General features: G+C 32.6%; 2 protein-coding genes and 1 long non-coding RNA gene across 5 annotated transcripts; 1 reads left to right on the forward strand and 2 right to left on the reverse strand.

Annotated features, from left to right (window-relative positions):
• The first annotated feature begins 6,928 nt into the window (after positions 1 to 6,928).
• On the forward strand, positions 6,929 to 12,562 carry LOC127847046 (uncharacterized). The gene is made up of 6 exons (XR_008033796.1): positions 6,929 to 6,997; positions 7,111 to 7,178; positions 7,371 to 7,601; positions 8,827 to 8,877; positions 9,379 to 9,432; positions 12,049 to 12,562. It is a non-coding gene; the product is annotated as an uncharacterized LOC127847046 (long non-coding RNA).
• A 17,320-nt stretch (positions 12,563 to 29,882) lies between these two features.
• Positions 29,883 to 54,588, reverse strand: LOC127847041 (C-C chemokine receptor type 1-like). 3 transcript variants are annotated; one of them, XM_052378571.1, is made up of 3 exons: positions 54,505 to 54,588; positions 37,047 to 37,140; positions 29,883 to 31,624 (listed from the first exon to the last, which is right to left on the reverse strand). In XM_052378571.1, exons 2-3 carry the CDS (start codon positions 37,110 to 37,112, stop codon positions 30,419 to 30,421), a joined length of 1,272 nt encoding a protein of 423 aa, XP_052234531.1. In that variant the 5' UTR covers positions 37,113 to 37,140; positions 54,505 to 54,588; the 3' UTR covers positions 29,883 to 30,418. The 3 variants fall into 3 exon arrangements, with proteins under 3 accessions (XP_052234531.1, XP_052234530.1, XP_052234532.1); XM_052378570.1 differs by lacking the exon at positions 54,505 to 54,588 and adding an exon at positions 44,712 to 44,813; XM_052378572.1 differs by lacking the exon at positions 54,505 to 54,588 and adding an exon at positions 39,854 to 39,933.
• LOC127849166 (somatostatin receptor type 2-like) lies at positions 49,536 to 51,028 on the reverse strand. The gene is made up of 2 exons (XM_052381885.1): positions 50,966 to 51,028; positions 49,536 to 50,741 (listed from the first exon to the last, which is right to left on the reverse strand). Exons 1-2 carry the CDS (start codon positions 51,026 to 51,028, stop codon positions 49,536 to 49,538), a joined length of 1,269 nt encoding a protein of 422 aa, XP_052237845.1.
• Positions 54,589 to 72,089: the final 17,501 nt, after the last annotated feature.

Below are 72,089 nucleotides of genomic sequence, written 5' to 3' on the forward strand. Positions count from 1 at the left end.
TAAATCATATCGAAGCAGTAATGGTATTTTTAAACATCATTATTTAGAATCGTATTTCTTTTAACAAAAGCTTCTCTTTTATATCTACATAGGTTTTTATCACATGTCATACCCTGTTTCCCATGTAATATAACCATTACGAATATTTTTATCTTACACAGGTGTTATATACAGTATTACTTTTAAAGCGTTTTCATTGGCTTATTTTCGTTCGATTGACCAATCGCATTTTGTTATTTTGCTGAAATGACATTGCAACGTCAAATGACGTCAAGAAATGTAAACAAGATTCGGGATTTATCATTTTGTTTGCGTAGATATTTATTTAATTTGCTCATTTAAAAGCATGTGATAAAAAAGATCTGACACTCGTTGTCATTTTTTACCATATCTTGTTAAACTCGCTCATGAAATTCCTGAACTCTTTTAATGAAATATGTATGATATGACAACTCGTTCCAGATTCGTTATATATAAATTATACGGCTTATGTATTTTGCTCTTATATCAGTGTAACAACGGCAAATACATATGAAGAGGTATTCGTCTTCTAAATCGAAGCTATTATAACATAAACAAAACATGTAACGCTCATTTTGTTGTATGTTATTCTGAGCTTAGCTGCCAGTATGGATTCTCAACGGGTGTGCAGAGAACCTTAATCCAACACAAAAAATAGGCGTAAACGTTTAGGAAGCTCTGCATAGTCCAGTGAGGTTTTAAAAACTGTATACATTTCTAATACAGAACTGTTATTCATGTTTTCATACCACTCTTGTTTATAATTGTCAAAAAGTCTACATTTGAACTCGCTAATAAAACTATTAGCATGCACAACGTTTTGATTTTCGAATACATAACAATATAATCAATAATTATTTAATATGTTCTTAACATTTGAGATCCAATTTGTATAACCTTTATTACAATAAACTAAAGCTTGTTTGTAGACAATCAGTACTTTAATATTTTAGTTTTTTAGAATTTTAAAACAATACCTAAGAATTTTATTAAATCTGTTTACATACAATAGATATCTACCTAACTCACCATAAACAGCAACATAACATGTATTTATTTCAACCCGTAACAATCGTTTGCAAAATTTTAAATGTATACGTTCAATATCATCAGCCTTTGTGAAACCCCATATTTCTGAAGCATTAATTAATATACAACCCACACAGAAGTCAAACAGCTGGCAAAGTATTTTGGTTTTACGTTAACGTTATAGCATTTAAACAATACTGTATGCATAGCCTTAAGGGCTTTACCAACCAAATGTTCATGGCTTAATTTAAAACTTCCAGTGTATACCAAAACTGTGCCTACATAGTTATCGACCACTTGAACAAAAGACAGTACGGCGCCGTTCCTAGTTACACTTTTTGCGAAATAAAATGTACACAATCCAACACGTGGTCATGAAAACAATGACATTACGCAGAACTTTCTGACTATTCAACAAAGTGTTAGTGTTTGTGAATCCCATTTAAAATGCATATAAAGGACTTGTTTGTGCAATGTGTGTAACGTTTTAAATATTAATAATTGTTTAAGAGGGTAACTCATTTAACAGTATTCTAAGACTTCTTTGAAAAGCTATAGTTTGTATAAGATATATATCCTAATGTGTTTAATCTTGTTTTTTGTTACTACATGAAAATATAAAACACATAATAAAATATACATTCTGGATTTTGTTGGTTTAATTATTCAACAATAAATCTCAAAACTATACATACAATGTTTGTGTGTAACAAAGCTTGTTATTAAGTCACTATACAGATATATGTGTGCCCTTTTTATGGATGTCGCGCGCTAAAGTGCCCTTTTTTGAAATTTTGCACCACGCCCTTTTTCCTTCCTGTATAAAACACTAACTTCAATAGCATTTGCATTGTATTTCCATTTTCGTTGTCTTTTAGCCCTTCCCCCCTCTTCCGAAATACCATTACTTTTGGTTTTGCAGTGTTGGCATTAAGCCCACACTAATTTCAATATAAATATAAGTTATTTAGATATAATTGAACTTCAGCTGGTGACTTGCCTAAAATAGCCAATTAATCAGCAATTAATAATAAAATCAAAACAATATCATCTATATTCAAACCAGAGTTAATGTTATCTTGTAAGTTAAGTGCAAGGTATTCAACAATTAGAGAAAACAAAATCGGCAAAATTACCTCACCTTGCCTCAGTCCAACCGCATAACTAAAATAATCCGAATAAGATGAACGCGATTTTACACTTGACTTAACATTTGCGTACTAGCAGCATACATATCTTTCACTATTCTGAGCAATTTGCCTTTTATATCAGACTTAAACATTTCAACCATAATGCAAACGGTATAAACTATCAAACATTTTAACATATCGACGTATATAACATACAAACGTTTATTTTCATTTAAATAATTTTGCGCAATAGACATCAATACATATATAGCATCAAAAGTTGAATAACCTTCTGTAAATCCGAATTGCGCATTCGAAATGATAGTGTTTTAATTGCAAAAGTTTCAATTCGCCTGTTTCAAATCGTGGTAAATATTTTGAAAAGGAACTAACTAAGGCAATCCCTCTATAGTTATTAACATTGTGAACAGCATCTTTTTTAATTTAACACCCTCTGTCCATTTATCGGGAGAAGTTCCGATACAAAAATACCGTTAAACACGTCACATACATGTGCAGATAAAATACATATACATATGCCCTTATATAGTATTAACGTTTGATATATTTTTTTCTTATTGTTTCGTATCTTGGGCACACACCTACAAAGTGATATTCATCTTCTATATCGTGTGTGCTACAAAATAAGCAGTGTCGTTCCTATTTCTGTGTATTATTTCTTGCATATCTAGCTGACTGGATACGTATTGGGTGTGCCGAAATGCGCAATCTACAAAAATAGAATCTTAGACTTTTTGGGAGAACATGAAGATATATTTTTCATACTCCAGCGTTTGTTAAAATTGCATATAAATTTCTAAAACAGAGTACTTTTCTATGGTACCAAGCCATTTTTTGTTTGAAGGTGTCAATTACATGTTGTTTTAAAATATTTACAAATTATTTATGGTTAATTTTTTGAATGTTATTAAACACATCCGCTAAATCATTATTTTTCAACATCAGCTTAATTGTATATACCCAGTTAGGATTACCTTTAAAATAGTTATCATGTGATTGTTCATAAACCTATTTTTAAATAAAAGTATTTGTACATATAAGCTTAAACCAATAATTTAAAATACGGATGTACCTATTATTATATAGTGGGTTTCTACCCAATTGGCCATAAACTTTGGCATAACACGTATTAGGTTTAGCATGAAGTATTATTTTGCACAATTTTAAGTGTAATCTTCCAATGTATTCGCGTTTGCATACCCCAATGTTTCTGCTGCATAATTTAACGTAGATCCAACAAAGGCATAAAATAATTGGCAATAAATTCTAGGTTTTAAATCAAATTTATCAAACTTACTTAGTAAAACGTGTATGGCTATAAGGGCAAGACAATCGGCTCCCGACTTATTTTTAAGCTGCAATCCGATCATTTGCAGCTCCGGATAATCAACTCCTTTATACAGGACATTCGCCACCATGCACATTCGATTATACTGTTTGCTTTGGGTTTGGTTAGATTTTCTGGGCGACGTGGTTAATGGATGGGACGCATTCGACAGCGCCACGATAATTTGACCAATTGATTTGTATTCGAGTACCTCTGGGAACGACGCGCTACAGCTGAATTAGGCCTCTAACCCGGAAAGCAGCAAGAGTAGTACGATGATTTCTGCAGCGCCAATTTCATCTGGTGCCGATTGTCCTAGCAGACAATTTTAGTGGCTGCCATCGTCCTGGTCGACACATTTACGAGGGGCCCATTGTCCTTGAATGCAAAAACAAAACGCAGGGTACGGATTGATCGGGTCCCGTTTGTCCGGGTACGATCGTTCACACGTCTTATCAATGCCCATTATGTACACACAGCTTATAAGCGCGTGTGTGTTTTTATTGATTGTTGGCCGAAGGCAGACAGTATTCGAATCAGAGCCTTTAAGTGCCAGTGAATTTTAAGCGTCGCGGCGACATGATCGGAAAAACAAGCGCCGCGGCAAAATAAATTTTGACGTCCAAGCAACGCGAGGCCGCTGTGTTAAAACCGCCTGGTGGAAAAGCCTGCATATATATATTTCCGTTATGCATTACATGTAATTAAATATGCAACTGAATTGTGTTGTTGACTTTGCCTGAACAAATATTTGAGGGAGCGGAACAACCTGAAAATGCACTCCTGGACGACATGACAAGAAAGCATATATCCTCCCAAAATGGATGCTGCTTACCAACTTTCATTCTTTTGGGATCATATGTGTCTGATATTTTGCTCGGAAACAAATTGACACATTGAAAACAAAAGGGCGAAAACTCCCTAAGTGCAATAGACCGGAACGACCTGTGTATGATGCGCATAGACCCCCTATAGGGATGTTGCATATCAAGTTTCATTATAATCAGAGAATAAGGGTCTGATGTTTGCGACGAAATGAAACATGATACGTTAGTTATCAAAGTGCAATAACACCATGAAACATAATTGGACCGCAACGAACTGACACAGGTGCGCGTGTGCACCATATAGGATCCTGCTTATCTAGGGTCAGTGAATAGGACAGGCACGATAAACGGTAATTCGTTTCAGACCACCGCAATCTCAATTACATAAAAAAAGAAATGGACAGAGGGACGAACGGCGACTATATTAAAGAGAGCAGAGCAATGTAGAAATACAGTTCTATATTTTTACATTTATATTTAATGACGGATGTCAATGCGGAATATCGACGGTATATCCCCTAATATAGAACAAGTATAAAAACAACCGCTTTTAACACAAGAATTCATCTTTTAATTTGATTCAAATGAATAGGCAAACACATTACAAATGTCTGAATTGATATATTATAACTCATAAAAAATTGCACAGTTTATTACTTAAATCATTTATTAAATTGTTTCCACTTTTGATGATAGCACTTAAACTCGTTTTGCAATGTGATAGTTATTTGATTACGCCTCACTTTAAAATCAACCTTCACAACTGATAGATACGTTTAATAAATAACATGAGCTGTTGCATGAAAGTGCACAAATTCAAGTTACAAATGCGCATATCGATGTAAAGCATTTCGCGTGTCGTTAGTATTATATTTTCATCAAATATGCATTTGCGTTTCGTGTTACAGTAATAATAACTGTGCAATAGAGGAACCCATTTATGACTTTGTCCTATACAAAGACGATTGTTCTTGAGTTAATACATGGTCGATTTTCATATGAGAACAGTCTGGTAAATGTTCAAAGGCGCAGAGTGAAAATCAAAGAAGAGGTATTTAACAATATTAGGGGTCGATGATTAGTTAACTAGTGCACCTGTAAATATTAATTCAACGTCAATTGTTACTTTTTTCAATGCAAGTAGAGGTACACATTACAGTTTGTTATTCAAGTAAGAATTACTTACATATTTTAAAATGTTACAATTACAAACTTCAGAGTTGCTGTACACGCTTTACAATTTACGATAATCGACCGTCGTAAAATAAAAATAAAAACGACGAAAATCTAACACAATTTTCACACAAACTAATATAATTTTAATGCATCCTAATCGAGAATACAATTTAATTACGATTTACAATTCTCTTCAAAGAAAATAAAAACATGAATAATAAAAATAAATAATGTAAGTGTCCGTCTAAGTAATACTTTGTGCAATTATCTTTAAAATATAACAATAATTTAGACATTTTAGACATGTGTATGCTATACTTTCACTCGATATAGATTTACGTGATAACATGAAGATGTCTTTTTGTGAATAGAACACCGTAACTGCAATATGTTTAACTATGTTTTTATGTATTATAACCACATGTACATTACATGTATTCTAGTGACCAGTTCGTTCGAACTTTATATTTATATAATGTGTATCAATTAATTACCATAGACATAACGACTGAAGCAAACACATTAAACTATCAAACTATTCGGAAAATTGGTAAGCAGCAGACAGAAATGTATAGACACGTATGTTGATGCATTGAAACGCATTATAAACGTATTGTCTTCCCAACGTTTACCTGGAGCGATGACTGTACTTACGAATGCGAAGACAAACAATTTATTGTAAAGTACATGCCAACATTGTAAAGACTTCATAAATATTCAAATGTATTTACAATGAATAAAAGCCAATATAAAGCAATAAATGTTATCAGGTTCTGTAACCTGATCATATTTTAAAAAAAAAGTATTGTTTTAAAAAGCTTCGAAATATGCGCATAGTGCGCAGGGTATATGGGTTCCCAGAACGAGTTAACCGATGCAGTGTCCATTGGAATAATTGTTGCGGTTTCCCTGTCTCGTGAACATGATAATATACTCGTTACGATATTGCAACAGGTAGTGACAGTGCTGACTTGTTATGTTTGGACGTTAACATAATATTGTATACATGTAATTATACAAAGTTTGATCTTTTTAGTTTTCTTTATTAATGAAAATTGTTTACCTTGGGCGTTTTGATATTTTATCGCGCATGTAAATAGTGTAAAATTTACTCTTAAGGTAAAATGCAAAACATTTCGGTAGACAACAGCACAAGTTGCTCACGATAACATGTCAACTATTTCCTTATGTGAGACATTTCTTATTATATGTGTGTGCAATGCGTCTCTATTAGTTCTTGTATTTATGTCATGCGAAATATGTGCAAGTATTAGCTGTGCTCTACAGAAGTGTAGTATTTTTATTACTGTATTGTTGTTTACTATTATCAAAACAAAGGGATTCCAAGTAGGTGATCTCATGTCAAACCTTAAGTCGTTATTCGATCTTTGGGATTGCCTATACAAAACACAATTTTGAATAGGTTCATTCAATTTGTTGTGAATGCTATCGCTCATTAAGGAAAGGTATAACATCATATACAAGTTTATTTGTTTCACTTTGGTAAAGATTGAATTGCTCGGTTAAGTTTCACATATTTTTATTTTCCGAAAATAATTGATATTGTTTTGATTTACAGAGCTGCGGATATCAGCGACAATGGACATGTTTCGTGTTTCTGGATCTAATTTAAGCAAAGCGTTCGCTGTAAGATCTTTTGTTTTTAGTCTTACTTTCTATTTTAAAACAACTTTTTACTTGTATCTAATTAAAACAAAATATGGACACAATATTTTATTAATCTCTACGCGATTAATATTTAAAAAATTTCATTCTAAAACAGTCGGATTTTCATAAGAACAGTATATAAATTGTTAACCATATTCTTGTCCTCACCAGGTTCAACACGCTATGCTGGTCTGCATGTGCATTTGGATACATGTAAACTGTACGAAAGAGAGATGTGCGCTGGCAAAATGCGAAGTTTTGCTCCTTCGACTTCAAAACAAAGCCACTTTGTTGTGTGTTATAAGCGCTTTGTACATTGTCGGCGCAGTGGCGTTCGCCATCCAGTTTTATAGAAGGCCAGATTTAGATGCACGGGCTCCGAGACGTCGTGTGGTTGCATGGGTAAGTTTAACCCATTTATGCCAAGTGGATTATCCCACCCTTAAACTGGATCAATTTATTTCCAAAAATAAGGGATGTCTAGAATATTGATTTCTATATTTAGAATATTTTCTTACAGAAATTCATTTTAGGAAACAGCGCAGACCCAGATGAGACGCCGATCATGCGGCGTCTCATCTGGGTTTACGCTGTTTGCCAAGGCCTTTTTTCTAGACGCTAGGCATAAATAGGTTAAACAATAAATCTATGCAAATGAACCATGTCATGTATCAAACACAAATCCACAACGACTTGGCTGCCCTATGGAACGATACACGTCCAGATTAACTGTTGTTATTGTTTTAGATTACACCACATTGCTTTGTTAGGTTAAATATCAAAACCGCATTTTATATTAACACTATATTCAGCCATTCTGTATCGCATATGTTTCGATATCATTAAGCTTTGTGTAGAAATGATTTAAACCAAGGTGGTTATATAAAGTATCTTTCAATGAACACGACATCTTGTTTAAACATGTAAACATATATTCATTTGCTTAAGGGTCATATCGGTTTTGAAAAACGTTATTTTAAAAACGTAGAACTTTCCTTGGTCAATATCATCAATCTAAAAATCAATATTCCTTTCCAAACCATTTTAAGCAACGCTGCTTTCACGAGTAAGCAAATTAAAATATGCCCACAACAAGTTACCAAAGATATTTACAGAAGCGAATCCAATTAGTCGCAAATGCACGGTTTACGTTTCTTTTCTGACTATTCACAATGTACGAAATATTTATAAATCCATTGTGTGTGCCACTAAACGTTTTATATTGCGCATTGTTTGTGCGTTATTAATTTGAACCAACGTAGTGAAGTAACCTTCTATCGAGCTACAGCCATTTTGTAAGAATTTAACACATCTAAATCTTGCTTTAATTGCTCAACTTTTATGTCATTATTGAAAAGATAAAAATGTAAAGTAAAAATGTATATGTGTGAAGTTATCTGTCAAACCCAGTTGATAACTAACACAGTTTTAATATAATATGGTATCTATGTTGACTTATATATGTAGCAACGTGTTAAAAAGCTTGATTATATGGCTAGAACTAGACAAATATGTCCCTGATTATGCAACTTGGCAGTTATATTTGAATAAATGAATCTTGTATAGGATAATGCTAGAAACATTTAATACGACCTTAAGCATGTGTTTGATTTATCTCTTTTTGCAGGTTGCTTCCTCCGCTTTCCCAGCTGTTATTATGTGGTTCAGCATCAATCAGGTTCGAAAATCGTTCAATATTACAACACCCTTTCTATTTATATTCCATATACATTTTTATAAGTAAATCCACTGTAAAGATTTATGTGCCAATAACAATTATATATATTTATAAACAATGATATGAATACTATACGCACATTTACGTTGATACAAAATGTATCCATACTATACACATGTTTGACACATCAAACATTCTTATAATCATTGATATGTTTTAGATAAATACATGGTACACTCTGTAAAACAGATTACTGAGGACGAGGCATCACAATTATTGTAAATATGAGCACCACAAATAAATATAATTAAAGAACTAAATGTGGACATTTAAATTTTGTCTTGTGTCGTGACTAACACCTAGACTGTTGATATTCAACTCATTTGTGCATTAAAGGTAATTTTTCGCAGTTTGCAGAATGATAATTATAAACAAAAGTCAGAAATTGAAAAAGTGTTTGGAAACGTTTAAACGATTGATATTTTATCTTATTGTTTGCAGATATGGAAATTTTGCCCCTTTGCACTGCTGATGCTTATTCCATATGCTGTTTGTGTGAGTATTTTAAGTAATGTTTCATTAAAAAACAATTTAAAGTAAAAACAATAAAAAAAATACATTGCTAAAAGTCAAGAACATATATTTAATCGTATATCTATACCCAAGTATCTTAATATGTGTGGCGGGGATAGAGATGTCGATCAATCTGTTAAAAATATGACTGTTTTGCTCAGTTATATTATGCAATTGTTATATTTAACAAATCACAAACTGAAATGGGAGCGCTTAATTCCTATTATTGACAAATTAATGACAATGTTATGTTCTAGGCCTTAATAACGATTTTGATTTTATCACAAAGATCAGAATGATTTGATCACTTGCACCAGATGACCTTTAGCTCTCAACAAAATTATTTTGTATATAGTAAAACATGGTAGGGTACATTATGGAGTAACTTATTTATACTTCATTGTTCAATTTAACGTTAGTGGCATATTTTACAGAAATGAGGTTCTATTCTTCGAATAACTGCGTGTATAAAATCAAAAGTTATTTTGCAAATAGTACAATAGTACACATTATTTCAACACAAAAAATGTAGAGGTTGCAGGACAGTACTTGGCACGTATTTATTTCACAAAGACGGTAGCATAGACTTGAAAGAATATACGATAACATATTAAAATTTACAAACCGAGGTTTTTGTCCATTGCATTCCCTTAACATACTTTAATTATATTCACTAAGAGGTATTAACATGCTTCAAATTTATACTTATGGTTGACACACTGTTAAAAACACAAGAAAATAAACATCCATGCCATTAGTTATTGCACATTCACTCATGCCAATCAAACTTAATATTTACAGATATTTAATGAAAGCTGACCTGTTAAAGGGGCCTTTTCACGTTTTGTTAAATTGACAAATTAAATAAAAAAGTTTACTTTTATCAATATGAACTGATTAATGACAAACTTCAATACATGCCAAAATCTGTGAAAAGGTCCTTTTAAGTATGCAATATAACAATTTATCTGGTTTAAAACGTAAATTTGACCAACATATATTTTTTTTGAAAATGATCTTCATACAACTTGTTTGCACTGCTTTACAAATAAAACAACACGTCATTAACACATAATTTAATAAGTGACAACATACTTGTCCACAACTTATGAAAGTTGAAATCTATCTAAAATGTATCATGGGTCATGCTGGATATTCGGAGATCTGTGCAGATTAACAAGTGTTCTCATACATGGCATGAACTAATGCGTAAGTTCTTCATCATCGTGTTGCATATTACAAAGTTCTATAATAAAAGCTTATAATAATCATATTTTTGTGTGTTTACCTTTGGTACGTTTGCCCAATCTTTATTTGATGATGTGGATGAAAGGAAACATATGAATAAATAATGGAAGTTGACCACAGAAACAACGCGGTACTGCCCACGAAACAAATATGCATCAATATATATATATATATTTCCTTGACGAAAAAGCAGGAAGTTTATCCGAGTAAAACATACGCCGCGGTTAATTAACAACATTCATAATCAAACTACAATACATACAATTATTTTCCAAGAAATAAATACATTTGCAATAATCCAACTCGCAGCCATTGACCCTCCGGGTTGCTGGGAGTTTCAACTGAACTTTTATCGGTAACCTAAGCAACATAAACTTTTTTCTGGCAAAAATAAACACAAACATATTATATAAATATACTTAATATATAAAACATAACATAAAGTTTCTAACAGGTCAATGGTTCATGCGGATGTGTAACTTTTGCAATTGAAAAAGTGTTCCGATTTCGAAAATACGCTATCGTCCATCTCCGGAATCCTCCGAGAGATGGATCTCGTGTCTAATCAACCAATCCTAATACATCGGAACCTTCGTAAGATAGAAGGAGGAGTAAAATAAAAACTTCAGCTTTAGGTTTGATTACGTTTTTATCTATCTTATTTTTAGTATTATCCACAATTAACACGCAAATTGGTATCGATGGTAACATGTTTTGTCTTTGTAACGATGTATTAGGTTTATTGAATTCTATTTTATATACATATGCGAGGCATACCTTTTTAATGAAAAAAAGGTTGTTATTAGGAAGAACTCTTAACAATAACTTTGTACTAATAAAAGCTCAGATCATTCAAGAAGAACTAGTTTAAATAATAATTGTTGATCTTTGATTTATAATCAAAAATTTTCAATCGCAAACATGAGTAAAGAAAGTACGCGGAACGATTATCACAAAATAAGCTCGTTTTACTCGGATGGGTCAAAATATCGTGCAAATCCACATGTACAAATTGTCAGAAAGGAATGACCTGAACATATACTTTTTAAAACAAACATTTTACAAATGAGCAGAATATTTGATATAAACATTCGAAATGTTGAAAAAGTCAACAATGAAATTAGTTTATTCAAAATGTTTAAATCGAATGTTTTTCCAGCAATGTGATGAAAGTAAATTGTTTTGTCATATGCCACAAGCGCAATGTACTGTCGAACTAAATTGCATTAATATTATTTAAGAACAGAACTTACAGAAATAACGTTCATGCAAATTGTTTACAAAATGTTTATGATTGGAATTGAAACTTATTATATGTTGTAATAAAATAAGTGATCGCATCTTTTTCAGATTTTCTTGCAGATTCCTATGTACTGGAACCTTTGGACGAATTAAATAGTTTGCCTTATACAAGACTCTGCAGTATGTTACAAATTCAAACATGCGATTCTGAAACAACGCACTTCACTATCTTTAAAGAATTATCAAATACCGTTTTGCTTCATTTGTTTTGTTTCATATTTTATATTGTTGTTTTCAAGTTCGAACACTACATTTTAATACTGCAGATTGTTACAATATCTGGTTGTAAGCATATATATTAATACACATGTGTGTGTGTGTGTGCTTGCGTGCGTGTGTACGTTCGAGCGTAGGTGTGTGTTTGTTTGTTTTATCTGTATATGTCCTTGCTATGTTGTAACGTACACTATTATCGGAGAAGCAATACAACAATGCTTTACATTATAAGTAATTATTGTAAGACCGAAAAAATGTGACAGCATTATATTAAGTGTCGCCATAACGAAGCCGTAATGATAAAAGTGTTATAACCTTTTCCCTTTATACTAAGCAAGTTATTTACATGTACAATAAATGCTTAAATCTACACGAAAATAAATTGTTTAGTTAATCATGTGTACAATTTAAAATAAAGATCATGTTCAGTATATCTGATCATATCCAATAACTAATGGCCTCACACACAATTTATATATTTAGCATGAAATGCAATTTCTGGCAACACAGTGTTTGACAGTAAAAACAAACAAACATGACTGCTAATAAATAAATGTAAATAATTATAAAAATCTACTCATATAAACATGCGGCTTTAAAAGATGCCGGCTTCTAAAACAGTGCAAACGTTGGCCAAATACAATGCTTTGCGGGGAAAAAAGTACCACAACTTTTGATCAAAGGCAAACAATGGTTGCTTGCACTTTTTATATTGTCGGCAGCTTGTTGTAGAAGGCCGCCCGCGATTTTTGTCGATAAGTTTCTGAAACGCTTTTTATAAATCGGTACGTAAACACGTAAAAAAAATGTATGCTGAAACTTGAGCTAAAAAACTGTAATCTACTGAGCTTTGAAAGCTGGTCGCATAATCATTTGGCTGCTAGTTAATAGAGCATGTTGATGACCGAAAATCAATCGCATACTTTAAGAAAAAGACCAAACACCGACAATTTGACTAAAGGGAAATATTTCTTCTTAATGTGGGTAAACAACATATGCATTCATATGTTTCGAATGATGAGCAGTGAGCTTTTTTCTATTGAATCTACCTACTTAATACTTGTATTACACTGAAATGCATTAGTCCAGCTAAGCATTATCGTCCGATTATAATAATTTCTTAGTGGTTAATTCTCAGACTGAGTTATTTTAACCACAGGTAGCAGTATCATAAATTTGCCCCCCCCCCCTCCCCGGGACCCTACCACCCCCCCCCCCCCCCCGAGCTTACCCCAGGGGTTCCAGATTGTTAAATGTACACCTATTGTGTATGGTTTGACTTTTCAACAACGAATATTGACAAAAATACACAGTTTGAAAAAATAACCCTCGTATAGGTATTATATATAAACAAGGTATGAAACGCACTATATGCCTATTGCTTAAAGATTGTGGAACACTGGACGTGACCTTTTTCATCGAAAACACACATGTTCCCATGCAGTTGCCGACAAAATCCAAATGAATTCGTTATAAAGCGAGAAAGTCTAATTTAATTGAATATAAAAGTTATTAGCCGAGCAGGTGATCGGTTAGTTGTGTAATCACGTTGCTTTTACTGTCTTTTAACGAATCCAGTTGGATTTCGTCGGCAACTGCATGGGAACATGTGTGTTTTCGATGAAAAAGGTCACGTCCAGTGTTCCACAATCTTTCAGCAAGAGGCATATAGTGCGTTTGATACCTTGTGTATATATCAAAGTACTGACAGTACTGGTGTGACGATGCCTTTGATAGGATGGATATAAAAGCATCAAGTTAATTTTATCTACATCACCACAATCACCACAATTGTGTATGTTGGTACGAAAAATAAAATTTGGTACAAAAATTTTGCGAACAAAAATTGGGTATGAAAACAAATTTGGGTACGAACAAATATTTGAGAAAAAAAAATTGGGACCAAAAAAAATTTGGGTACGAACAAAAATTTGTGGATGAAAAAAAAATTGGGTACGAAAAAAAAAATGGGTACGAAAAAAAATTGGGTACGAAAAATTTTAGGTACTGAAAAAAATTGGGGGAACGGAAAAGTAGTACTTGTGGGGAACTTGACCCACACTCGCACATTTTCGGCCCTTTCCGTCAAACATCAGATAAGTTCCTCGAAGGCAATAGTATGAATACACATTTCGGAAGCGGTAATGAGGTCCTACCTACGCGCGTCAAAATGTAAGCGAAATATGTACACAAGTCTGTCAGGAATTATTGAATTAACGAAGAAAATCGTGTATTGATGTAAGTTTTTCGAAGAAATGTGCAGAAAATATATTAAACAAGAGCTGTGTTTGTGAAACACAATGCCCCCTGCTGCGCAGCTTTGAAGCCATATATTTTACCTTTGACCCTGAAGGATGACCATGACCTTTCACCACTCAAAATGTGCAGCTCCATGACATACACATGCATGCCGAATATGGAGTTGCTATCTTCAATATTGCAAAATTTTACATTTGACCTTGACCTTGAAAGATGACCTTGACCTTTCACCAATCAATATGTGCAGCGCTATGAGATACGCATGCACGCCAATATTGAAACACTTATGGCCAATGTAAAAGTTTTCGGACAGACAGACCGACGCTTTATATTTGACATTTGACATTGAAGGATGACCTTCACCTTCACCTTTCACAACTGAAAATGTGCAGCTCCATGAGATGCACATGTATGCCAAACATCAAGTTGCTATGTTCAATATTAAAAAAGTTATGGCCATTAAAGTTTTCGGACGGACAGACAGACTGACACACTGACTGACTAACTGACTGACAGTTCAACTGATATAGGCCACCCTACCAGGGGCATAAAAAGCAATGGCGATATTTTCCTCAGCCACATAATTATTAATTGTTTGATATCACAAAATGAAAGTGAAAGTAGAACTGTCAAAAATGACAACCTGTCAACGTATTGTTTTTGCTGGCACGAGAGGGCGATTACACTCAATGTGTTCACATTTTGACCATAGGCTTTGTCAATGACCTTTATAGTATGGGTAGCTTTGATATTATTTATTGCTATCATGTAAGTAAATGATTGTGTATATGTTTACAACACACAAAGCATAAATAATGATATAAATATACTGATTGAGCTTATAATAATCTGAGAACTATAGCCAGTTCAATTAAGGACTTAAAATACAATTGTGTGTCCTGATCTCATGAAGAAATGACCATGCATGTCCTAGATTTCAAATTCAAGGCCCTGGTGTGACACATTGGTAGCATTACCGTTAAACTGTTACCAGGCTTATGAAATTAGTTTTTATTGAACTATCTAAGGAAATCTAAATCAGGCACTGATTTTTCTTGTTTTAATACGGTCATTGGCCTCTGGGTAATGACCAATTTTTGCTTACTTGTCACACCCGTAAAACTTTCCACACGTCTATAATAGCAAATCTGGATTTAGGTGATCTTCAATGGTACATTTAAACTTTAGCTCTGTTACAAGAGTGCTGGTAAAGTCCAGTCACATATTTAAATCTAGGCAATGTCAAAATCAAAGTGTCAAAGACAAATGAAAGATGCGTTCATTAATTATTGTCCAGTTGTTTACTACTGCTGTAAGTTTTTATATAATATGACTGATGAACATCATGTGAGAGAAAATTCACATTATCATTGTATATCAGATTTAGCAGCCTTTTAGATAACAAAGTATTCTAGTTTTCAATGTCGCTTCTGGGGATCAAACCCGTAGGGCTTTTAGGAAGAATCTGAAATGTTCGATCCCTCAAGAGCAACCAAACCAAAAATTAAGTCAAATATTGCCGACTCGGTTTCCTGAGTCGGCTCATGAGGGATAATGGAGCTTGATTGGTCATTGTCGGCTCTGGTACTACTTACATGTACCCCGGGTACTCTTAAGTATACTTACATGTATCCTGGGTACTCTAAGTATACTTACATGTACCCCAGGTACGGTAAATAAACGTAATTGTACTCGGTTCATATGAGACTGTACCCGAGTTGTATTCGCGCCCAAAATCCGATGTCGTAAAACGCGCAACCGATTATCTTAAACACACTTCTCTTCAAAAAACACTGCATCAACATGCTTTTTGAGTATGTGTTCCGATAATATAGAGGCCATTCTACAGAAAATAAATGTGTATATATAATTATTACAAAAAAAAGTCGACAACGACTGATTTAGGGTGAAATTTCCCGGGTTCATTTTAGTATATTTACCGTACCCGGGATACATGTAAGTATACTTAAGAGTACCCGGGGTATATGTACGTAGTAACCGAGCCGACAATGAACAATCGAGCGATACTGGAAGGTGCAACATCTCTCACGCCCTCTAGCATCGCCTTTAGCAGTATTCTATTCTCAACAGGGAAGTGTTAGAGTCATTGATCCCGAGGGACAAGGAAAACAATTGATTAATGTTCGAAATAAATAATTTGATTAATGACAATTCTATTATTTGAGCCAGGTCACAGGAAAAGCGCAGTCAAATAAGTATCCAATTAAATTATTTGTTATTGTCAGAAAAACGCTTTTCAGCAAACAGCTTTCAAGCGACTGCAGGCTGATCTAGATCCAAACTGGCCACAATCGCCTTAATGTCTCTTTAACTGTGACACAGTTCATTTAACTTTAAAATGATAAAAAGTACTAACACTAAAAAAGAGTACAAACCAGTCTAGTGTTTGAAATCAATGTTGAATTTCAGGACAGCTTGGTGATCTGCAAATCCCCGTTGAAATGTTGATATCGGGTATCATAGTCATTCAATAAGTCGCAAAATGCTCGAATACAATTTATAAAGCACAGTGTGACTTATATTGATAACTGAAAATGACAGTATACCAGTTTTGCCGTGTAAAGCTGTTATGATCAAGTAAGTCCTTCATTCACATCGAGTATATATCCTTCGAATTCCAACTATTGTTGTCATAAGCGGAGATTGAGTGAATACATAATTCATATATACTAAATGACAGCTTCTAAATAGCGAAACAAGCCAATTTATGCAGTAAGAAAGTTTTGAATCGAGACTCTCATGGGGGCGGCCATTGTTGGATGTTGAAACACGAACGACAACTCTGCTAGGAGAATGTTATCAATGACGAGCCAAAACCTACGCAGTGGCGAATGCAAAAGGGAAGTAACTGAAAAATCGAGTTATCTCAATCGGACTGGCTCGGTCTTTTACATAGGTCGCTATTGTGAATTTTTTATGATGGTTATCATACCTTGGACGATGCTGTTTCAGCATCGTCAATAATACCTATACGAGGATTATTTTTTCAAACTGTGTATTTTTGTCAATATTTGTTGTTGAAAAGTCAAACCATATTCAATAGGTGTACATTTAACAATCTGGAACCCCTGGGGTAAGCTCGGGGGGGGGGGGGTAGGGTCCCGGGGGGGGGGCAAATATATGATACTGCTGCCTGTGATTTTAACGAAAGTTCTATGCACATCATATTCGCAGACTATATCTCGTATAATACGTTTGTTGTTTCTCGTATAATAAGTGTGTCGCTGTGTTGTTATATAAAGTATGCATTGAAACGAAAACGGGTCGGCTGCCTTACATGTACATAACACACTAGCAACTATATTCAAGAATGTGTCTCTAGACACTATTTTTGTGTTTCATTAATCCATTATTTATGTGTTTTATAATTTGCAACAGGCCATCATGAACTGCACAGTATTGCAATTATCGAGTGCTGTAAGTTTGTGGCGACTTTTGTGTGGTTCGGCTTCAACTCAAAAGCATATAAAACACATTTATTGCATTTCTATATAAAGTAACATGCTCACATAGATAACTGGTTTCATTTTACAAATATGTGATGTTAATCATGTTTAGAAATGAAAATCTCATTAACACATATAGACTATTTTTTATCATCTTCAGTGTTTTATGTTCTCGAACAACAGTAGATTTATTATTAATTACACGTAAATACAAATATTTTCAGTAAGTGACTTTACATACTTATTTTAAAAGTTGCGAGTACAATATTGTTAGATCAAAAACTCGCAATTAGGTCCATTACTAACCTTTGGTAAATGTTTGTTTCACAAATAATTATCAGCGTTTTAAAACAAAACGTGTACTTCGTTTTATTATATTAAACATATTTAACATATAAATGATAATACTCATAGTGCAACTTGTTTATTATTCATACAACAATCATATTCAAAATTAAAGGTTAAAAAACAATAATACTAAGGTAAACAGTAATGGACATCATATGCGTTAAAAATGTCACTAACAATATATGGAGATCAAGCACACATTGTTGAAACAATTAGTCTACTTAGATGGATATTTGGCCTGTAAATAGTTAATAATCTTTTTAATTGGTTCAAAACTGCGAAAATACATACTATTTGCTATGAGCGCTAAACTGGAAGTAATCATCTTTTCGCGGGATTGATTGTTTCGCCATATCTGCATGGTTGATGTTAATTCATGTTCAGGATTACAAACTTAAAATCAGCATAACCATATACATGCTTTGTAATGTGTCCCGTCTTGGTTCTTCAGTTTTCTCTGTATTGCATATGCAATTACTTCATACAATACCACACTATGTCACATATACATATAAATAGGTTAAAGTGTTGTTGTTTTTTTGCTTATTCCTTTGTGTTATTTTTTAGACATATTACGGCCAGATAACCAATATACATGTTCCTTGTAACGCTACTTGAACAGTTCTAATGTACAATCATGGAAATAACAGACAATAGCCCTACTTTATCATTACATCGGGAGTAAGCATTTCCGTTTAAAAGATAGTATAACCAAATAATGAGTTATTGTGACCGGGACGGGGATGGAACTTTCGATTATATAGATGTAACCTTCAGGTGACTTTAAAAACAATTTTCGTCGACAGTATCAAAAATGAATATTAAGAGCCGATTTTCAACGTTGGTATGAATGATGACTTATATTTTACCAATATTTTCGAAGTATATTGATTACAGACCTATCCTATAAATGATTGTATGAGTGGAAAATATACTAAAACTATTACCTAATAATAGTAATTGTAAATAATGTGTCTAGTTACATGCATGATATACATGTATAACCATGGTTGTTTTAAATGAACTTCCCACTAGCTATCTGCATGTTATGTACGAGTTAACGCCTTTCTAAGGTCCCTCCCTTAGGAATATTTTCGAACAAAATATGCCATCAAATGCTGTAAAACGTATCGGTAACTTATCGAATTCAACTACACATGTATTTTTCAATGTTAAAACGAAAACATGTCACTGATAGTTATTTAAAAAAAACTAACATAATATAGAATTATTTTTTAAATATTATTTTCTTGTCTATTTTGCTGTTTGTTTTTGATCATATTTATTTTATTTAGGACCAATATGCGTATGCTATGATTTACTTTTTTTACTATAAACTATGTAGTTCAGCTGGACAGTAAGTTATATCGCGATAACAGAAGGGAGGCTACTACTAACCACAATTTTAACCCTAACATTGGTTACACCGGTTGGTTGACTTGTTTTCAGCGTTGCGGTACCCTGGCTTATATAAAAATGCAGTGTTAAGTGAAAAAATGTCATTCGTCAGCTTGTTTAATATGTTCAATGATATAGTGTTACTTGTTTGATGCTGGCCAGTGGCAGATAACTAAAACTGCTTTGACAACTTAGAAAATATTCAAGATGCTTAAGTGGTTATTAATCGGATTACTTTTAAATAGATCTATTAAGGTTTATTCATTATTATGATTCAAAATATAAGTTATGTTAAGAAGATAACTTTTTATAGAAATCTATAGCTATAGAAGTTGTCTGCATGTATTTAAACATTTAAACCTGTTAAAGTTCGGGAAATTTTAAATAAATTTCAATTTTCATGTGCAATTCTACACATGTGTTTTGTGGACATCGATTGGATGAAAATGAAAATATTTATACGCATGCTTTTTTATCGATTTTGTAGAATCGAAACATACACTGCTTGACAATTTACAATAGGATGAAAGAGATCTTAAAATGGTATATTTACGCATTTAAAAAAAGCTCAGTTAAACACAAGAGCTCAAAATTCAACACATGAAATATTTCGGGTGATGTATGTTATTGGCGGGCTTTTTTCCATACAGAGCAGCCGCAAACGATACACTGCTATGGCGCTTCTTTAGAACAAACACTTCTGCCAATAATATGGGAATAATTTGGCACTCTGAATACGAACAGTTTGGCCATCCAATCACTGACCGCGCCCTTATTAAATTTATAATTTCAACTACATTGAATGCATTTACTGTCTTAATACAAACAAACAGTCGTTTACAACTTATTTTGAGCCAAAGTTCGTTAACGATGTAAAGAAAAAGGTCTGATAAACAACTGATTAATATCCAATAAGATACGTTTCCATATTGTATACGGCGTTCTCTTAAATCAGCCAATGCAATCAAAGGAAATATAATTGCGGGACTACAGACGAAAAAAGAAATCAGATGTCCATATGTTTGCGATTAAGGGTTTTTATTGTGTCCATACATACCATATTTAGGAAGCATTGCTTCATTTTGTTGCACATTTCAAAGAACAATAGACGCTATGTATTAGCATAGGAGTGGCATATTTCAAAGAATTCGTTCAGACACTTTCTGGATAGAAACAGCAATATAATGCCATCAGTCTGTGTCGGAAAGCAAAACGCAAGATCGCAAGTTTCTGCGCGTGGTTTCACAACGAAGGATTATAATTAAGTATGTTCGTTGGTGCAGACCACCGATGCGACAAGCAATCGTGCAAGTGATATTCGTCTATCGTATTAAAAATTTAAGTAGATACAACACGAAGTCTTCATTAATTGCGAAATTAAGATAACGGAAGTCAAATTTGACAAATCTACCTCGACCTGCGACTTGTTTCCTTCAGACAAAGAGACAAAGTACTGGCTATTTTTGAATGAACAATTGATTAATACTAATGTTGTAAATGTTGTTCCGGAAATGTTCCGGAAGTTTTACAGTAAAATGCACGATAAAAAATTGCGATCGAGCACACACATTATTTCTGCAATATGCACTGCAGTAAAACAGAATAAGTTGTACATGCGTTTATTTTAAGTTTAAAAAAATGACCATTTGATTGGATAATGAGAAAGGTAAAAAGTTGGGCAAGGAAGATAAACCGAAAAACGGAAGCCGGACAGATGACCTCAATATTTATGACCTCACAAGGTGCTTATTATCATGACCTTGTTACTGATATTAGTTTAAAAGGGTTTGTGTGCGATATTGCAAACAAGCGAGATGAACTTGTGGCATTCCGATATGTTTTATGCACAGGTGGATAGACCTAGATGCTTATACGCCTTTAAATGGGACCATACAAACACGTTCGGTAGGTCATACGTTCGGATGGATATATGCCCAACATCACCAAAAATACATCCAAACCACTAATATGCCATGAAAATATGCGAAAACAACACGTACAGCAGCCTATTTTGGCATTATTATATCATGCCGTCTTAATGTCACAAGATCATTTTCGTTCGGTCTTTTGCGACGCGTGTGCGTGTTAGTATAAAAACATCGGCCGTGGCAAAAATAACCGGAGCATCAATATCTCCTCTCTCACGCGATCTAATTAAGAGAGACACTTTTTGCTAATGTAATCGCATACATGTATTTAAGCAACATTTAACCTAGTTCGATATTTGATGCTTGAATTTTGATCTCAAAGTAAGCACCTTGTTTTTGTCAGTTAAATGTTGGCGTTTCGTCTTTGAATAACTTCGTCAGTGTAGGATCGAAATTCGGCCTTGTTTGATATTTGCTTTGCATGCCTTAATTGCGATCTCATAGCAAGAACGATGTTTGCATCAGCTTGCTTTTCGCGATGTTCCTTGGATTACGGTGTGATTGCTCGATAAAACTTCAACCTAGCCCGAGAACTTCAACCTAGCCCGAGATCCGCGGTTCTTGTTTTGATATCTATATTTGAGCTTGCATGTTATTCGTGTCAGCTCGATATTCGCGTTTCATATTGGAGTGTCAATCTCAGAGCTTGCACGAAGTTCAACCTATCTTAATATTTGCAGTTTGGAATTCGATGTCAGAGATTGCACAGTATTCGCATTAGCTCGATATTCGGTTTCAATTTTGAGTATTGATATGAATGCTGCTCAACATTCCACCTTGGTCGATATTTGGGGTCACGTTTGCAAAGTGTTTCGCATCTTAATATAACAACAAATATTGGCTTGTTATTTATTGAGCTCGATTTTCACAGTTCGCAATTAAATATCGGTATCATAGCTAGCACCAGCTCGATATTTTAATTTTGATATTCGATTTTAGAAATGACTTCCAACTTCATAAACCTCACTTTACATCATCCTGAAAGTTATACTTTTTCCTTTGTCATACGTAAAGTCCTTTGTCTGCTCTGCTTACAAACAATAAACGTTTAATTATTTCGGCAATAATACCTTAAAGCTACATCTACGAATGCTATCAATGCGACCGATGGATTGCACGGCGGAAGAGTGGCAAATCTTTAAATAATTGATACGAAATTTATGTATAAATAATAAGTTGTTTTTATCGTTGAGATATTCTTAAACCATGTAATTTGTTTTACATACCATATTCATTTAATGTTTAATGTTTAATTTTTAAATGATGGAATTATATAAGAATATTTCTTAATCAAGGAGAACATTGAGAACGTAAATCGTACGATACGGCCAAAAAATGTTTTCAAGTTCTGATTGCATACCTAATATTTCAGACGATATATACAGATTAGGTAGCAACGCACGCAATATTTGCTACCAGAGAAGAATGTTGTATGGTAATGAGGGAATTATGTTAAAATAAAACTTGCACGCATATAACTTTACAATTAAACTGAAAGCCACCATGAATTCAAGTATCCACTTAAAAAATGTATATTCAATATGTGAACGTTTTTCGCTTAATATATTTCTTGCAAATCATCTGTAAGTAGTACATCAATTACAATTATATTATGGTAGTTACAATGTTGTTCTAAGGCATTGATATTTTGCATAAATATGATCACAAAGTTTGACTAAATATATGCTTTGAGTACATAGTTATACTCTGGTGAGATATAAAGAAGTAAACATGTTTTGCAACAGCAACACATGAAACTATACTCCTGGGACAGAATTAAGTGCTATTTGCAGTTTTAGTGGAGAATCAATGTATTGCGTACATCTCACTTTAGATTGACCGTCTACAAATGAACCTTATAAATGCTTGACCTCATTCTACCTACGTTCTCTGTAACACATTTGAAGAAATGTTCGTAAAGCTAACAAGTAAATATATCTAAGTTCTCAGCTTGTTTTATTTAATGTTGTACGCCCATTATAGGTTTTTGCTCGTCCATACTTATCATAAATCTATTTTTCCAGTATCAAACACAAACTATGATCATAAAGTTTACGTGCATTCGCTTTCAGTTAAAAATAATATACTTCCAAACAAATGTGATACCATATCCATGGTTAACGTATCTACCAGCCTGCCTTTCTATATACCTAAATAACGGCCCACTTGCGTACCTATATGTTAATCTACCTAACTTTTTGCGTACGTACGCACATACCGACCTATTTGAGAACCTTTCTGTATGCTTAAGTACGTTCCGGTTGCCTTGAGTACTTACGAACCTTCCTATGTTACATTCTGTTAACGCGCCTTCGTCTATTTTTATACAATACTGAATGCATTTATAACGAATAGCTACTTCGGTACCGGACTTCACTGTATTATTATAAAATATATATTGACATTAGTTAAGAATTATCTTTGTTATAAATAGTTGATGTTTGTTTCCTTTTCTTGTCACATAAACGAATGTTAGTGCGGTGTTATACACACCAGAAAATGTCCTTACACTGCTCCTTACAACGATGAGTATATGATATATGTTCCATAGTATTATACATAAAATACAGTTTATGTGATATAGGAGAAAAATACCCACAAGTATTACAATAGCAGGATTGTTTCCGAGCCTTTTATGGATTACCTTACATTTACAAATACAAATATTTAACGGTTGTTTTTATTGAGTTGCTTTTTTCCCTGGTAATATCAAGCGTAATATTACTTAAATATGTATTTACTTATTGCTAAAGTCGGTAACCAACTTAATTTTTTCGGTCGTTGTTTAAAAGGTACGCTTTAGCTTTTATTATAAAACGTACACACATTGTCTCTGAAGTTATATTTATTGGTCGCATAGTGTCATATAATGAGTAACACATTATGTTCACAAACGATTAAAATATTAACAATCAATATTACTGATTAACCAGATATTAAAAGAATATATCAAACTGTACAACATTATCAACAACAACAACAATACTGAAATGAAACACTAAGTATTATTGTTTCCCACCTTGTTTAAATGGAATTCTTAAACAAATATAAAAGTACAATCCTTGAACAAGTAGTATCCATACAAGTAGTGTTGTTGACTTCTATGATACATATGTAGATGTTGATTTAAATGATACTGATGGAGACTGTCTATATTCTTTCTTTAATTTTTTTTGATCTTCGATTTTAGATGTGCCTGCCAACTACATACACTTTATTTTACATCGCTCTGAAAGCGAAATCTATTATTGTGTCTTGCATAAGGTCTCTGTTCTGCCCACAAACAAAGTACATTACAAAGTCAACGTTTACTTATTTCGGCATTGATACCTTAAGCCAGATGAACAAATGCTTTCGATGTGACAGATGAAATGCGCTGCTGAAGAGTGGTTAATCTATAAATTATAGATACGAAACTTACGTATAAAACAGTAAACTGTTTTTATCATTGAGATATTATTTTACCATGTAATTCATATTCATTTTATTCGTTGTCTTAACTTTCAAAGTTATGGAGTTGTATTAGTATGTTTTTGAATAAAGGAGAACACAGAGAACAAACGTAAATCGCACGATACGGCCAAACAATGTTTTCAAGTTCACATTGCATACCCATTTTGTCAGACGATAGATAAAGATCACGAAACAACACACGTAAGTGCTGCTACCAGAGAAGAATGTTGTATGGTAATAAGGGCATTATGTTCAAATAAAACTTGCGTTTAAATAACTTAACAATTAAACTCTGAGCCATCGTGAAATGAATCTAAAGAATGCAATTATCCACTTAACTGGATGCAAAATACAAGTTTATAAAATGTTAAATTGTGATTAAGCAAAGTGTGAATTTGCAATATTCATAAAAACAAGGTTGACATGACTATTAATGTGTGTTATGCATGTTTATTTTTTTACACAGTCTGTGGGGAACATCACACGAGCGTTTCGCGTTTTACAATGTCGTTCGAAGTAATAGACATTTTACATCAAATTAATTAAAAATTGAACACAAAGTTTGAATATTGAATACATCTTACATTGGAATGACACTCTCCATACTAGCCGCGTGCCCTCAGTCTACCTACGTTTTCTATAATACATTTGAAGCAATCTTCTTAAAGCTAACAATTTATATATAAATATAAAGTTTGGCTTGTGTATTTTACTGTTTTAAGCCCGTTATAGGGTCTTTTCTCGTAAATACCAAATATAAATATATTTCTTCCGGTAACAAACACGTAATAGAATCATATAGTTAACGTGAATGTGCTTCCTGTTAAAAATTTTTTTTTTTTCATTTTAACCATATTTGATACCATATCCATGTTAACGTATCTACCATCCTGCCTCTATATACCTACATTACGGCCCACTTGCGTACCTATTTGTTAATCTACCTAACTTGTTTGCGTAATTAATTACATACCAACCTATTTGAGAACCGTTCTGCTGACCTGTATGCTTACGTATTTGCCGGCCGCCTCGAGAACTCACGAACCTTCCTATGTTACAATCATTTTACTCCCCTACGTCTATCAAAATACAATACTGCTTGCATTAATAACGAATAGCTTCTTCGGTACCGGACTTCAATGTATTATTATGAAAGTATATTGTGACATGTAGTTCAATATTCGTAATAAATAGTTGATGTTTGTTTCTATAACTTTTTACAGAATCTTGGTTTTATAAACACCATAACATGTCTTTACACTGCTTGTTTCAACGATGAATATAAAATATATGATACCTAGTATTGTACATAAAATACAGTTTTATATGATGTTTCGTTGGAGAAAAAACACAAGTAATTGTTTAAAAAATTATATTAGCTGCATTTTTCCCACACCGTTTAGGAATTGCCTTACAGTCACGAATACCAATGTTTCGCGATTGTTTTTGTTGAGTTGCTTTTTACCTGGTCATATCAAGTGTAATATTACTTATATATTTATTTACGTTATTGTTAACTTCTGTAACCAACACAGTTTTTTCGGTCGTAGTTTAAAAGGTACGCTTTAGCTTTTATTATAAAACGTACACACATTGTTTCTAATATGGATTGGTCTCATAGTGGGTTAAAATGAGTAACAAATTATATTCACAAACGATTAAATATACACAATCAATATTCCTGATTAACCAAATATTAAAATAAGATATCACACTGTACAACAGTATCATCAACAACAATACTAAAATGAAACATATAAGTCTTCTTTTTTCCCACCTTGTTTAAATGGAATGCTTATACGAATATAAATACAATCCCTGAACAATTAGTATCCATATAAGTAGTATTGTTGACATCAATAATACATGTGTAGATGTTGATTTCAATCATACTGACGGATGCTCTCTATATTTTTTTAAATAAATAAAAAATCGTTAATTATCCATCATATGTATATTTTTACCACGCATTTCACCAGAAGAATATTTATCAAAAGTAAATTTGTAAGATTCTAGTAATCTAGTAAAAGTAAAACAAAACTTCACTATTTAATGTCTTCTAGATACGCTTTCGTTAAAAAAAAAGATTTAAAACGAAATTAATTCTAGCTAAGATGGTGACTGTTTTTAAGCCATTAAACATCTAATGTCATGGTTGTTCAATTTAAATAAAAAAGAGGAACAATTCCAAACGTTTAGATTCTATGAATATTTTTATAATATTATTGAACTAAATATTTCAATCGGAAAAAATGAAATTCGGACTGTACAAGATCTAAATGTATATACTTTCGAATATCACAATGTTTTGAAGTTTATTCATGATTGTATCTTTGCTGGAGATTTTAATCTTTGTCAGTGATGTTGATTTGATTTAAGCAATCCAAATCCCCAAACAATAATTTTTTATCACGAAATGCTGTTTTAAACTAAAAACTAAAATTGTATTACTCTTTCAGTGAAATAATTAATAGTAATCAATATATTTATATGACGACCCACGAAATGCACATGTGATTTCTTTTTAATTGCTTCATACGTGCTCAACTTCTTAAAGAAGTTTTATAACTCATTACTTCAGGGTATTGACTTCTTCTACCGTATCAATAACACTATAAAAGACATTGAATAGAAATATTGTCTGAGAGTTAACAAAACAGAATCTTCACATACACTCGAAACCAATAATATGATTGCAACTACAAATGATTAACTGTTCATAGAAACCTTATTGAGTTAACTAACACTTCATTAGTGAACCTAAGAAGATAAGGGATACATAATTAAGAGGACACACTATAGAAGCTAGTTATTTATGATTGCTTGAGAAACGAAATTATTTAATACAGTATTACATCTATAACAATATTAAGGTCAAGGATACGCAGCAAATCAGTAATTATCAACAACGACACATACAATGTTTACAAAAAGAGATAGAAAAAGTTGAGCTAACGTTTGATAACAATTTGTTTTGATTTAGATAATATTAAACAAAAAGCAGAATATGATGAATTATGTAAAACTCAAAAGACAATGAAGACTTGCATAGGCCCTTGGTCTGACGGCTTGAAACGCCTTATTTTAAAGTTTCGAGTAAAATCGGAATTCGTGTATTGAAAAGAAATTATCTATAGAGCCATTGGTTGTGTGTAATTATAAAAACCAGGTGTTATGTAATATGCCAAAATAGAACATACAAACATTTGTTTTAAATTGAGACTAGTTACTTAACTTAATTCAGCTTACACATGAACATGAGAACAGAGCCCATTGACTTAAAACTCATATTCCAACTGCTATTTCAAAAGATCCAAACGGCGTTGTTTCTTTATGATATATTGGAGAAAGAATGCGATTACTTCATGATATCATCAACTCAACTATATGATAAATATCCCAAGTTTTAGATTGTTTATTTTGAAAAGCATTCGAGACACTCTAATTTGATTTTATCGAACCAAACTTAATACGTTTTAATTTTTAAGATAATTGTACTCGTTGGATGTCAATTTTTCTGAAATATAAAAGAAAATAAAGGTTAAGTTACATGGGATTGTATTTAATGAAAGTGTTTAACACAGGTCTGACCTATAGCCAAGGGCATTTCATTTCAACTTTATATACTTACATTATGTGCTGAACTTACAGAAATATAGATCAAACAATGTTCGGATATCAACGGTTTTATTATATATGATGCGGAAAAACACAATTTGGCTATTGGTAGAAGATATTTTGTTATATAAGCTGGTTCTGAAATTTTGTTTAGTTATGCTACAAGCGTTTTTTACGTTCTGGATAGTAGGTTATTTTGATCAAACGGATGTGATTTGTATTGGATTGTTTAAATAACTTTCTCGATCGTGTAAAACTTATAAATACTAAAGAAAAATTGAGTGAAACCGGATTTAAATTATACAGAATCATAGCCGATGTAAGCATACAAAGCGTGGTCAAATTACAAATTTTGTGTGTGTGTGTGTGTGTGTGTGTGTGTGTGTGTGTGTGTGTGTGTGTGTGTGTGTGTGTGTGTGTGTGTGTGTGTGTGTGTGTGTGTGTGTGTGTGTGTGTGTGTGTGTGTGTGTGTGTGTGTGTGTGTGTGTGTGTGTGTGTGTGTGTGTGTGTGTGTGTGTGTGTGTGTGTGTGTGTGTGTGTGTGTGTGTGTGTGTGTGTGTGTGTGTGTGTGTGTGTGTGTGTGTGTGTTTGTTTTCAACTAAAACTCTGAAGGGAGATATTCTTGACAGAACTAATTAGCCCTTTACCCGTTTGTATATTATAATACACCTTAAAAAATACGACGGTATGTTTTTGTTCAACATATGACAATGGAGGATTAAATTCGTCGATAAGTATTCATACTTAAAAAAAGATCATTTTGAGATCTCGGTTCAGTATAGGTATTATTTCAGATATATATTTCACAAAGGAACACATATTCCGCTGTTATTGAAATTGTGTTTTTAATTGCAGAGGTTATTAAAAAATATGTATGGTTAAAATAATTTAAGGGATATCAATATATAATGATGTATTAACAATCTAAGATGTAAACACTATTTAAGCCATGATTTTGTTTAATACATGTGTTTTGTTTTTTCATGTGTTTAATACACCCATTTTTCTTAAAGAATTGTACGACAAAAGAGTCCGATCCGCTCGAGATATATCAATAGATTCTCACACGTTTGTTTGCAAACAACCAAATCGAACATAACAATGGCTGAACCATGATTTTTTTTTAACTAAAAGTATGTTGCATTCAGTGAACATAATCGTTAGTTGTGTTAATTTTTATTTGGTTCCAGACATATACATATCTAGTCCATGCAATGCTATGCGAAATAATGTACATGCTATAACAGTAAATCGCCATTAATAACTGCTTAATTTAAACAGAAGAAAAAGCCAATTTCTATAAACAAATAGTCAAGGTTCAGTTTTGCAAATGTGGACTGGCACTTGTTTTAAATAGTTTCTGTTTGACAAGAGACTATCTTGAGATTATCATCGTTATTGGCAAACATACAGGTTGATTATTGTTAATCTCATGCTAGGAACTAAGAAAACTAGCTGTACTACATGACGAAAAAATAAATGAAATAATGAATATGCCATTTTGTCTTGCAAAACAGAGCATCTCCTCAGACTTGTTGTCTTTTTTTCTCATTCGGAGAGATTTTCGATAGTGTATGACCGTGTTGTTCACGATAACAACGTACATTTTAGTAAAATTAAAAAAGTTAAAGCAAATTGATAACATATGGATATAATCATAATTTTTCTAAATTTACACAAAATAAATGAAGAAATAATCACTAAAACAGTATTTCAATTTCTCCGGTAGATTCAAAGAAGACTGGTTTGCCGGGATGTCTGGGAATGAGGCTTCGTAGTATACGCAGAATATCTGTGCGCGTAGCTCAATCTAATGTTTTGATCACCTTTGCAGAATAGATGTTTAAGTTCTTTTCGGAAATATGCCCCAGTCACCGAGTAGAGAAAGAAATTGATGCAATAGTTTATATAGAAAATGGTCCTTGTCACGTGAAGGGTGTTGTCGAGATCGCCAATATTGTCATCATGGTGTTGTAGTGTGGTCGGCGACATCATGTGCATGTTTAACATCTGGCGTATTTTCCAGTAACGTCTGCACCATACAGCAAAGTATGGAAGGTTCAGCGCAACAAAACAAATGGACATTGCCAAGAGAATGAACGTGAATTCCAGGCGAATGATGGATTCCGTGGTAATGACGCGTATTTTTCTATTACGTTTGTTTCGTAACACGAGCTTGCGTATGATGAACACATTAAGAATTGTGATAAGGATGAATGGAATAAATGTTATTATCACTCCAAATATGCTGTCTAGAATGAACGAGAGGTACTGGTGATGGCTATCGCTCGTGCACATCATAGCACCGCTTATTGTGGGGAAAGAACCACTGAGAACGGGTTTGAACACGCATCCAGCGGATGCCACCACGACGGCGCCGAGTATGACCCTGGATGCAGATCGGGGGTCACAAAGGTCTTTTCGACGTAGCGGGAAACAGACGCCAATAAACCGTTCAATAGTGAAGAAAACGAGGAACCAAGATGACAAAAATCGGGCGATGTACTGAAGATACAAAACTGACTGACACACGCCATTTTGCTGCAGCAATGGTGGCCAACTGTATCCAGAAAGCAACGGTTCTCCATGCTTGAGCCATTCAGGCAGTACATAAAACACAAGTGACATTATGTCGGATATTGCCAAAGCGATTAGATACATGCTGGCAGAAAGCTTGCGCATGTTTTTGGACAAGAAGACCATGAGTGATACCGAGTTTCCAACCACCCCGAACACGGCGATTACAGGTGTGATATAGGTGAAGAATCGATGTGCCGGCGACGGCGTATAAGATCGAGTGTCGTCAAGTAGTGCCTGAAGAAGGTTGTCATGGAACATCAGACAGTCGGCCGAGAGGTTTGATCCGTTGCTGCCGTTTTTGACGTCGTATGAGCACAGCCACGGATTATAGGCACTTGTCTCTGTTGAACCATTTTCCTGTAATACAGAATAAATAAAGACCTTTTTGTGTTTATTTTAAATTGAATAATCAATCATACTGTAGTTCATAATATTTTTTCATAATTTGGACTGATTGTTTTTAATTAATTGGTCGAAATAACTGCGTCGATCAATTAGGCGTACAGGCGTTGTTGCAGAAAAACTGGCAACCCTTGCGGAGCTTAGCTGATCGCTATTGTAATCAAAGCGCTGAAGGTACTGAATATGTTCGCTATTGCACAATTTAACATGCAATTCATTTTTGAAAATCAATCGCAAGTTTGAAATGAACACACGCCATTCAACTTTATAAAGTATGTGTCACAGCGCACGGGTCGAGTTTTGTGTGCACTTTTTATCATCCTTATTATTTCATAGAAAAATCTAAGACAAAATAAAAACAAAATGCTTTTTGGAAGTTCTGAAAGCATAGAAAGTATAGACCGTTCCATAATCGATAAATTGACCGCCGCCATATTGTCAGTCACGTGACTGTCCGCCATTACACTGCTGCTAACTTGTGCGAGTCTGCGATTCCAAAGCCAAAGACGTAGAGAATACCCGCTTCACCGTTGTCGGATAAATTAATTACTTAATGAATTAATGTGAGGCGATTATCACATTTTTGTTGTTTAAATGATTGTTTGAAGTTGAGATTGATTGTTACAAATAAAATGTTTAAAATGCTTTCGTGTATTTGTTTTTGTTTATCTGTAATCAAGTGGTAATCATCGGCGAAAATTTGCTGGTTCAGTCGCTCATACTATGTCTTTGATTAGACTTGTTACTTTTAACGTTTCACAAACAATTCACGCATGTATTGTTGTGTTGATTTTAATAGCCGCAACATAAAGCAGATAATATTTTAATTAATACTTATAAAAGATTCTCGCGCAATTAATTACCGCTAATTGTTTGTAATTGATCTCATTTGGTAAAAATCTACATTCCAAAATCATTACATATTATTTTAAGTATGGTATTATTGATACGCCTTCCATTATTTTTCTTGTTCTAACTGATATTAGAGATAAAAAATTGTGGTTTGGATTTATATTTATTTTTTTAGATGGAATTTTGTCACGTTAAAAAACGAGCTTTTTATCATGAGAGAGTGATATTGATCTTGACGACCTTTTATGTTATTAACCGGAAGATGAAGAGAATGCGATCTATGTGATAAATCTATATTTTCATCTTTGAATCATTTAACAGCTATAAAGCTAAAAATACTAAAAATTGTATTTTATAGGTCTTTGAAGTAACGCAAAACATATGGATAACGACACCAAATGTTTAGTCAATTAATCCACACAAAAAGACTCCGATAAAAAAACACCTAAATAATATTTCAAAAATATATTATTAAGCGCCAAACGAATTTATTAATACATTTATTTGCAACTTTTAAAACGCGGCATAAGCATCAAATTAAAGATTATCTGAAGACTGAAAGGCCGACAATTTGACACAATAAAGAGCTCTATGCATAAGCCGTAATATTTTTTTTTGCAGAAAAACTTCAATAAATTACAATAGTAATACATCTTATTATAAAAATATAATTATCAATGGCATGAGGACGCTAGTGTGATAAATAAATGAGTGTTAGAAAGTGTAAGGAGTGCTTTGAAAATAAACATACTACAAAGTCATATTAAAAGCAAAGGACATGACAGTATTTACATGTAATTTTAATTTGATGGGTTTTGTACAAAGAATGACGCTATTTAGGAATATTAACATACAACTGAAAAAACACAACTTCATATGATGCAAATTGAACTGTGTACTCATGTATATTGAAAACTCGTTACTAGTGAGTATGAGTGACACATATCTAACATTTTAACACACATATATTTATATACATATATATTTTTTTTAAATATTTTTTACCTCTGTTTGGTGTCAAATGTAATTTATTGTTTTATGATATCGTTCGTGCATTGCCGTAACATCAAATCTTCATACGGAATGACGTAGTTTTAATTAACCGATACCCGCTAAATACGTTAAATGTTTTATTTTTATATTTTTTTTAAATACTTTATTTTTTCATAAATTAAACGGGCTAGTATCTTTACGGTGTACAATTTCTGATATTCTATATTGGACATAACTTTTAATTTGTAAAATATGTAACATATCTTATTTACGCAACTGTTAAGTATGTCGGAGGTAAATTATCTTACCAAATGACTGCTTAATACTACCAGGAAGATGAGACATGGTGGCATCATCAATTGTGTTTAATGACCAGATTGTCATCTGCCACCCAGTGTGGTTTATGACACCATGTGGTTAGTTAAGTCTGGACAATATCTGATCAAAACGAGATAATCGGATTATGCAGAACAAAGGGGCAATTAAACACTGGAATGCAAAGGCATACACGATTTAAAGATTGATGCAAATAATCAAATGAAAAATATGGCATTTAATTTAATTAAATGTTTTTTTTAATGTGTCAATGTGTTAGTTTTCCAAGACAACCAAGACCATGTAATGACGGCCTTAGAATTTAGAAAGAAATTCATCCGTTGAATAATCGGTGCTCTCTTATATATGTTACCGATTGTAAAGCAGCAGTGTAATGGCGGACGCGGAGAGAATTCAGGGGAGATAATTATGTAATTACTAAATTATGGAACGGTCTATTATGAAAATGGTAATGAGAACTTAATGTAAAGAAAATTTGCAGTCACCATCCTATTAAAGGAATATTTTTTCTAATATCAAATGACTATCTCACCAAGAATATAAATTCATAATGAAAGTTCCGTGTACAAAACTTTTGATTTTTGATACCATATACAAATTCAAAATATACAATAATCTTCGTATCTTGTATATGGAGGAACACAAGTATATAAACATTGCTGTTTATGCTTTACTTGTTACCCGAGCAGTTCACACGGTGTCAACAACGCTAACATAAACATAGGTATAGAGCACTAATGCGCTTTTAGGCGTAGCTGTTTCAGTTTTCATCTGAGTGACTTTTACATAACGCCAACAGACACGCATGAATATTTTCGAATATTTAATAAGTTGATTCGAGATACAACCTCTGAATTTTTGCTACATCACTGCATATGTGCTCAATTCAAAGGATGTAGCACTGTTCAGTGTAAGGAATTCCGGACTACTCTCTGTATGCTCAAACAAAACAAATTGTGGCCCGGTTACATTTACGCGTTACAATCCATCTCGCAGAATTTCACTTTCGCCTCCAAGATGAGAAAACAATCATTAGTGAAATAGTTTAGTGTCACGATAAGAGAAAATCGTTTAATTATCATACCACAATGTTTGCCGTACTTGGTCAGCACGTCTGGAAATCATTCCTTAATGTGTGGATAGGCTGCCATTATTAACAAGTTTGCTATTTTGAATTCAATTTTGTATCAAAAAGCATTGTTCTTAAATGTGGCATTTTCAATTCGCTATGAGATTTGTAATGACCCTCGTCATGCGAAAATGGGTCTTATTCAATATCCGCCCATCATTAAATAGCCCACTCAGCGATCCCTTCTTCTGGTAAGGATAAACAAAACATATTGAGTGATTTTAAAGCGAACAGCATCGCCTATGGCCTGACTGCGCAAAAAGCACATGTTGGGTTTAACAAACGCTTGCCGACACGCATAAGACCCATTTTCGCATGACGGCGCTATTGACATGTGATTTAAATGTGTCGAAAGAAAACTGCGTTTTAATCAAATATAAACATACGATATATTTCGAAAGTGAAGAAAGATACTCATAACAAGGCATATGAGGACACATATGAAGTGCTCTCCCGTAGTATATTTTTTATTTTCTCACACTAATGTGTGGTTTGACAATGCTAACACACATTTCATGAGGTGAATATGAAGCTTACAAGTGAAAAACATAACACAATAGTTTATCTTTTGTTTAATTGTATTTAATTGTTTAGAAAAGTAAATTGCTAACTTTATTTCAAAGTCAGCGTATACGCCGACTACATTTTTAAAAGACATTTATTGTTATAAATATATTCAATATAATATATTAAGTTGTTTTCGGTTTTAGCGATTAAAAAGCATTTTCGAAGTTGCCTATAGTATGCCTGTAGTAATTGATGAACTCATATCCAACTGTCTTTGTATTGAGAACTGTGAATATAAACAAGCTTAACCTTCTACTAACCTTCTACTATTGCATTCGTATTATTATTATAAATTGTTTGTTTTATTCGGGTTTAGCGATTATGGAATTCTTTTTTTTGTCTATCGTATCGCTGAAGTTATTGTTGAACTTATGTTTAACGTTTTATAAATTGAGAATATAAATAAGCGTCAACTTTTTCCCGAATCTCTCAATTTACCACCTGTACTACGTCATTGAGTTGTATGCGAGAGCGTAAACTATTGCGTTGTTATAACCCGTAAACTTTCGTTTGTTTATCAACAGGCGCATCTATTAATAGCCTCATATCATGAATGCCAAAACACCCGCGAAAAAGAACCACGTGTCCAAATAGGACGCAAAACGCAAATACCATTCGACTACGACTTTTATTATGTAAGAACGCTCCGCAATTCCTTTGAAGCCGGAGCCTTGTGATTGCTATTACGTAAAGAATTGACCTCTAACTGAAGTAAGCAAAGGAAACGCAGCACCTAATTGACCCATTCCTTCTATGTGCGAAGGCAGATTGAATTTTACTAATGTATGGTTTGCCTATTATAAAACACATTATAATGCGTTAAATATGCGACTAACAAGTAAAAAACACTATAATTAAACTTTTGTTTTTAATTAAGTTATTTAGAAACCAAAATTCCAAACCTTATTTCAAAACAGCAAGACTACATTTTTTTAGAGAATATTCTTGTTATATTTAAATGTTTTTTTAACAGTTTCAGCGATAACGAAACATTTTTTATGTTGTCTATCGTATCCCTGTAATAATTGTTGAACTCGTGGTCAACGTAATATTAATTGAGACCTGTGAATATAAACAAGCGTTACCTTATACTAGTGCGTTATTCTCACCCGGACTCCCCTTTGTTTATCGCCAGCCTCAGAGTTATGAATGAGATGAGCGAAAATACTACGTCACGCAGACGAAGCAGAAAGATGACTATTTTAATCATTCATAAACAATCTCCTCCGCGACACATACAATACGATCATTGTTTTTTATTCTTTTCTATAAAACACCATTCGAATTTATTGCATTTAACACGATATTAATATAATGTTTCCATTTGTAAATAAACATAATTGGAAAACTCAAACCTCTTGCATAAATTATACAACTCTTTCTTGCGCGTAGTAAGCGGGAATTGGGTTAATCATACCTAGGCCGTACCGACCCGAATTTTACACTAAGCACTTTAGACGGTCGCTAAAGCGACCATCTAAAAACCACTCTATGTATTACCTTGTTGAGAAATAACTGCTTGAAGTGCAGGTTGAATTCTTTGGCATGCTCTTCCATCGACATCATGGCTTAGTTATCGAGGATTTTAACGCACCTAAATAATAAACATTGAATTGATAAACGTCAGAGATCTTTCCTTCGCTTCCAGCAGGTAGCGTAACCACAGCACCAGGCGTTATGCACTAACGATTTTACCCTATGAAAATAATATCTTACTTTACATTTGCTAAAACAAAAGGACCTAAAACATATTAAGTTTGATTCTTACGTGGTAAAGTGTTTTTGAACACAAAAGTCAGAAAAGTATACCTGATTGGTTTATATTGGTGCGCTTATTTCTATATATTTGAAAACAAAATTTAAACATAACAAAATAAAACTTATTCAGCTTAAAAATGTAATCAAATATTCAAATTTATATTAACATATGTTTATAGATGTAATGTAATATCTGTTTAATCGTTCTATATTGTACAATCGTATGAGTTATTTATATCACTACAGCTTATCCTCATCGGGTAATTTTATTTATGTGTTTAAATTTAGCTTTAGGCGAAACTGTGCTTACTGTGAGATAGTTGTTTCATCGTTTACGGCATTAAGTAATAACCATTTAAACTGCGTTTCTATTAAGATACTGTGCCACTTAATTTTGTACATTCTAGCCTTTTAATACCAAGTGCATTTCAAACAGTTTATTGCATTTTGCATATTAACACATTCCTATTGACACACCTATCAATTTTAAGTTCATTATAATTTATCAATAAACACATATTTTTTTAACGTTGATTATCATATGAATGCACAACCGATTGATTTCACTTTTGAAATTATAAGCACATAATTATATGTATAAAGTTAAAAGTTATTTTCTTTCTTTAATAAATGTGATATAATTCCATGATCAAAGGTGACAGTAACACACACTCACATAAAACAATATTTTCATAAACGTTTTATAGGCATGGTAAATATATTGTGTACATATAAGAGTGTTCATTGAGATTTAGTGTTCGTGTTTATCAATAGCATTTCCCTGAATTTTAGACGAATCAAAAAAGCCTATACATATTATGTATTTTTACACGCATTTGAGCAAGAATGAACATTATTTTACTATTTATAGTATCCATAAATCGATAGCAATCAATCCAAATGTTATTTAGTTTTTTTTACTAACTAAAATAATGTTCAAACGTAAGAGGCATTCAGTTCAAAAAGTAATATACAACAATACTGTAATCAATTATTAATTTAACGGGGATATTCACAAATATTTGCTTCATCTTGTTAAACGTTATTTCAGAGTGAATGCCTTCATATCATATTTCTCTGTATTTCGGACAAACTATAAAATTTCCAATTATAATCATGTAACAAGATGTGCGTGTACGAATATTCCGTGAAACATTGTCATAACGAAGTGTTTTCTATTTGCAAATTGATCTAAATTCAGAATAAACGTGCAGATAAATCTTAATTGAGGTGCGTTTTGTTCATATTATGTAAGTAATACATGTAGTTCGTGTTAAACTTTCAATAATAAGCACACGGTTTGCGTTTTTTTTTAAATTCCGACCCACCATGCTTGGTATTAACTAGCAGCAATTCAATGAGTTAATTTGTTAACACATATTATTTGGTAAAATATTTAATTTCCCGTTAATTAAAAAAACAAATTTACATTAAAACCGACTTTATTACAGATTTACTTTTTGCACACTTTTATGTTGACTTCGCTGTTAAATACTGAATTTAATCATTTGTGAATTATAAATTTAATTTGGATTAATGTTCATATTGTTGATAAGTGATAAGCTAGCCTAGCAGTTGAAATGGCCAATTTAAGGACCAATTAAGAACTAATCAAAACACTGTTTCATGTTTTATTATCTGTCATTTAAACGGAATATATCACAGAAAAATGCCTCATTCCGTATTATTTACTTTTGACTACCATACACATAACCATTTTTACCAACTTTGTCAAAGTGTTAACAATTCATTATTTTAAGCTATGTAAATAAAATTTTCCATTGTATGTCAACCGTTTTCATATATCCTTCATTATGCTTTAACTACATTAATTATCTTGCACCATATGTTTCAACATCTGTTACTTTGAATAAGGACGTTTGGCGCAGTTGGTGTAATCATAAAGCGATATGTTTTTGTTCCTTTTAAACAAAATCAAACAACAAGCATATGCATATTGTCGAATAACGTTTTAATGAACCTTTCTATGATATGCAATCTCAAGTTTTTGCCCGGCGAAATAAGGATTTAAAATGACAGATATATTCGAAACCTCTGAGCAAATTCTGTAATGTTTCGAGTATGGAGCAATATTCATCGAACATTCTGTACGAGTAACATAACACAGTTTAGCACGAAAAATTTCAGTCGATTTGATAGTTATCACAAATAAACTGTTTTTGCCTTAGCGAACATTTACTTTTTTAGTTCATATGATAATATAAGTATGCAATGTTTCAGTTCGCTGTTTTGTGAACGCTAAAGTGCTTTACGGCGGTTTATACAGCTGTCTCTACTTTCCCTAGTAGTAGTAGTAGTAGTAGTAGTAGTAGTAGAAGTAGTAGTAGTAGTATAATTTATGATTTATTATTATATAACTTTCACAACACAGAGTGTAGCACCAAAATGTAAAATGCATCGAATAGCTGCTACTTATCTCTTTGCATGCATGTAATTATATATTATTTAAACCTATATTTTATATGATCATATGTTATCAGTAAACAAATACAACAATTTAATTTTAAATGTTATAAATGGTTTCATACCTAGCAAAGCATTCCTATCCTTTCACCTCTCATACACTGAAGTTAGAGTAATGAAGATCCATGCGTGTCTCGCACGCCTGTTCGATAGTTTATGATGTTATTATTGCTGAAGGTATGCTCTACGTCGATAATAGCGAGCATGCTCTCAGATATTGAAGTATTTCAAATGACCTAAGACATTTTCCTTTAAATACATAAATCGTGAGGTTCAAATAAATGTAAATGTAAGTAATTGAATAAGTGTGTCATTATTGTTGTGCTTCCGCATGTTGGTCCCAGTTTAAAAAAAAAAAACAAATGGGCAGACGCTAAACATGTTTCGCTGCATTATTATTTATATTTAATATTTATAAAGGAAAGTGTCATTGTTTTAAATCTATAAACTACAAAACGCTTATAATGTATTATCTATTAATAACTGAGATTTCATGAAACGGTGCCCATATTATTGATGCCCACACTAAAAGTTTGATATTTAACCACTTGTAATTGACTACTTAGCCGCAATGACATGTCATAAAAGCAATAAAGGCAAAGTGCACCATGTCATCGAGCGAGAAACATGGCCACTTGCAACTCAATAATTAGTATATATACGAAGTAACTTGTTCTCGAAAATGTGAACCCTTGTACGAATGTTCTTGAAAGAGTAATTCCATGTTCGCTACTTGCTAATTGACAATTATTAATTGATTGTTGTAGGTAATGCATGACATGTGAGAAAACCTCACAGCAAATTGTGTTTTCTAGATGGTTCCCATAGTAATAATCATAAATGTTGAACGTCATTGCATATATGATAAATATATTATTTGCGTCGCGCTTTTATATATGGGGCAAATATAGAAAAGGCAGTTTTAAGTTTTTTACTCTAAATATATCCACGAGGCGATAGTATCTTTAATCGGAACCTCCGCACTACGCAAATAATAAATCCGATTATTCATTTGTTCGTGTGCCTTATATTATTTTTTACACGAGCAGTTGCTCGGTCTAGTTACTCTGTATATGAGTAGTGTTCAGAGAAAACTGGGCATAATGCATAATGTAAAGTGTCGTCCCAGATTAGCCTGTGCAGTCCACACAGGCTTATCAGGGACGACACTCTCCGCCTAAATTGGATTTTTGCTAAGAAGAGACATCTTTTAAACAAAAAATGTCATAAAAGCGGAAAGTGCCGTCCCTGATTAGAATCTGGGATGACACTTAACGCACATGCGTTAAGCCAAGTATTCCAGAACGCTACTCATATGATCGTTAACACTGGTTTATATATGTTATAAGTTACGTGCACGCTGATATTATGAACTGTAAACTACTTATACATTTTCTTGGTCTGTATGTTATGAGTTTGGAAGGTATCTCATGAAGCTTACTTAAATTTTTATGCCTACGTTCACACTAAATTGTACGATGACGTAACAAAATAACTATTGAATTAAAACCATATTTAAAACATTTTTAATCGAAAATAATATTATGCATGTTAGATTACACAAGGTCTAATGAAATAAAGGTCTTCACGTTTAATGAAATAAAATGAGGTTTAGTTTTCTGAATCCCATTTCATATGTTTATAAATCATTAATTATTTCCCAACATCACGTGTGAAGTGACAATAAAAACGATGATATAACTGTTTCACGGTGATATAACTGTTTCACGGTGGTATAACTGTTTCACGGTGGTATAACTGTTTCACGGTGATATAACTGTTTCACGGTGATAGTTCCAAAATAAAGACAGATAAAAAATGTTTTCGGTGTGAAACATAAAACAAGCAGGTAAATATCGAATAGAGATTAGATTATGGTAGATTATTTTCTCTGCAAAGAAATCTGAACGTTTCGCCAAGTCTCGTGACTCAGTTGTTGTAAACAACTATACATAGTATGTGGTAACCTTGTATTCAATTAATGTTCCTGTTCGAAAGCGCTAAGCATTGATGGAATATATTTTGTTCAAAGTTAACTTACTTGCGTGTACATTAACTATATAATTATACTAACTAAAGCGGCGCTGATATTTGACTAATTTAAATGTATTGTAGCTTTTTTATTGGTAAGATGTCACTTCGCCAAAAATTCAAGAATGTTCCATTTTGGGAAACTGCAAACAAGTCTGTTTAATATTGCATGCATTGGCACTGAAAGACAGAGCGTATGCAGAATGCAGTGACACTCAACTACTTTTCACTGCATCGACTGGATTCAATTACAAACTTTATGCTGAATGCAGTGCTACTATACTACAAATCACTAGATACTTATAAAACCAGTCCTTATTTCTCAATAACAGTTAAGCCTAATTGAAGGATAACCAACTTAAGTTACGAAAGTTTATTCAAATTATGTTTATTTATAGGTTAATTTTGTTTTACAAAGCAGTATTTTTTATATGTTTATGTTATCTGTCTTACATTTAAGTTTCTTTATATAGGTATAAGAATGGTTTGCACAGTGCACATTCAAGTGCTTATTGATAATAGGAAGTGAGCATAACGTCATCCAGTTAACACAGATTTAAGGTATTGAAATCGTCATAAATCGTAATAAATCGTAATAAACTCAAATTCTTGTTCCATTTCGAGTACAAATATCCTATAATTATGCAAGTTCCGGAATAAGCAATAACTATTGTAACGATACAAACGTTAATTGTTGTTTGATTATTGTATTATCTGAATGCAACGGGCTTAAAGAGGCCTTTTCACAGATTTTGGCATGTATTGAAGTTTGTCATTAAATGCTTTATGGTGATATATGTAAACATTGGATCTAAAAAGCTCAAGTAAAAAAACAACAAGAATAAAATTGAAGATAGAAAAAAGTTACCCTCAACGGGACTCGAACCACTGATCCCTGGAGTCTATCGCTAAGACCATTCGGTCATCCGTGCTCTGTCAATGAGTGATGTATTTTATACTTTATAAAGACAATCCTCGTAGTATCACAAAATATAATGACATCGACAGAACTCTCCAAATTATTTAATCGTTTCACGTTGCAATGCGTTATAATTTTCAGGTTTTTAAATCATTAAAGGATGCATAAAATGGATATTTTAGAGCATGGTAAATGTTCAGTGTGAATGTTTACTCACAAATATAACTACAATGGAAATTAGCGAATCTGAAACTTATTTTATTTTTTCAATTTACCAAAACATGAAAGGCCCCTTTAATAAGAACATGCCCGATTGTTACGTTACTTAGTTCCAATTGGTTGCGATACATGGTCAAAAACAACACACTATACATTTGCTATGGTAAGAAAACGTTCATGAAAATATTAAGACAAGCTATGACAATTAATTTTATATGCTATTTTTCTTTTATTTGAATATTTAAGACGTTTGTCCCAAGACGATTATTCGGACAACTCAGATACGATCGTATGCATGGTTACCAGGAAATAATTATTTTGCCCCGCGATAACGAGATTGGAAAACAACATGTGATTATTCGTACTGTCTGAACGACATCAAGTTCCTCATCTGGAATAGATCCGCAGGGGATACCTTTAGACAAGTAAATTAAAAGTACATTGTACTTGTATTCTAAGAGTTTTTTGCTATTGTTATCAAAGCTGGATTAGACGCTCAATTCAGATAAGCTTCTAAGTCAGTGTTTATTCTCTTTTAACGTATACAGAACATTTAATTGTAAGATAACAAGCTGTAAAAGCAATGCATCAACTTTTAAAATTAATCGAACACACCGTTGAGTATTTACTATGCTGTCAGTCTATCAATCAGGATTTACAGGTGCAATCCCTCGTCTGAGAGCATAGCGAAAACTGCATTTTCTTTATTAAGGTTATGGTTCAACGTCTTAAGAAAACTTTACTTATGTCCAGTTTAACAATCACATGGATTAGATTTTTCCGAAACAGTTTTCTATACCATTAATTACCAAAAGGATATGAGTAGTTAAGTTCAAACGAGTATGTATATATAGAGAATACTAGGTTAGCGTTGAATACAGAGAAGTTTATGTTGCGAGGCTTAGAACGCCGGAAGCGCGAGCCTTGGCGAGCGCTTTCGGTGTTCGAGCCGAGCAACATAAACATCTCTGTATTCAACGCAAATCATGGTATTCTATTTATCCCGTTTGATTTTTTCAACGTGACATTTAACATAAATAGATCCAATAACCTTAACAATAATTTTAATTCAGTCATAAAAGCGCTTAAAATCTAACAAATGTAACCACGCGTAGTGATATACATGTATTTGTTCTGGTACGCAAAATAGTCTTTAAAAAATTCACACACAAACTGTAAAACAAGTAAAAATATCACCATATGCCTGGATTCAATTTTACGCAGTATGCGATTTTTAACACATTACGACCGCGAAAAGAAGATTTTACATTACTATAATTCATTTTATTTTCGAAAGAAAATGATCAAAATCCAATATGGCGGCGATTGCTCCAGACAAAAAGCTGTCGATGTCAACATACATGTACACCATCGATGACCTAGTTCTGGCTACCATAACTTTAAATGTCGCGTTTTATGATTTTTGACTGACGCGACTTTGTACAGGTCTGTCAATACTATATAAACTGTACGCTGAAGTTTCTTTAGCTATCGACGACCTTGACAATTTTGACGAGTAAACAGACAATTGCAGCGACTGATACTTTATTTGACTTAATAAACATGGGCAATACGTTTTCCGACTTCGGACGACGAACTTAAGGACGCGCAGAATGTGTTTTTTATATAATGTTATGGGTATGTCGTGTGTGATCCGATGCACCAATGGCGCCCATGTTTAAATCATTTCCCCGAGAACAGGGAACGACAAAAGTACCAACAAAAATCAAAACACGTTAGAACTAGTATCTTACCTTTAATTATCCTTAAAATCTATCTAATAATCCATTTAACTCAATAATTGACGATTTTGCATCTAGGGTCTTTAATAATTATTTTAGCATAGTTAAATAAAGACCCTTATGCCATTCTATCACTTTATTCAAATGAGTTTATGAACTCAATAAACTTTCTTCTTCGTCACACGCTACGTCATGTACTCTACATTACTGCTGTTCAAGTGAACCGGAGCAGTTTATCTAATAATAGCCGTTGGTAAACTCGGTTGCATTTGCAGATTTCTGCATACAAACATAATTATGTTTAAACTTGCACAATGTTTTATTTATCTATGGTAAATGCCCTTATTGTACGAGAAAATAATTTAGTATATAAATACACAAAGAATGGAAAACATTCCAGTACACAACAGATAAATGAGTAGAAAATACCCGTGTACAAAATGGGACGTTCCCAATTCCAGTGTGATGCTATTTTTACCATCTTATACTTTACACAGCTCTATGCCGAACGTGAATTAAATAGGAAAGCAAACATAGCAGATTATTCATTAATTGTGCGATATGTGTATGGCTTGTTGTACATTCTTAATTTTTAAGTTAAATGTCAAAACTATATGCATTGGTTATAAACAATGCACATTACACGAAATAAGGAAAATGTGATCAATTGACAATTCAGATATGTCGACATACAGTACATGTAGAAAACATGTGAAATAAGTCGCGTTTATAATAAATCGTAAAAAAATGGGGAAAATGACGCAATAAGTATGTCATTTTATGACGCCATCAATCAGCTGATTCATCATACGGATGGCGAAATATTATGTCATATGACTAGATTTAAAGGTTGAAGGTCGTATAATTTTGAAGCTTAAGTTTTGTTGACTTTGTTTCTAATGAAAAATCATTCAGTGGTAATGTAAATATAAATAAAAAATAACAAAACAAAAATCGTGTAATTTTATATTTTATTTCAACATTTCTTTTGGTGAATATGTCATATATATATTTTTCTGCAAACTATGCACATTTTCTTTCAATGGGTGACCTTAAAATTCGATCAATGAACCAAACAATATCGACCAAATTTTAGCGCATATCGCATGACGTCATTTGAAAAGTAGTCCGTGCACGCGACAGGTATATTCCACAGTGTTGAATACAAGTAAGTATATTCCACAACGTGTTATACCGTCAATGTCGCGGTGAAAATGGGATAAAACTCACTAACTTTATCGTGTTATTCTGTTCCATCAATGATTTTCTTGTATTCAGATTAATTACATTGCTTTTGTGTGAAGTTCCCCCTTAAATGTGTTGTAAGAAGTTGTTAATTATATCATGATAAATTCATAAGGATACTTACAAATTTAGCATTTACTAAATATAAAGAAGATATAACAATCATGCGTTTAAGACTATCATTACTTTTAAGCATCTGGCGAACATAGCTATAGTATGATGATATATTTCCATCCTTACAAGAATATTTGAAATGCATGCAAGTGTGTTTTAAATATATGTTATAGTTATATGTAAGACAAACTGGATATAAAGGTAATACATGGCTGGTGCCAAGATGGAGAAATTTAATTCGTTGAGGCTTAAAAAAAGAAAAACAGGGCGAGCTTTAGAGACGTGCGTAGTGAAGGAATAAAAAAATGCATTTCGATGTGATATGTTTTAAGGCAAGATATTTGGTTTAGGACCAGAGTTTTCATTGCCTTGTACGATGAAGAAACAATACATCGACCTTTAAACAGGGAGAGGGGTCCGACTACACTAAAACCACAACAAAACTACATGTATGGAGCATAAAAATGACTTTATCTATACAGCTATTGTGTAACTCGCTTCTAAGCAATACATTTCAAGACTTAAAGAAAAACATGTTTTTAAAATCTAAAAAACAGATTTTTACCTTGTACTCTGATGTTGTTTTGATTAAAGCAATTACAATCCCCGAACAATAATTTATTATCACTAAATGCTGTTTTAAAAAAATAGCAAAACTAAACTTAGAATAATATTTCAGTAAAATAATGAATAGTAATCAACATATTTACATGACGACCTAAGAAAAGCAGATGCGATTACTTTTTAATTGCTTCATACGTGCTCACCTTCTTTAAGAAGTTTTATAACTCTTTACTTCAGGGTATTGACTTCTTCTACCGTATCAATAACACTATAAAAGACATTAAATAGAAATATTTGTCTGAGAGTAAACAAAAAAGAACCTTCACATACACTTGAAACCAATAATATAATTGCAACTACAAATGATGAACTGTTCATAGAAACCTTATTGAGTTAACTAACACTTGATTAGTGAACCTAAGAAGATGAGGGATACATAATTAAGAGGACATACTATAAAAGCTAGTTATTTATGTTTGCTTGAGAAACGAAATTATTTAATACAGTATTCCATCTATAACAATATGAAGGTCAAGGATACGCAGCAAAACTGTAATTATCAACATTGACACATACAATGTGTACAAAAAAAATAGAAAAAGTTGAGCTAACGTTTGATAACAATTTGTTTGATTTAGAAAATATTAAACAAAAAGCAGAATATATGAATTATATAAAACTCAAAAGACAATGAAGACTTACATAGGCCCTTGGTCTGACGTCTTGAAACGCCTTATTTTAAGGTTTCGAGTAAAATCGGAATTCGTGTATTGAAAAGAAATAATCTATAGAGCCATTGGTTGTGTGTTATTATAAAAACCAGGTGTCATGTAATGTGCCAAAATAGAACATACAAACATTTGTTTTAAATCGAGACCAGTTACTTAACTTAATTCAGCTTACACATAAACATGAGAACAGAGCCCATTGACTTGAAACTCATATTCCAACTGCTATTTCAAAAGATCCAAACGGCGTTGTTTTTTTTATAATATATTGGAGAAAGAATGCACTTCATGATATCATCAACTCAACTAAAGGATAAATATACCAAGTTTTAGATTGTTTATTTTGAAAAGCATTCGAGACACTCTAATTTGATTTCATCGAACCAAACTTAATACGTTTTAATTTTTAAGATAATTGTACTCGTTGGATGTCAATTTTCCTGTAATATAAAAGAAAATAAAGGTTAAGTTACATGGGATTTTATTTGATGAAAGTGTTTAACACAGGTCTGACCTATAGGCAAGGGCATTTCATTTAACTTTATATACCTACATTATGTGCTGAACTTACATAAATATAGATCAAACAATGTTCGGATATCAACGGTTTTATTATATATGATGCGGAAAAACACAATATGGCTATTGGTAGAAGATATTTTGTTATATAAGCTGGTTCTGAAATTTTGTTTAGTTATGCTACACGCGTTTTTTTACGTTCTGGCTAGTAGGTGATTTTGATCAAACGGATGTGATTTGTATTGGATTGTTTTCAAATAACTTTCGCGATCGTATAAAACTTATAAATACTAAAGAAAAATTGAGTGAAACCGGATTTAAATTATACAGAATCATTGCCGATGTAAGCATACAAAGCGTGGTCACATTTAAAGTTTATAAATACTATCAAAGCCATCAATCGTTCAGACCAATGAAAAAAAACTACTTTAACTAGTGGTCGAATAACTGTGGTAAAATCTCTCGTACTTCCACTATTAAAACAGTGTTTTTGTTTATTGTGGGGTTCGTTTGTGTGTGTGTTTTTGTTTTCAACTAAAACTCTGAAGGGAGATATTCTTGAAAGAACAAATACGCCCTTTTCCCGTTTGTATAGGATAATACACCTTAAAAAATACAACGGTATGTTTTTGTTCAACATATGACAATGGAGGATTACATTAGTCGATAAGTATTCATACTTAAAAAAAGACCATTTTGAGATCGCGGTTCAGTATAGGTATTATATCAGATATATATATTTCACAAAGGAACACATATTCCGCTTTTATTGAAATTGTTTTTTTAATTGCAGAGGTTATTTTAAAAAATATGTATGGTTAAAACATTTAAGGGATATCAATATATAATGATGTATTAAATATCTAAGATGTTAACAATATTTAAGCCATGATTTTTTTAAATACATGTGTTTTTTTCATGTGTTTAATACACCCATTTTTCTTAAAGAATTGTACGACAAATGTTTTCGATTCGCTCGAGATATATCAATATATTCTCAGACGTATGTTTGCAAACAACCAAATCGAACATAACAATGGCTGAACCATGATTTATTTTTTTCAACTGAAAATCTGTTGCATTCAGTGAACATAATCGTTAGATGTGTTAATCTTTATTTGGTTCCAGACACATACATATCTCGTCCATGCAATGCTATGCGAAATAATGTACATGCTATAACAGTTAATCGCCTTTAATAACTGATTAATTTAAACAGAAGAAAAACCCAATCTCTATAAACAAATGGTCAAGGTAAAGTACTGCAAATGTTGACTGGCACTTGTTTTAAATAGTTTCTGTTTGAAAAGGGACTATCTTGAGATTATCATCGTTATTTGCAAACATACAGGTTGATTAATGTTGATCTCATGCAAGGAAGTACGAATTCTAGCTGTACTACATGACGAAAAATTGTAATAATGAATATGCCTTTTTGTCTTGCAAAACAAAGCATCTCCTCGGACTTGTTGTCTTTTTTTTCTCATTCGTTTAGATTTTCGGTATTGTATGACCGTGTTGTTTACGATAACAATGTACATTTTAGTAAAATTAAAAAAGTTAAAGCAAATTGATAACATATGGATATGTACATAATTTTTTTAAATTTACACAAAATAAATGAAGAAATAAACACTGAAACAGTATTTCAATTTCTCCGGTAGATTCAAAGAAGACTGGTTTGCCGGGATGTCTGGGAATGAGGCCTCGTATTATACGCAGAACATCTGTGCGCATAGCTCAATCTAATGTTTTGATCACCTTTGCAGAATAGATGTTTAAGTTCTTTTCGGAAATATGCCCCAGTCACCAAGTAGAGAAAGAAATTGATGCAATTGTTTATATAGAAAATGGTCCTTGTCACGTGAAGGGTGTTGTCGAGATCGCCAATATTGTCATCATGGTGTTGTAGTGTGGTCGGCGACATCATGTGCATGTTGAACATCTGGCGTATTTTCCAGTAACGTCTGCACCATACAGCAAAGTATGGAAGGTTCAGCGCAACAAAACAAATGGACATTGCCAAGAGAATGAACGTGAATTCCAGGCGAATGATGGATTCCGTGGTAATGACGCGTATTTTTCTAGTACGTTTGTTTCGTAACACGAGCTTTCGTATGATGAACACATTAAGAATTGTGATAAGGATGAATGGAATAAATGTTATTATCACTCCAAATATGCTGTCTAGAATGAACGAGAGGTATTGGTGACCGCTATCGCTCGTGCACAGCATAGCACCGCTGATTGCGGGGTAAGAACCACTGAGAACGGGTTTGAACACGCATCCAGCGGATGCCACCACGACGGCGCCGAGTATGACCCTGGATGCAGATCGGGGGTCACAAAGGTCGTTTCGACATAGCGGGAAACAGACGCCAATAAACCGTTCAATAGTGAAGAAAACGAGGAACCAAGATGACAAGAATCGGGCGATGTACTGAAGATACAAAACTGACTGACACACGCCATTTTGTTGCAGCAATGATGGCCAACTGTATCCAGAAAGCAACGGTTCTCCATGCTTGAGCCATTCAGGCAGTACATAAAACACAAGTGACATTATGTCGGATATTGCCAAAGCGATTAGATACATGCTGGCAGAAAGCTTGCGCATGTTTTTGGACAAGAAGACCATGAGTGATACCGAGTTTCCAACCACCCCGAACACGGCGATAACCGGTGTGACATAGGTGAAGAATCGATGTGCCGGCGACGGCGTATAAGGTTGAGTGTCGTCAAGTAGTGCATGAAGAAGGTTGCCATTGAACATCAGACAGTCGGCCGAGAGGTTTGATCCGTTGCTGCCGTTTTTGACGTCGTATAAGCACAGCCACGGATTATAGGCATTTGTCTTTGTTGAACCATTTTCCTGTAATACAGAATAAATAAAGACCTTTTTGTGTTTACTTCAAATTGTATAAACAATATCACTGTAATTTATAATATTTTTTCATAATTTGGACTGATTGTTTTTATATAATTGGTCGAAATAACTGCGTCGATCAATTAGGCGTACAGGCGTTGTTGCATAAAAACTGGCAACCCTCGCGGAGTTTAGCTGGTCGCTATTGTAAAAACCACTCTATATATTACCTTGTTGAGTAATAACTGCTTGAAGTGCAAGTTGAATTCTTTGGCATGATCTTCCATCGACATCATGGCTTAGTTATCGAGGATTTCAACGCACCTTAAAGGGATCTTTTCACGCTTTGGTAAATTGACAAAATAGAAAAAAGTTGTTTCAGATTCGCACATTTTCGTTTTAGTTATGATATTTGTGAGGAAGCAGAAATACTGAACATTTACCATGGTCTAATATAGCCATTATATGCATCTTTTGACGATTTTAAAACCTAAAAATTATAAAGCGTTGCAACGCGAAACGATTGAATAATTTGGAGAGTTCTGTTTTTGTCGTTAAATTTTGTGAAACTACGAAGATTGCTTATATAAGGTATAAAATACGTCAAGTATGTGTATTCGGCGGAATAGCTCAGTAGGTTAAAGCGTTTTTACTTCAGGACTCTGACAGGACTCCAGGGGTCACTGGTTCGAAACCTGCTCCGGGCAATGTTCTTTTCCTTTTTTTAATTTTATTCTTGATTTTTTACTGGAGCTTTTACAATCCAATGTTTACATTTATCAATATAAAGCATTTAATGAATAAGTTAAAAAATGACAAAATCTGTGAAAAGGCCCCTTTAATAATAAACATTGAATTGATAAACGTCAGAGATCATTCCTTTGCTTCCAGCAGGTAGCGTAACCACAACAGCGCTTGCCAGCACCAGGCGTTATGCATTAACGCTTTAACCCTATGAACTTAATACTTTACTTTACATTTGCAAAACAAAAGGACCTAAAACATATTAGGTTTGATGCTTACATGGTAAAGTGTTTTTAAACACAAAAGTCAGAAAAGGGATACCTGATTGGTTTATATTGGTGCGCTTATTTCTATATATTTGAAAACAAAATTTAAACATAACAAAATAAAACTTATTCAGCTTAAAAATGTAATCAAATATTCAAATTTATATTAACATATGTTTTTAGATGTAATGTAATATCTGTTTAATCGTTCTATATTGTACAATCGTATGAGTTTTTTATATCACTTCAGCTTATCCTCATAGGGTAATTTTATTTATGTGTTTAAGTCGCCCACTTTAGGCGAAACTGTGCTTACTGTGAGATAGTTGTTTCATTCTTTACGGCATTAGGTAATAATCATTTAAACTGCTTTTCTATTAAGATACTGTGCCACTTAATTTTGTACATTCTGGCATTTTAATACCAAGTGCATTTCAAACAGTTTATTGCATTTTGCATATTAACACATTCCTATTGACACATCTATCAATTTTAAGTTCATTATAGTTTATCAATAAACACATATTTTTTAAACTTTGATTATCATATGAATACACAACCGATTGATTTCACTTTTGAGATCATATACACATAATTATATTAATAAAGTTAAAAGTTATTTTCTTTCTAAAATAAATGTGATATAATTCCATGATCAAAGGTGACAGTAACACACACTCACATAAAACAATATTTTCATAAACGTTTTATAGGCATGGTAAATATATTGTGTACATAATAAAGTGTTCATTTAGATTTAGTGTTCGTGTTTATCAATAGCATTTCCATGAATTTTAGTCGAATTAAAAAAGCCTATACATATTATGTATTTCTACACGCATTTGAGCAAGAATGAACATAATTTTACTATTTATAGTATCCATAAATCAATAGCAATCAATCCAAATGTTATTTAGTTTTTTAACTAACTTAAATAATGTTCAAATGTAAAAGGCGTCCAGTTCAAAAAGTAATATACAACATTTCTGTAATCAATCGATAATTTGTCGGGGATATTCACAAATCTTTGCTTCATCTTGTTATACGTTATTTCATAGTGAGTATTCGTGCCTTCATATAATATTGCTCTGTATTTCGGACAAACTATAACATTTCCAATTATAATCATGTAACAAGATGTGCGTGTACGTATATTCCGTGAAACATTGTCATAACGAAGTGTTTTCTATTTGCAAATTGATCTAAATTCAGAATAAGCGTGCAGATAAATCTTAATTGAGGTGCGTTTTGTTCATATAATGTAAGTAATACACGTAGTTCGTGTTAAACTTTAAATAATAAGCACACGGTTTGCGTTTTTTTAATTCCGACCCACCATGCTTGGTATTAACTAGCAGCAATTCAATGAGTTAATTTGTTAACACATATAATTTGATAAAATATTGAATTTCCCGTTAATTAAAAAAACTAATTTACATTAAAACCGACTTTATTAAAGATTTACTTTTTGCACACTTTTATGTTGACTTCGCTGTTAAATACTGAATTTAATTATTTGTCAATTATAAATTTAAATTGGATTAATGTTCATATTGTTGATAAGTGATAAGCTAGCCTAGCAGTTGAAATGGCCAATTTAAGGACCAATTAAGAACTGATCAAAACACTGTTTCATGTTTTATTATCTGTCATTTAAACGGAATATATCACAGAAAAAATGCCTCATTCCGTATTATTTACTTTTTACTACCATACACATGACCATTTTTACCAACTTTGTCAAAGTGTTAACAATTCATTATTTTAAGCTATGTAAATAAAATTTTCCATTGTATGTCAACCGTTTTCACATATCCTTCATCATGCTTTAACAACATTAATTATCTTGCACCATATGTTTCAACATCTGTTACTTTGAATAAGGACGTTTGGCGCAGTTGGTATAATCATAAAGCGATATGTTTTTGTTCTTTTTACACAAGATCAAACAACAAGCATATGCATATTGTCGAATAACGTTTTAATGAACCTTTCTATGATTTGCAATCTCAAGTTTTTGCCCGGCGAAATAAGGATTTAAAATGACAGATATATTCGAAACCTCTGAGCAAATTCTGTAATGTTTCGAGTATGGAGCAATATTCATCGAACATTCTGTACGAGTAACCTAACACAGTTTATGTCAGAACGAAAAATTTCAGTCGATTTGATAGTTATCACAAATAAACTGTTTTTGCCTTAGCGAACATTTACTTTTTTAGTTCAGGATGATAATATAAGTATGCAATGTTTCAGTTCACTGTTTTGTGAACGCCAAAGTGCTCTACGGCGGTTTATATAGCTGTCTCTACTTTCCCTACCAAAGTGCGTGCTTATTTTGTAAATAGCTTTAATTTTTTATAATGTTTAATACATATGCATGTATGTATATAACCATATACAACGAATAAAAGGAAACATAAGAGTTTAATCTACGTTTCCATTATTTATTTATTTGCGTTAATACTAACAATACCAATACTTATTATTCGTAAGGTTATTATATATGTTATATATGATCATATTTTATCAGTAAACAAATACAACAATTTAAATTTACATGTAATAATTTATTTATTATTATATAACTTTCACAACACAGAGTGTAACACCAAAATGTAAAATGCATAGAATAGCTGCTACTTATCTCTTTGCATGCATGTAATTATATATTATTTAAACCTATATTTTATATGATCATATGTTATCAGTAAACAAATACAACAATTTAATTTTAAATGTTATAAATGGTTGCGTACCTAGCAAAGCATTCCTATCCTTTCACTTCTCATACACTGAAGCTAGAGTAATGAAGATCCATGCGTGTCTCGCACGCCTGTTCGATAGTTTATGATGTTATTATTGCTGAAGGTATGCTCTACGTCGATAATAGCGAGCATGCTCTCAGATATTGAAGTATTTCAAATGACCTAAGACATTTTCCTTTGAAGGGGCCTTTTCACAGATTTTGGCATATTTTGAAGTTTGTCATTTAATGCTTTATATTGATAAATGTAAACATTGGATCTAAAAAGCTCCAGTAAAAAATCAAAAATAAAATTAAAACAAGGAAAAACAAGTAGCCGGTACCAGGGCTCGAACCAGTGACCCCCGGAGTCCTGGAGTTAGTCTGAAGTAAAAACGCATTAGCCCTCTCGGAATTTCCGCCGAGTATACACAGAATAAGTATTTTATACCTTATATAAGCAATCTTCGTAGTTTCGTAAATTTAAACGACAACAACAGAACTCTCCAAATTATTCAATCGTTTCGCGTTGCAACGCTTTATAATTTTTAGGTTTTCAAATCGTCAAAAGATACATATAATGGCTATATTGGACAATGGTAAATGTTCAGTAATACTGTTTCCTCACAAATATCATAACTAAATCGAAAATTTGCGAATCTGAAACAACTTTGTTCAATTTTGTCAATTTACCAAACCGTGAAAAGATCCCTTTAATTACATAAATCGTGAGGTTCAAATCAATGTAAATGTAAGCATTTGATATTTGTGTTATTATAGATGTGCTTCCGCATGTTGGTCTCAGTATAAAAAAACAACAATTGAGCCGACGCTAAACTTTGTTCGCTTTATTATTATATATATTTAAATATTTATTAAAGAAAGTTTCATTGTTTTAAATATATAAAATACAACACGATTATAATTTGATATATATTAATAACTGAGATTTCATGAAACGGTGCCCATACTATTGCTGCTAGTACTCTTAAGTTAGATATTTAACCAATTGTACTTGACTACTTCGCCGCAATGACATGTCATGAAAGCAATAAAGGCAAAGTACACCATGCCGTTGAGAGAGAAACAAGGTCACTTGCAACTAATTAATTAGTTTATATATGAAGTAACTTGTTCTCGAAAATGTTAACCCTTGTTCGATTGTTCTCGAAAGAGTAATCCCATGTTCGCTACTTGCTAATTGGCAATTATTAATTGATTGGAGTAGGTAATGCATGACATGTGAGAAAACCTCACAGCAAATTGTGTTATCTAGATGGTTCCCATAGTAATAACCATTAACGTTGAAAGTTATTGCAAATAGGGTAAATATATTATTGGCGTAGCGCTTTGATATGTGGGGCAAATATAGAAAAGGCAGTATTAAGTTTTTTGCTCTAAATATATCCACATGACGACAGTAGATTTAATCTGAACCTCCGCACTACGCAAATAATAAATCCGATTATTCATTTGTTCTTGTGTTTTTTTTATTATTTCTTACACGAGTAGTTTCTCGTTCTAGTTACTCTTTATTTGAGTCGTGTTCTGAGAAAACTGGGCATAACGTATGTGCGTAAAGTGTCCTCTCAGATTAGCCTGTGCAGTCCGCACAGGCTAATCAGGGACGACACTTTCCGCCTTAATTGGATTTTTGCTAAGAAGACACTTCATGTAAACGAAAAATGTCATAAAAGCGGAAAGTGTCGTCCCTGATTAGCCTGTGCGGACTGCACAGGCTAATCTTGTATGAAACTTTACGCACATGAATTATGCTAAGTTTTCCAGAACGCTACTCGTATGATCGTTTACACTGGTTTATATCTGTTATAAGTTGCGTGCAAACTGCTTTTATGTACTGTATACTACTTATACATTTTCTTGGTCTGTATGTCATGAGTTTTGGAGGTATCTCATGAAGCTGACTTACTTTTTTATGCCTACACTCACACTAAATTTTACGATGATGTTACAAAAAATCTATTGAATTATAACCATATTCAAATCATTTTCAATCGAAAATAAAATAATCATGTTATATTACACAAGGTCTAATGAAATAAAATGTCTTCACGTTTAATGAAATAAAATGAGGTGAAGACTTCTGAATCCTATTTCTTATGTTTAGAAATCATTAAATTATTTCCCAACATCACGTGTGTGGTTACAATAACAAACGGTGATATAATTGTTTCCACTTCGTTTACATCACTCTTTTAGCATTTGTTCATGCCAGCATTACATGCTGTGCGTGTTTCCGAAATAAAAATTAGTTCCACAAGAAAGACAGATAAAATGCGTTATCGGTGTGATAAATAAAACAAGCAGGTAAATATCGAATAGAGATTAGATTATGGTAGCTTATTTTCTCTGCAGGAAAATCTGAACGTTTCGCCAAGTCTCGTGACTCAGTTGTTGTAAACAACTATCGATATTATGTAGTAACTTTGTATTCAATTAATGTTCCTGTTCGAAAGCGCTTAGCGTGGATGGAATATATTTTGGAATGCTCCTGACCAACAATGAATTTGAGTGGGGTAAAACAAGAACACTTGTTGAGTTTAAAACATTGTTGTTTTTTATGATTTAATTGTTCTTGTGTGGAACGATTTTCAATGTATATAGTATTTAAAAACGTAAGTTGAAACGCAATGTTGTGACAAATAAAAATACATCCCATTATAGCGTGCAAGGGCAATACAGCTTTTTGTATTAGTTACCGAGGACTTAGTTCAAATTCTATATTATAGATAACCATGCTCAAAACAAAGTTCTCTTGCAAAATCGTCTTTAACAACAGGTAACATGTTTTCCAAGTGAATTTCGACTTATATATCAGTATGAAATGAATGTATTAAATGATTACACTCTTCTGTAATTTATCAAATAATGAAATCTTATTAACTTATAATTATATAAACATATTTAAAATGTCATATTGTACAGCGATCCTCATAGACTAGTTTAGTTAGACTAGTTTAATGACGTAATCAAAGAGATAGATCCAATTCGGAGACAAGCGAGTTCATATTTAGCATGTTTCCACAATCATTTTTTTGGATAATAATTTAAAGGATCATAAGTGTGAATTGTGCTTATATTTGGGAAAGTTTTTTGAAATATGAATTTTCAAACTGGATTTGAACTAATATTTATTTTGAAGGCAAAAAACAAACAAGCCAACTGTGTTGTCTCGTGCAATTAAAACAGTTGTTGAGATTTATATTGTCTGAAGGCGGAAAGTTTCGTCCCTGACATTTTATGAATATGCAAATTTGAATACCACCGTTCGGTCTGTAAAACAACATATGTCAAAAAATCGTATAATTTGATATGTCATTTTATGTTAATTATCAGCTGAGCGACATCGTGCATATCCATACCAATGATGGTGAATTAACAATAAAGCTAGGGATGGGTTTTCAGTAAAAGCTAATAGTATTTGGAATGTCAAACACTTTAACATCGCAGATGAAAAAAATGAAGTAAAGTAATTAAGGTTTGAAAACATATTTTCATGTGTACACTACCTTAGGGCATCCGACCAATCAATACCTCTTTAATTTTGTGATTATCGCGCCGAAGTCTTTCCGCTCGCGTTTGCAATATTTGTCTTAATATTTATAAATGTGTATTTATTTAAATCAACGCATTATTTAATGTAACGTGTGAATTGAATGTCATTGATTAAAAAGCAAACTAGAAAAAAATATATATACACCATCTTTTTTCAGTGTGTAAACGTGTATTACACTGCCCTTTTCAGCGCCATCGAAAAACATATATTTGATGTGTCCCTTAGGCCTTGCAAAATAATATATATAACGAAAGACCACATATTATGAATATTCCGGTATAAGCAAAAAATATTGTAACTATGCACACGTTTGTTGTTGTTTTAGTATTGTAATATCTTTATGCAACGTGCTTGAAAGGGCCTTATTACAGATTTTGGCATGTATTGAAGTTTGTCTTTATGCTGATAAATGTAAACATTCGATCTAAAAAGCACCAGTAAAAAAACAAACAAAAATAAAAATTAAAGAAAAGAATAGTAACCCTCAACCCGACTCGAACCAATGACCCCTTGAGTAAAAGTCTATCGCGTAGACCATTCATCCGTGCTCGTTCAATGAGTGATGTATTTTATAATATATAGACAATCCTCGCAGTATAACAAAATTTAATGACAACAACATAACTTTGTAAATGATTCAATCGTTTCGCGTTGCAACGAGTTATAATTTTCAGGTTTTTAAATCATTAAAGGATGCATAAAATGAATATTGTAGAGCATGGTCAATGTTCAGTATTACTGTTTTCTCACAAATATCATAACTACAACGAAAATAAACGAATCTGAAACATATTTTTATCATTTTGTCAATTACCAAAACGTGAAACGGCTCTTTTAATAATAACATGCCCGATTTTTACGCTACTCGGTTCCTATTGATTGCGATACATGTGCAAAAACAACATAGTATACATTTGCTATGGCTAGGCAACGCTCTTAAAAAATATAAAGACAAGCTATGACAAATTAATTTTATATGCATTGTTGCTTTTATTTGAATATTTAAGACGTTTGTACCGAGACGATTATTCGGACAATTCAGATGCGATCGTAGGCATGGTTACCAGGAAATAATTATTTTGCTCCGCGATAACGAGAGAGGAAAACAACATGTGACATTAAGTTCCTCATCTGGAATAGATCCGCAGTGGATACCTTTAGACAAGTAAATTAAAAGTACATTGTACTTGTATTCTAAGTGTTTTCTGCTATTGTTATCAAAGCTGGATTAGACGCTCAATTCAGATGAGCTTCTTAGTCAGTGTTTATTCTCGTTTAACGTATACAGAACATTTAATTGTAAGATAACAAGCTGTAAAAGCAATGCATGAACTTGTAAAATTAATCGAACACACTGTGGAGAATTTACTATGCTGTCAGTCTATCAATCAGGATTTGCAGGTTCAATCCCTCGTCTTAGAGCATAGCGCAAACTGCATTATCTTTATGAAGCTTATGGTAAAACATCTTAAGAAAACATTGCTAATATAGGTAAACAATCACATGGATTAGAAACAGTATTCTATACGATTAATTACCAAAGGGATATATGAAGTTAAGTTCAAAAGAGAATGTATATAACTCACTAACTTTGTCATGTTGTTCTGTTCCATCAATGATTTTCTTGCATTTAGATTAATCACATTGCTTTTGTGTGAAGTTACACCTTAAATGAATTGTTAGCATTTGTTAATTACATTATAATCAATTAAGAAGGATACTAAACTTTTTAGCATTTATTAAATAAAAAGAAGATATAACAATCATGCCTTTAGGACCATCATTTTAATGCGTTTAAACATCTGGCGAAAATAGCTATAGTATTATGATATAACACTATGTCCATCCTTACAAGAATTATTGAATTGCGTTTAAAATATATGTTATAATTATGTGTAAGACAAACATTAAATATGCAATCTATAAAAAGTGCACCAACTAGTTATTTTTTTAGCCTGACCTATGCAACGAATCCTTAGTGGTTTCAAGTTTCGTTGTTATTGAGCGATCATATTTCAATATCAAACTGTTGTTAAGTTTTCCAAATAGTTTTATATCTATAAACTCATACTTTACATATACAGATTATCTTTAACAAAACAATTTGGGTAAAATGCTTAACTGTAACTGCTACACACTAAACATCAAGATCAGAAATTATCACTAAACATATCACAGTATACTAGTTCTTTAAAAAAATTATTTCCCGCAATTACGTCATAATTGAATAACATGTTTTTATACAATTATTGCAATATAGATTTATAAATAAAACTTGCTTTTACTTAATATGTTCTTTTCTTGAATTATATTTTAGCGGAATAAAATTATTAATCTATTTATACTATGGTGTTCATTCCAAAGTACATATTTTTAACACAATATTAACTATGAGAACAATTGTGAACCTTATACCTACCCATATGTGTGAATGATGCTGAACTGTTATGACATTTTAGCAAATCGGATAAAGTGGAATGTGTCTAAAATAATATATTACTGCTTTGAGCAGTCAGTATTCACTATAACCCGAATGATGCCTTTATGCTTAAATATATTATACCTAAGAAAATTGATGCAGCACTTCAAATATATAGCATATAGAAAATGCAGAGCTTAAACAAATAAAACAAGCGCCCATCCAAAGCGATTTGTTTGACATATGTGTAAGTTTCCTCCGGTTATTAGCTTCAACAAAACTTTTGGAAAATCCATGCTTTTGTATTTAGCCCCAAGGTATATAAAAAATTGAAGCCCAATCTGGATATATAGATAATGCATGGTTGATGCTGAGATGGAGAAAGTTTATCCGGTTAGGCTTAACGAAAGAAAATAGGGCGAACTTTAGCGATACCCTTTCTCCATCTCGGCACCAACCATGTATTCGATTTATCCTGTTCATTTTAAATTATGTCTTTTACACATTTCATCAAATCAATTTATAAAAAAACAACTTAATTGCAATCGATCGAAAATAAGTGTATTAATGGAGTGTAACCTTTATATTTATATAAACGCCGTATATTAAAAGTTATGAGTAAATAAATATAAAGGCACACTGTATTACTTCATTGACATATCTTTGCTCACATGTTATACACATGTATTACTTTTACTATCATTTTGGCCAAACATTTCTGTGGAACTTCGCATGTACATTTTGTAACAAGTAAATTATTAGAACATTTAAATTGGCGCCTAGGAATACGGTAGGATCGCGGACACGCGAGTTATGAACTAGTTAATTCGACCCTGCTTTATTTGGTCAATGTTTGTAACAGAGGCAGGATAAATTATGTTCCATTGCTTTTTCAGACTATGCAATAATAGGTATATTTACATCTCCAACACGTAAGGTATAATAGCTCATTCAACAAGGAAATAAAATATTCCAAGTGTTTCTAACTGACCATATGTAGGAAAAGACGTGCTCTAAGAAACAAAGATCCCACCTGTCAATGTTTGTTGATAGAGTCAATACTTAATCTTCAGTTTTATGTATTTATTTAAAATAACCACTAGAAATGATGACCAGCGGGTGCATAACTCGACACAAATCACACGTTATGTTCACAATCACAATTTATTTGTGAACAATAATATATTATTTGACCTGATGTCCGCAAAATTAATATTACTGTCTAGTAACGGTTACTAAATCACAATTCTGGAATTTCATGTATATCAAATATATCTCTCTATACTTATTAATCAATAATTATTTATTTTAAGCTACTGATGATAATTAATCTCACTAACATTGTTGTCAAATGCTTATTCATGTCATTTTTTTTTAAATATATTAAATAATAAGAAAACTATGAAAACTTTAAAATATAAAATGAGACACAATACTATTCTTCTGCCACCTTGCAACTTAGTATGGCTTGGTTTTGCAATATGTAAAGGGCAGCTGTGGACCGTCAACCTAGTTGTTACGAAATCGTGAGTATAAAGTCTATATTTGAAGTACATGTACTATGTTCAAACACTACACAATTTGTTATTGCGAATTTTCCATGTGATTGTGGAAACAGGTGCGTTCTTAGTATAGATTGTTTTCTATTCATACAAAACAAGCTGGATAAACGGTAGAAACTTTGAAAAAAGCCATCCGCCGATAGTTTATTAAGTCCACATCACTAATCACAATGAATAAAGAAATATTTAATGAAGGCCATCACGCAGGGCAATTTGATTGATATTATAATGTCATTCATCGGCATATTCAGACATTTGTACGTCTCGCGTGACATTCGTTTAGTGCAAAAGTATATTGCGGCATTTGTTTGCAAAGGAGGAGGCGCATAAAATACATTTTCTCCAGATGAACGCATTTTCAAAAGATGTTTAGGCACATCGGGTCTTATGGCCACCCGGTGCCGTGGTGACCCATGAGCTCTAAAAAACAATGAATCAACATATCTGAACGTTTCGCCATTGTATACATACCAGTGATTCAAGAAAAAGCATAATTGAAAATATAAGTGTTACATTTATACAATTTGTCGACCTGAAAATGTCGTGTGCAACTTGACGTAAGTGATTGAATGAAAATTTTCTGCATCTGCAACTTGTTCTCACTGCAACTTGTTGGTAATGGCATTAAAATATGCCAACATACAAAGCTTGTTGTAAATGCCGGACCGAAATAGCAGACCTGCAAATTTCTTGGCTATCGTAATGTAAGGGGCTAAACACAGTCGTTAGTTCAACTTCTTGTAAATGACTCATATATAGTATTTATTTCATAATGAGGGATAAAAGAAACTACATATACAGTTAGAATGGATTTGATTGTTGTCTGTCAAATACGCTGTATTCGTTATCATCTTTAATAAATTGTATGTTTGCACGATCACTTTTGTTTACCTCATTCAGGTTATACTGAGTAAATGCACTAGTTGCACAGTGTTAATAAGTCTAACAAATTGTACATGGAATATACTTATTTTGGTATATGTTGGTACGAAAATGTACATGCTTTAGTGATCTTTATATTGATATAGTATACAAAAGAACATGCACTTGCTTAAAAAAGATAAAGGTTATTTATTGACTTCGTAAAATGATCGAATTTTATTTTAAGGTTGTGTATCGAAAAACAATATAGGAGTGACCTAGAAATGCAAAAACATACTTTCAAATAACCATGAGTGAAATAATATTTGATAATTCATCGCCACCAAATTTGTTTTTGTACGATAAATAATGTACAAAATATGCGGAAAACGTACAAGAAAAAAATTACTGTATCAAAATAAATGCTTAACAACGTCATCAATGAGAATATTGGAAATAGTCCGGCAGAAAAGTGGCCATTTTTCACTAAACCCGACATTGGAGTGTATAGTAAATGTTAACGTGTTTTTTGTTAGGAGACATGCTACTGCTAAAAAATCAAAATGATGCCGGGCTGGTATATTTGGGGATTACGAGAAACTGAAGATTGCGTCAAAGATGGCGGTTGTCTTCAGTCTTATTTGTTTAAACAAATATAAATGCATAATCTGATGTATTATAATATAATTTTAAGATAGTTAAACATATTAAATATGAATAAAGAATTGCAAACTGATGTGATATAAAAAACAAACTGAAGATGGCGTCTGTAATCGCTGCCATCATCGATTTTGCTGCTAAAAATTGCTTTTTAAACAACGATCATACCCATTTTTTTACATAAGAATTATGAAAATGATTTTCTATATTTAGTAGAAATTTAGTGTTTTATAAGTGTTTGATTTAATGAATTCCAATAATTGATATGCAGAGTGTAGTATAACAAGAACATGTCGACCTAATCTTGAACATTGTAGAAAAAGTGTGTACAGTAACAGCAACTGCGTCAAAGATAGTATTTGTGTTATGAAAATACACCGGTGTCATAAATGTCATAAAACAGATTATATATCAATTGAACCACCATAAATCGTATTATTCCACATTTGTTCATCAAGTTCGTGATAAGGTCACATTTTTCATTAAGGTATAACGAAGTATGAATACACGTTTAGCTTATGTTTGGCGTTGTTGTCTAGCATAGAGTGATTTTCTAATGTAAATATTAGTTCATTTCCAATTTATGTCTTTCGTACCAACAATTACATAACACAATATACAACTGTTCCCCATCTTTTCTTCCTCAGGGACAAACTAAGTTTTCTTATGGGCATGTTTTGTCTGACAATTTTTACATTGTTTTATGTCAAACTGAATCTTTTGAAAAGCGCAAAAGATGGTACATTATAGTCGCGCTTTTTATTCGAGCACCCAAGTGTGGAACATTTGATATCGCTTATACACCCGCTTTTGATTATTTTAAGCACATCTATTGGAGCTTAAGCAGCATTTGATGCTGCTGTAATGGGAAAAAGAGTGTTAATCACTAGGATTCAGATCGAGATGGGGGCTGCATCTTATGCGTGTTTCCATAAGCACGCCATTACATAGAATGCTTCCGTGGTTTGCGGCAAGGTTGCTAGCAATTGCATAGCCTTACCCTACTTTCATACCCTGGATACCCAAAGGTTCTGTCGTGCAATACACGTTTTCTCTGTATCAGAATTTCCATAGCAATCTGAGAAAAATATTCCATTTCATTTGCGTTCATGCAAACTTTAAACGGTCATGTTGTTGTATGCGTTCAGCATCTGAATAAATGTCCCCTCACCGATACCAAACGATCCTATCGCCTTATTGCATCCAATCAGCTTTTGTTTGTTCTCAGTGACACCTAGTATACTATTCTGTTGTGGTGCAGACATGTCACTCGTTGGATCGACACCCTTGAGACATTGGCATTGTCTACATAACCTCGCCACTATATGGTACTGAGCCCTATGCATTGACAAAACAGTACGTACACATTGAATTTATTTAGATACTTCTTATATTATGTTTAAAGTTGTCAATATAGGCATGACCGTTGTCAATATATGCATGTATCTTGCCGTCTAAGGGCAAATGCGTGACACAAAGGGCATCATAATAATCTATTAATGATTACGGAACAATAGGTATGGTAGCATGAACTTAACTAATGTCAATGGCAGCGGCTAAATACCTTCTCTTTCTGCTCAAACATACATCATTATAAAAAATCATGCCTAAATCAAACAATCAACCAACAATTTAGACGTACGAAATGGCACATGCTATGCTGTTAAGGTACATTTCTAAATCATCAAATGCCTGAACATATTTCCTAATGAATGTCTGCACGACAATTCATCTGTCACTATTCGTAACGCCCATATATTCTGTGGATATTTCTCCCATAAAGGAGTTTGGGAAATCATGCAAGTGTTGACTAATGCAATTCGCCCAACCCATTATTAGCAATTAGCGTCCCCACTGACCCAGCAAGTAATCTTTAAACACGTCACACTCATCAAATGGAAGTAACGTTTATAAAATATTATTTAATGTTTAGAAAACATAATTAAAACATGTAATTAATTCATTTGTGTAGCCCAAGCTTACCCAATGTAAATCAAACGGCTGTATATAATTTGTGCTTAACGAATATATGTACATGATATTCGGACCTATTGTTTCATGCAGTACTTGTGTATGTTAATTATGGTTTCTTAGTTCCCTTTTCAGTAATTTCTTCTTGTTTAGGTAATATAATACATTTACGGGTTTTTAGTGGAGAATTCTGAATGGTATGTACAAATAACTTTCAGAAATACAATTATTTCAGTTTGAATAGCATGAAATGGCACTTCAATGTAGTGGAAATGGAATTGTAACTGCAATTATTTGCATTATCGACCATATTGGAAGCCATCTTGCGTATAATCTTTAATTTTATTTCAATTGCTTCACTTTTGAAACATTAACCATCATAACAGCAGTCTAGTGTAGGCTGAACAGATCCACAATAATGGATTAAGTCATGATAATATCACGGTATATGTTAGAATGACGAAAACGGCGTTCATCCTGGACGCCATCTTGGATTTCTCAATACCCCAAAAGATAGCAGCCAGGCATCATTTGGATTCTTCCTCAATAACACGTTCTCTTACAAAAAACACTTTAACATTTACTATACACCACAATGTCAGGTATATGTCATTTCATGCCGGACAAGAACACTGTCATAATTTGTTATTCGTTGTAGCTGAATTGTTGTTTTATTGAAGTATATATATATATATATATATATATATATATATATATATATATATTGTAGAAAAATGTGTGAATATTTCATTCTTCTTTAAAAGTAACTGCACTGACAACTGATGTCAATTTATAAAAAGTATTTCGATTTTTGCAGCATTCCCACCCAGTAGATCCGATTGCAAATAAAATAGCAAGAATTGGAAACAGTATGGACAGATGATGGATTCATAAACTTATTGCACAAATGCTGTCATTAAAACTAATTCTAAGACTTGAATGCTCTTATCCCCATAAACAAATAAAAATGTCGTTCATGAAACATGAGTAGAGATTGGATTTTATTTGGTTCTCTGAGTGGGGATGACAACTGTGCTTATATTTTATTTATGACACTGTTTACATCTGATCATTATAAATGCATATGCTATGCATGTATGAATAAACATATACTAAATAGGTCTTGCTTTGAAAATATGTATGTTTATGAAAAAGGATAACATTTGTAAATAAATGTTTCAGAACAAGGTTTAAGGAAAACGATTAGGAGCTGGCATTTTGAAATGTCTGAGAGTCTTTTTTAGATCGGGAGCATTTCCTTATACTTTGATCGTTGATGAAAAATACTTTTGACAACAGTTAATATAAGGAGAATAAACAGCATATTCAAATGTGATATTCCATCTCTAACATTCAGAAAGTCCAAAAGAAAAAGTACTTTTTTTCAAGAAAACAAAGCACATATTGAATATAAAAGGTTTCTAATGCGGCCTTAAGTATTCAGCAGTATCAAGTGTACGTCGATTAAAGCTTTAAGAAAATAAGAGTGCATAAGTAACAATACACATAGTTTAAAAAGTGTAGCACTGAGCTCCAAAAAAGTTATTTTCTTTTAACATAAGCGATGCTTTTTGTGTATAATTATCGTTAGACCTACCGAAACTTAGTTTTGCAATAACCGGTTTGTTGGATTTTTTTTGAGTTTTCGATCATTTTCGCTATATAAGAAAATTTAAAATACCTTTTAATATATTTTTCATCTATTACCGTTAATAAAGTGGAACACATCTCGTTTGTCGTAAAAAAACTATCGAAAATAACGGTTAGCCTACCAATCTACCCTATATTTGCTAGACATCATTTGAGTCATCCGTGTTCATGGACTTAAATGCCATGATTATAATTTGTTTGAAAATGAAACCCAAAGAAAAAAATAAATCACAAACACTTTTTATAGAATATGTTTTGTTACAAACACGTTTAATTGTTTTATAAAGTATAATATAAAAACAATTATATGATATGCCATATAAAAAATAATTAAACTGTTGAGCAAGATCGCAACGGTTAACGTTTAATATTAATTATATAAGTGAAACTTCTATGAATTATTGTATGCATGCATATCATGGTTTCCTGTTTAATTACATCATGTCGAATACAATTAAAGAGATTTTACCTGCATAGACCATTTGTATATCACAGAATAAATCGGTCTACTAACTCACCGGCTGCATTGATTTGTGTAAAAAGTGGTCATGAAATGCTTTATAACCCCAACCTATGATTCAAGTAGTTTTACGTTTCTTGCACTTATATGTAAAACAAACTAACCCAAAAAATATTGAATGGGTTGATTTTTCGACGTGATATGGCTGAAACAATGTTTTAACAACGAAAAAAAAGAAGTGTTCTTAGAAAACAAACAAAATAGAAACACACTGAAAGACAGCAGGTCGCCATACATATGCGAAATTAACAAATAAACAAGTAGCTTTTAAATAATTGCTGTTACATGTTATGGCGACAAACAAACCAAATAAGTGCATGTGTACATTCCGGCGTGGCTAAACAGCAGCTGAAGTTAAATCTATTGTAAAGCACAACCTTGAAATAAGCGGTCGAGAAGCAATTTCTCAATATATTGTTGTAACATAATATGATTCGAAAACGAATACAATTTACATATTCTTGGAATCGGACTCAGCTTTATCACTATGCTAATGAACTGATTAAACATACTTACGACATAATTGTCAATGTCTTTTGTCCCCGAAGACATGAATATATTTAGATTGAATATCTATGAGAAGTTATTTCTTTTAGATCAGATACAACACTCAATCATCTGGACAATTTCACGGTTTCTGCAATATGTACTTGACATAATTATGTTGTATTCTTGAATTATTAGAACACACATAATTATATCTGTATTTAGATAGCCCTTCACCTTTCCGAAACAGTTCAAGATAGTATCATATAAGTTCATCAAACCATCTTCAAGTAAGAATCGCACTTTTTTATTGTCTCTTTTATTTATTTCAATAAATATTCTACTATTCGTACATATCTGTTGATGAATAAAGGGCATATTCCAAGTTTGCCGTAAACGGCTACAATTTAAGTTGATATTCTGATACCAAAAGCAGCTTTACTTACTTTGTCAGTGCCTTTTTCCAGTTCGCTTCTTTTTGCGGACACTCATACTTTGCACGAGTATGTACTAATTGATGAATTAAATATATGCAAAGCCACAATTGCATTACAATTAATACATTTCCAGGTTAGATAACTACATCGTGTGTGCTTTTAGGCCATTACAACCCAGTGTAAGACTATAAGTATTTAAATTGACTTTCCCAGTATATTTCAGTGTTGCAACTGAATGCGTATAGTCTTTTACAATTTTATTTCCATACACCCACAATGCATACGTTTGGTACCTGCTTGCTTACGGAATGTAATTATTTTGGTTTTCAGTATGTTTATTTGAAACCAGCAGATGTTACAATAATCACAAGAACACATAAATAAAGAGACACGTGTTGGTCTTCATACGTTTTACCTATTACTGCAAACCGTAGTAGCATCGAAATTATGTGTTGTTTATGAATTTCCGTATTATGTTTATTTTGTACAAACATGTCAAGATCGTTTAAAAACAGATAAAAAGAATCGGTGATGTGATCTCCCCATGTCTAAACTCTACTGCTTTATCAAAACAATCCGAGCATGTGTAAGAATGTCTTACGCAAGATTTGACTAATTAGTACATACTGCGTTTAAAACGCAACATTTTGTCGTCTGATAGTACTTATAATACTTTAATGATAATGCATGTTAATAAATAAAATAAAAGCAATGGTACCTATTAACGAAGCAAAAATAAAATTGTTGATTTATATCCACATAATGCAGTATTGAAAAGGGATCTGTAATTTACCTTCCTTTTCTAATGCAAAGCCGGGCGTCTGATGTAACGTGCTTTTTCAACAAGACTACTATGACAACATGTTGCATTCTAGAATCGTTAGTACGTTAAAGGTTCAGTACATTCTTTACAATATTGGCGAAATGTTTAATTATGGCATCAATATTTTCGTCGTTTTGTTATCGATAACTTAACAGTTTGTCATCATGTTTATTAAACAATATTGGAAACGCATTTTTCCATTTCCCGACTTTTTTATATACTGACATAGATATGGTTCTTCAGATGGAACTCGAATGCTTCAAGTTACAAAAAGACAGTGATTACTGAAATTTTTTAATTCTTATAAATAAATCTAGCTTAGTTATGCATGTTCATTAATGGTCAATTAATCGATGACAAGTGTGCCATGTGTACTACCACATGTATATTTTTAAATGCTTATATTTGAGTACAATCTCAAGTAAGCGATTTTTAATGTCGTGACATTAAACAAATCCTTGAAAGTTTCTTTTCTTGCCCATTACATATCCTCATAATGTAATTTTATGGGTTAACCCATACCCTTATGCATTTGCATATTCTGCTTAAGTATATAATAATGTAATACATTTCATTTAAATTTACATATATTTGCATTCAAGTATTCTTTGCACATATTTTCATATATATTTTAGGTTATGGAAAAATAAACCAATAAACATTTATCAATCATGTATAATCTTGTATTAAACTTAATTGTACAAACATAATTCTTCATTATCATTTTTTTTCAAATTACAACCACCAAGTACATACTGAAGAGTCCACTTTATTTGTGAAAGCGATTGTCGCGGAGTTGTTTAGCGTGATATATTTGACTGCATATGATTGTTATCAAGTTCTTGAGATAGCAAAAAACATTTATTTGTATCAGTGATGTAGCAGCACGCACATACAATGAAAATAATTGTATTGCTTTAATAAAGAAACTTTGATCAAATTATATTTAATTCTCTAAAAACAAGAGACAATGATTTAAACTGTCATACAAATTATTTAATTTCTAAAGCACCCAATTTGTATGATAAAATAATCTGCTACTTTTTAAACATGTATGCTCAACAAGCAAATCCTTACACACAATTCAACCGCGTTTTTGACGATGCTGTTTCAGCATCGTCTCAATTATGATACTATGAAAAAAATCTTCACAATGGCAACCTATGTAAAAGACCGAGCCAGTCAAATTGAGATAATGCTCGTTTCGAGAAATACCGAAATCCCCGTAAGTACCGAAATTATATATTTTAGTTTTTCACTATTAAACTTGGATAACAACAATGTTTCATATGTGATTTTTTTTGTATGTTGCAATATTCTATATTATTATCCGCAGTATTTTGATATATAATCAATATTAAGGGGGATTTCGGAAGATTTCTGGGGGTTTCGGGGGATTTCGGTAATTAAGGAGATTTCGGTATTTCTACACACCCCTCAAGGTCATACAACAATTGCGGCGCCCATGAATGTTCACACTCGTGTCGAAACTTTATTACAGCATACATCGGCTTGTTTGACTATTTAGAAACTGTCATTGAGGATATATGAGTAATTTATTAACTAAATCTCCGCTAATGTCAACAATGGATTGAATTCGAAGGATACATTCGATGTGAATGCAGGACTTCCTGTATCTTAAGACTTGACAGCTTGACTGGTATTTTTAGTTATCAATTTAAGTCACAATTTGCTTTGGAAATTGTATTCGAGCATTTTGCGACTTATTTAATGACTATGATACCCTATATCAACATATACATGGGATTTGCAGATCACCAAGATGTCCTGAAAAAATTGATTTCTAAGTGAGTAAGTCTTTAATCATATTACAGGTTTGTATTATTTCTTCTTTCTATTTTAGTACAGTCGATTGATGTATAGCAGAATTTAGTACGTAACGGATTGGTTAAAAGTTTTTTGCAAAATACTTTTATTTGTGTTAAGATTTATAGTGAAAACAAAATGCCTATCATTGTTCAGTCAATTCATGTTTTAGTTGACGTGTATCAATGTTTAACTTACAATTGTTTCTTTTTTTCGAAAGCAAAACAAGGTCACGTTATGTACCCACCATTTTTGTGACGAAAGGAAATGTGAAGACGTATGATTTCCTGAATTTTGCAGATTTTGTTTGGTAAACATTATTTTCATTGATGTAATATTGTAGTATAATGTGTCCTTTCTAACAGTAAGAATGCTCAGAAACCAAATTGATGCGTACCACATAAAATAAGAATGAGAGCTGCAACTCGTGATTAGGTGAATAACGGACATGGCGACACATATACGGTAATGTAGGTATTGTCTCAAACTAAATGAAATGTCAATCGAAGTTGTCCAATACACATGTGGGTTGGCGCGTGGCTATGATATTTATTTGTCAAAACATCATTTTGAATGAAAAATAATAAAATTATAACGAAAAATCGATTTCTTTGAAAACATAGTTTTCACTATCAAATCTATATCTATAACAAGGTATTCAACTCAAAACGACCCGAATATAGCTTTGAACAGCCATTACTTCTTCAATTGTGCAGCAATTTCCATGAACTCGGTCTTATCAAACGCAGAAATGAAGTTCCTTTTCTGGAAATGTATATATCTTGCAATATGTTTTACAAATGCT

Source organism: Dreissena polymorpha, chromosome 10 (genome assembly GCF_020536995.1).
Source record: "Dreissena polymorpha isolate Duluth1 chromosome 10, UMN_Dpol_1.0, whole genome shotgun sequence".
In the NCBI taxonomy this organism is placed as follows: Eukaryota; Metazoa; Mollusca; class Bivalvia; order Myida; family Dreissenidae; genus Dreissena; species Dreissena polymorpha.

Excerpts from the sequence above, each read along its gene's own strand:
- LOC127847041 (XM_052378571.1), bottom strand. The coding sequence starts at position 37,112 with ATGATGTCGATGGAAGAGCATGCCAAAGAATTCAACCTGCACTTCAAG. Across the intron at positions 31,625-37,046 it reads AGCAGTTATTTCTCAACAAG|GAAAATGGTTCAACAGAGAC; the intron begins GTAATACATAGA and ends TCTGTATTACAG.
- LOC127849166 (XM_052381885.1), bottom strand. The coding sequence starts at position 51,028 with ATGTCGATGGAAGATCATGCCAAAGAATTCAACTTGCACTTCAAGCAG. Across the intron at positions 50,742-50,965 it reads AGCAGTTATTACTCAACAAG|GAAAATGGTTCAACAAAGAC; the intron begins GTAATATATAGA and ends TCTGTATTACAG.